A 72,089-nucleotide genomic window follows, 5' to 3' on the forward strand; every position below is an offset into this window, starting at 1 on the left:
ATGGAAGCACACACTTTCCTAGAAGGTGTGGGGCCTGTCAGGAGAGATGGTAGGATGAGGCTCAGAGACCTACTTTATCCTTCTAAATTTTGACTTGATTACATTTGCAAAAAAACAATGCTTGCTTTTTTATAAACATTTAATATAGAGTCCAGAGAAGGAGGCAAGAAATCTCCCTAAGTTCTACCTCCTACCCAGAAATAATCTATATAAACCTTCTTAAAGGAAACAATTCTACATATTTGGCTCAGTGTGTTTGTGTGAAATTCTAAAAATAAATACTAAATTTTATCTTAATATAAGTGAAGCAAAAGAAACTGAGTATAACCAAGAGGATCGCTGAGTTTTAGATACACGTGCGCACCTAGAGGTGGCTAGGATACTAATGAGCTCTTTGCGTGTTCTTTATTTAGTGCCTAGGTTTTGTAGACCTGTCTTAGACACTCCTGAGCCTTTCTCCTAGAGACAATCAAAACACACAAAGCTTTCTGTGCATTTGTGGGTTGAGACTAGAAGGAGCAGATGAATCACCAATTAATCAGTCTTGGGTAATATTCATTAATTAATACAATACATTAATTAAGATTATGCATTCATTATAGCCAGTGCAAGCCAGGGTTTGCAGATCTGAAGTCATCTGCTGGATCCCCATGTAGTTGGCTCTATCCCCTCTCTCCTTCCCCAGGTTGTGACAAAGCATGGTGCCCCCCGCTGTCTCAGGACAGTGAGCGATGGGGAGATAAATGAAACTAGCTGTCAGTGTAACTGCAATCTGTTTCTGATGTTTTCCACTATGAGTGGAGGACCCCCTTTTTGTTAGGTGGTACTGGGGCCTGAATCGGGGCCTTTTGTGTGCTGGACAAGAGTATTCCCCTGAGCCACGCTCCCAGCCCCCACCTTCGAAAACTCCATTATCTGGAGTGGATTTTCCCACAGAGCTGTGGGGGAAAAGCCTCCCTGCTCAGTCCAGCTGCCCTGCTCATGTTCCTTGGCCACCTTGGTCTCCTCCTTCCACATTCTTGGGCAGAATCTCAACTTCTCCCTGAGCAGTCAGTCATGTGGCTGAATGCCACCTCCTTGGCCATGCTCCCAACTCAGATATTGAGCAGAAGTTCCCTCAGCTCAGTAATGTTGAAAAGTTAGAACAGATTGAGCCTTTTAATATGAAAATCCAAAAATACTCCAAAATTCGAGAACTTTTTGAATGCCACCATGATCCTTACAAGTCAAAAGCAGGTGCACTGAGAATATTTCGTGAAATTACCTTTGAGCACTGTGGATGGAGATGTGTGTGAGACAATTCTGTGGTTAGACTTCTCACTCCCAAGATATTTTCTTACATATTCCAGAAAATTCAAAATCCAGAACACTTCTGGTCTCAAGAATTTCAGACAAAGGATATTCAACCTGTTGGATGGGTGCAAAAACCCCAATTCTGTGTTCACATGAGGAGGAGTAATTTTCGAGGTATTATCAAAGGCTCTTCCTGGGAGGAAAACAGCCATTTAATTTTCTTTCTTAATTATAGACTCCCCACTTTGGATGCCTTATTAAAACGTAATTGAACAGGTGCCAAACAGAAGGAGCCCCCAGTGGCCACCAGTGGAGTGATTTCAGCAGCAAAATTAATAATGTAGTACGGGATTGTAACCAAAAATATAAACTAAATTCACATTCCAATTGAAGTAAATGACTGAATAAATCTTAGATAGGGAAGAAGAGACAAATCTGTTCAGAAAAATTGCACCAAGTATATGTAGACACTACCTCTTTGTGAAGGTGACCTTTTCCCTCTCACTTGAGTGTGTGCTGTGCTTGACAACCATGACCTTGGCCAAGTGGTCAAGGTTAATGTGTCAGATAAGTCTTGTCAACAGCATGCACACTCATAGGATGTGACGAGAGGTAAGCTTGACCTCTGTGGCCTTCCTCCCCCAAACCCTCACTCCCCTTTTAGACATGATTTTAAAAAATCATAAAAATACAAATTGAGGAGCATCCTACAAAGTATCCTATCAGTACTTCTCAAAATTGTCCAGGTCATAGAAAATAAGAAAAGTCTAAAAAACTGTCACAGCCTAGAGGAGCTTTCATATAAGGTGGGATCCTGGTTGGGATCCTCCCAACCAGAAGAAGGACCTTAGAGAAAGACTTGCAAAATCCAAATCCCTCAGGAACCAACAGGAGGGAAGCTCCAAGGTCCTCTGCTCTGGAGCATGCTCTACTTCTCCTGTTATCTGTTATTTACCTTTTATGTATTACTACTTAAGGGAACAGAGGTCCTTCTGGGGTGGAGATAAGGTCAGACCTCCACTGGACCCTGTTCATGGATCTCCTCTGCATGAAGCCACTCCCGGTAGAGAGCATCAGAATTACATTAGATTAGAAGATACCCGCAGGAGGCCACTGCAGAACTGATGGCTTGCTGGTGCGCAGAGATCTCACAAATTTTGGTGGAGACAGGAATCGGAAGGAGCCATAGAGATGGAAGCGTCTGAACGAAGGGAATATCAGACCAAGAAGAAATGTAGAGAAAGGACCGGAGCTTGGAACAGAATCTGCATGCTGAGGCAGCAAGAAAGCCCTTGGGGCTGGGAATCTTGTTTATCTTCCTGAAATATGTGAAGGAAGTTTCCTAATGGGCTTTATTTCCTGAAACTGCCAAGAGAAACGAAGCACCAAGACCCCCATGCCACAGCAGCAGCAGGAGGTGACAGTGTAGTTGTGATGGTTAGAGCATGTCCAAGAGCAGCCCTCGCTCTGGAATGAGATGTTCCTGGTGCCATTTTGAAAATGAAAACCACGACACCCTAGATGTGAAGACATGAGCCCACCACAAAACCAGAATTCAGCACACTGTCCTGGGCCTCTGCCCCAAACCCTTGGGAACATGGAAATGTCTCTTTCATTGGGAAAATTACCAGCCATTTCTCTGCCCTGCCTGGCTTCAGATTTTTCTCTCACCTTGATTACCTTTCATGAGTAATTGGGAAAAAAATAAATGTTGGGGGTTTCCATTGAGCATCACAAGCTCATTGCAGGGGAAAGGTTTGGGCCTATTTTCCCTTCTTTGGTCATTTTAATGTGACACTGACCTGAATGAAAATAATTGCATTTGAGGGTCTAATTGCCCACCCTTCAAAGGAGTCAGGAAAATGGGCCGTATTATAAAGCCAGCAATAATCTTGCCTTGTGAATTACTGTTCAAAGACTCAGTATAACCTGTGTCCACAAAGCGAAGGCAGGAGAGGGGCAATTGGGTTGGAAAGGCATGAACGATTGATCACAAAGCCTTTTCCAGCACTTTCTTTCAAAAGTACACCTCCAACAGACACCAGCCTTTCTCAGTATAACTCGAGGCTTACACTGATCTAAAGAAAACAGGGTGTTGCTTAAGGATGAATAATGACTCTTTGAATCTTTTGGTAAGATGGTACTTAATTGGGCTGAAGGTCATCCAGCTGGATTAGCTAACTGTGTGCATTTCCTCTTAGCCACCTCATAACCAAGGGCCTGCATTTGCTGGGTGCTTGCCTAGGATGTGGGGTTTATTTTATGGCTGTGGGTACAGGGAGATTGGAAAGGTTTCTACTGGTGCTAAGGTTCTGTGGCCTTGCCTGCACTGTGTTGTAATAAGCAGAGTCAAACTCTTAGAACTCAATAGCATCTTCCTGACTCTCTTGAACTTTGGCTTTGGGGCTGGGATGGTCGACCCTTCTTATTTGGCACTGCCCCCTTCTCTCCGTCATCAGTCTGCCATTGCTCTCTGTTCTTTGTTCGTCTGGCACAGACCCCCTTATGTGTCCACCCAGTGATCTGGAGTCTTTGGGGTATAGCAGAGCACCATGGTGTCTCAAGGCAAGGAGAAGGGAAAATTCCAGGTTTAACTTTGATCCCTGCAGAAGAGGTGCCAACCCAGTAAGCACTGAATTGTGCTCCTCCAGGGCAGATTATCATTAATTAACACACACACACGAACTGGGTCATCTGTCAGAGCCACACGAGGCAGATAGATGACAGATGCATATGTAAATAGGCATGGCTGTGGGTAGCATTCAAGCCAGATGAGGACGTGGAGTGAGGGTGGATTGGGAACAGTTGGTACCACTGGATCTGGACAGCTCTTGCAGAGAGCCCTGTCCTACTTTGCAAGCTGGCTGGCACGTGCTGGACAGATTCTGGGGGTCCCCAGATCGTGCTGGCCTACCCTGAAGTCCCTAGAGGATGACAGCTGTGTTCAGAAAGGTGCCTGTCACCTGGCCATTTTGAAAGCTCCATCTTTCTCCTGTGACATCTCTTGGGGACATGACAAATGCTCCACTCTGCTTGGGTGTAATTAAACTTTGGGCTGAAGTGTTACCCTGCAGCTTTGCTGGCAGATTCAGTGATGAATTAAGTGTAATGTTTACTGTGTTAATGCGAATGGGATTTAAAATAATGCACGCAGCTCACTTAATTACATTCCTGCGGCTCCCCATCCCTTTGCAAATGTCATTCCAGCATCCGGTCTAATTGCACAAGCTTTTCCTTCTCAAAATAATCTTGTTTCCTCCTTTCCTCTCTCCTAGGATTCACTGTTTTTCTCCTCTACTGCATTCAAAACATATGTGGGTTCTCCCTATGCCTAGTGTATTCAGTCTACAGCCCCTGAAGCATTCTTACCTTCATTTCGGAGATAAAATCCAGTAGGTCCTGTTTTCAAGGGGAAAGAACTAGATGTGACCGAGTCGTGAACTCCACACACTGTCCAATTTGCTCAGTTCACAGCTGGGCCGAAGCCCCAGGTGTGGTTTCTCCACCGACAGGGAGTCTGATGGGGCCCCAGCTCAAGGTGGGCCAGGACTGAAAGCACCCTGCATCTCTACGGTGTCCTCCCTTCTTTTGAGAACACGCCTGCTCATCCTTGGGATTCCCTCCATCCTCTCAGAACTGTTCATGGTGGTTTTGGGAAGCAAGGTTTGAAGGCAGTAGGAGGTGGGCACCTGGGTTTTCTGTCTGTGCTGACAATTCCAGGGTCCTCCACCGGCCTCTTCACCTGCCACGTGGGAGTTCACAGACTCCGATGCCAAGCAGCAGGATTCTCCCCTCTGCCAGTCGCTCGGCTTTGCCCAGCATCCCTAGACCACCTTGCCAAGGGGCACACCGGCTCCGTCCGCAGAGCATCCCTTCTCCTCCCTTTCTTCTTCTTCCTCTCCCCCTCCTCCTTTCCCCTCCTCAGCTGCCTCTCCTCCCCTGCTCCTCTGGACAGATCCCAGGGGTGCTCCACCACTGAGCTGCATCCCCAGAACTTTATTTTATTTTTTTTTTTACTTTGAGACGGGGTCTCACTAAGTTGTTCCAGGAGGGCTACTTGGGGTAAAAGGGAGGGAACCCTCCTCAGACCAGCTGAAGGCAGAAGGCAGACTATATCCTGAGGAAGCAGAGTCCAAGGGCGACGAGACCTCCTGAGCCTCGTGGCACACAGTGGCAGCGGAGGGCACGAGTTTCTTCCTCCCACTCTTCTTCCCGCCAGGGCCTCTCCTTGTGCTTCCGTCTCCTTTCTTCTCTGCAGACCTGCCTTCTTGGCTGCTCTGTGCCAAGGCCAGTGACGAGGAGTGCCCAGTGGCCACACCCTCAGCTCAAGGCTGAGAACCTGGCACTTGGGCCGGTTGGACCTGACTGGGCTGGCTGCCTGCCTGGGAGCAGGGTGGCGCACACCTGTGTCCCGGGCTTCCCTGAGTTGGGAGTCACCCCTCAGAGGATGAAAGTGGTGTGTGAGTGCAGCACTGGGACACTCCCCAGAAGGTCTATGAACGTGGGTGTGGGTCTCAATTCAACTCCCTCCTCCCAGACTCTGTCCACTGAGTTGGGATCACCTGCCTTCCCCAGGCAAAGGACAGGAGCAGGGACACCGTAAAGGGCTTTCTCTTTCCCTCCGGTGTGGCAAGACAGTTTTGTTCTGTACTCGCCACAAAGGGTGCTTCCGTGACCAAACGTGCAGGGTTTCCCACACCAGCAATTCTCTGAACATGGGCTAGATGTCCTGCAATGCAGTTAGATTCTGTCACCATTTGCTCAGAGATTCCATCAGATTCTATAGGTGTCGCACTCAGTCCCACAAGAACATCCCTGCTTTACAGTCCACTTACAAGTCTAGGTTGTCAACTGGGCTACTGACCAATGGCCAAGAAAGCAGAGACCCCAAGACCACCTCTCTGTGCTTGATTGTTTACTTGGATTATTTTTAGCACTTAGATGACCTGGAAAGGAAACTGATTTCCTATTTGTTATAAGATGGTCTGATCAGGGGCAGCGACAATAGAAGGCTGTGTGGGGCAAGGTATGGGCAAGAGGCATGCACCACCCTGCCAGTCCCTCCCAGCACCCAGGATGTTCTCTGAACCTTTGCTTGTGGGGGGCATATGTTGGCTTATTAAACAAGCATGTTTGACTCAACCCCTGGCCACTGGTAATCAGTGACGCCTACGTCTCCTCTCCCTCCCGGGAGGTCAGGCGGTGTGGGGAGCCAGCTGGGGGAGGTGAAGGTTCCAACTGTCTGGTCACATGATGGGCTCCCCTGGCCACCAGAGTCCCTCCATCCTTAAGGGCTATCCAGGAGGCACCTCCTTAACGTGAACTCAGTGTGTCAGAAAGGGGCATGTGGTGAATAAAAGACTCCTTTCTCTCTCATGACTTAGGAAATTTACAAGTGTTTTTGGAGCTCTGGCACAAGATCACACCTCTCCACCTGTTATGATATCTGAGTGATGTCATCACTGCAGCCGGGGAGGAGGATTTTCAGAGATAATTAGATGAAGGATAATGCAAGCTCATTAGCAGGGGAACCTTTTCCAATTACCAGATAAGTGAGAATGCAAAACGATGCTTCAGGCAAATCAGGGGCAACATCATCATTGGAGCCACTTAGCAGTCAGCCAAAAATCTGCAGGAGACAGTGGCCCAGTGGGGAGGGGCACAGGGATGACAGCTCTGGGTGGTCTGGGGCTGTGCAGACCAGCCTCTGGGCTGCTTCCTTAGCTTTAGCCTTGAACTGAGAATGAATATGGATGATGGCCATTTGGAGGGCTACCCAGCATGCCTTGCAAATGAACGGATTGCCTCTGGGCATGCCACTCAGTGGAGCAGGCAGCCAGATTCTCTGCCCCATGCTACCTGACCCCTGGAAGTTACCCAGAGAGACTTGCAAGTGGACAGACAGGGTCTGTATTGTGACCACAGTGCCCACATGCAGTGTGTTCAGAGGTTTCCTGGGACTCTTCCAAGGCCTTAGCTTTACTGACCTGGAAACCAGAGGGGGTGTCACTGTGACATCCCTGTCTTTAGGTCAGGGTTTCTTGGGGTGATCTACTGACCCCCATATTCACACTGCTTAGAAATGTGATTCCTATCCAGGAGTGAGGGGAGCATGTGTGGTCCCAGCTGCTTGGGGGGCTGAGACGGGAGGATCACTTGAGCCCAGGAGTTTCTAGACCAGCCTGAGCAACACAGTGAGACTTATTCTCCTCCACCTGAAAAAAGAAAGAAAAAAGTGATTATTTTCCTACTACAATTCTGTTTAACTGAGGTAGTTTTTAAGTGCAGATGTAGAAAATTCTGCAGGTTATATCAAGGGTGGGGAGGGTCGCTCCAAAACTGAATACAATTTCTATTTCTTTTGGGTAGAAAAATGTTGAAAGGGACATGTGACCTGATACTAGTGCAGCATTTTTTTCTGGAAGGACACATTAGAATCTGTGAGAACAACTTGGGGATTAGAGAACGAGACTCCTGGTTTTCATTTCTATGCCTTCCATTCTATTTGCATTTCTCATCAGGTACCTGTGTTACTTTCACACTTTGAGGTGACAGGTAATATTTAGAGGGAAGCCAGTCTGGATCTCAGATGATTTTTCAACCCAGAACCTCACAGCTTGGATGGAACGACCATTTGAGTCGTTTATCCCACTCCTCAGTTTATACCCAAAAGACTTAAAATCAGTATACTATAGTGATGCAGTCACATCAATGTTTATAACAGCTCAATTCACAATAGCTAGGTTATAATCCAAACTAGGTGCCCTTCAACAAATGAATGGATTAAAAAAGTGTGGTATATGTACACAGTGAAATCTTACTGAACCATAAAGAAGGATGACTTTATGACATTTGCCAGTAAATGGGTGAATCTGGGGACTATCATGCTGAGTGAAATAAGTCAATTCCTAAAAATCAAAGGTTGAAGATTCTCTCTGATATATGAATGTCAACACACAATGAGGTGGGGAGTGGAAGTTCAATGGATTAGAGAAAGGGGAATGAAGGGAAGGGAGGGGAGATAGGAATAGGAAAAACAATGGAATGAATCTGACACAACTTTCCTATGTACATATGTGAATATACCACAATCAATTTCCACATCGTGTACAACCACAAAACTTGGCTCCTAATTAGAATAAGACATACTCTGTGTTTGCTTAAATATGTCAAAATATACTCTACTGACTTGTATATCTAAAAAGAACAAATATAATTTTTAAAAAAGAACTCAATACTAGTTGTTGAATTTGGGGGCCACAGTATCACCTCATTCCCAGGTTGCTTCTTCAGTCATGATTTGACTCTGTTTCTGGATGCAAATTTTCAAACTTGTGAAATCTTAAATTACCACCAATTTGATAAAATAGATTGGAAGCTGAGACCAAAGCAATTTCCCATTTCGAAGCTGTGTTATCTGATACTTCTCCTTTGAAAAACTCACTCTTCCATGGTATTTTCTCTCTAATAGGACTCAATTATTTCAATAAATATTGCCCTATTCATAGTGTTTGTTTCTTCTGCTGTGAGTTTTGGTGATTGTCTATTACCAGGAATTAGCCCACCTGATGAAGTTATCAAATTTGTGGACCTATAATTTAATCTTTTAGTGATTCTGCTCAGCAAACCTCTTTCTTGAAACTTGTGTATTTAAATGCTTCATATTTAAAATAATAATTGACATAGTTGGATCAATACCTCCCATTTCTGTCATAGTTTTCATTTGCTACATATGTTGTTTCTCCTCTTTTATGTCTTCTTAAGTTTTAATTAAATATTTAATGATTTGTTTTATCTCTATCTTATTTTATCAATTATACTTCTTTTACATTTATCATTTGTCCTAAATTTGCAATATAACTTTTTAAGTAATCTATGCCTATCTCTAAATAACACCATGCTTATTTAAACATAGTGCAGTTACTTTACAGAGAATTTCTATTTACTCTCTTCTATTGTCCTTTATTTTTATTTATTTATTTATTGCTGTTTATAGAAATGTGGTTCTCTATATCTTGAAAATATTTATTATCACAAGTTTTTGGTAAATGTTTCTCTATATTAAATAGATTTATGTGCCACTCAATATAATTTATCTTTTACTTTTTAATCCAAAATAACTATTTTGTAAGGGAAATTGATCCCATTTTAAAACAATAAATATGAAATGCTTTAGTAATGCTGACATGTGGTTCTTGTGGTCCATATTTATTATTATTTCTTGTCTTTTTCATTTCATTTTTATTATTGAATTTAGGTTCTTTTTGCTTGGTTTTATTTTAGGATTTTGGAAACTATATCTTTTTCTTTTATTTAGTAAACTTAAATGTGAAACAGCTGTACTTATCCTGCTCTTTTTTTATTACAATAAGAAGAATTCGATAGTTACATTGTCTTCATTTTGAAGGAGACAGGATTTATATTAAGTCAGAATCTTTTGGATGTTTCCTAAAATTTAAATTACCAGTTTTATTCTTTTAGTTTTCTATTTTGCTTTTATTAAGGAATATTTCTTTCAATAAAGTAAGCTTCATAGCTACCTTTTCAATATTGCAGCATGAACTGTATGTTTTACTGATATGTCATTCTCATATTGGTTTTGAGTGTATGTGTGTGGGCGGGTGACTTGTATTTTGTTCCTTTTATGTTATTATTTTAAAATGTGGATTATGTTCTTGAATGTCAGCATTTACAGTCTGTAACTATTCCAAAGAGTCTTTGTCTTTCACTTCACAGTCTTATTTGCTAGACTTGGAATTCTCGGTGCAAAAATAATATTTTCACAGAATTTTAGAGTATTCCAGACATGTGTTGAGGAGAATCTAATAAAGTTTCTTTGTTGGAAGTCTTTATATTCCTCAGAAACTTTGTTCTTTCATTTTTGTTCTGGGTGAGTTAACTTTTTACCAGGTATTGTTGTGTATAGTTTTACATATAACAGAATAACTCTTTGAATCTAAAACTGTGAATAGTTGATTTTTCCAATTATTGCTTTAATTATTGCCTCCATTTGTGATCTCTGTTCTTTGCATTTAGAAATTCCACTGTATAAATATTTTAACTCCAAATTCTACTCAAAGCACACCTACAATAGCTTGTAGCCTTTTTTGTATGTTGTATACAAAGTATAGAAAAAGTTCTTCATTCTTTCAGCTCTGTAATTTATTCTTCAGTATTACTAAAATTTTGTTTACCTGTTGCATTAATATTGTTCCATTTTTATCCCTAATTGCAGAGAACTCTGTTTCATATGAGAAAATTGTTATGTGTTCTTTTCTTATTGATACTATCTGTTCAAGGATGTTTCCTGTAAATTTCATTGGAGTTTAACATTGTGCTGTTTTTTGAAACTGGAGATTGTCATTTTTTCCCCCTTGGCTGTTCAATCAATTTTGGTCCCATGTACATATGAGGGGAAAATTACTGAGCATCAGATATAAATCTCTATGAAAATGAGTATCTTTTTGATTCATGAAGGTAACTGTCAAAACGCTTAACAAATAACAATATGAATATATTTCAAAATTTATAAACAAGTCTTTTAATTTCTTGACAAACTGTATACAATAGATATATATTACATGTAATTGATATATTTTAAAAGTGATAAAATTATGAACATTTTTAAGTAACAAAAATGTAAATTAAATTCTTAGTAAAATGTATTGATTTTTATAAATTGATATTATGAGCTTATTTTGATGGTGTATATAATAGATAATCAATGCCTTTGTGTAATTATTTGCTGCACAGGACTACATGAAACTCTTTCAATAACTTTTTTTTGTAGTTGTAAATGGACAGTATGTTTTTACTTGTTTATTTTTATGTGGTACTGAGGATTGAACCCAGTGCCTCACACATGCTAGGCAAGGACGCTGCCACTGAGCTACAGCCCCAATGCCCAATAACTTCTTAAGTTGAAAGTTATTGGGTTACTTGTGAATTCAAATGGTAAAGAATTTTTCTTAACATTAATGTATATGGCACTAAATCATCCTTCAGTTTCTCCTTAAGTTGATAGGAATTATATTCAAAGTGTTCAACCAAGTCTATTTTTTTTGTTTCTTTATTGTTCAATATTTCTATTATTGAAAAAGTTATGAAAGTATCTTACTATAATGTTATATTTAATTAAATGAAACTGAATCCTGCAAAGTCAGTGTGATATGTAATTTACAATACTGGACTCTGTTATTGGGCTGCCTACAACTGAATTCTAGCTCTGCAACTTATCTTTCAAGTTTTTATCTTTGTTCAGCAATTACTTTATCTATAAACGAGCATGGAAAACAAGTATCATACCATTGTGAATTATTTTAAACTGATAGCAATGTCTGACATGGAGTAAAGGCTCTGTAAAAATTTGCTATTCTTTGTCAGTCAATCTAAAATGTGATAATGCCCACATAGAATGGAAATTTGAGAATTCTGCAAACCGACCAGACTAAATGGAGGCATTATAGAATAGGGATAATGAAAAGGAAAAGCTAAAATCTATGAATCCTCAGGAACCTGGACACATAGGGAGCTCTTCTTTCTGGAATCCTCTCTTGTGCTGTGTAAGTGTCTGTGTGAGTGGATTCCGTAGCAGGCCAGCGCACACAGTGGCCTCCTTACTACTTTTCTCCCTCTACTGTGCCCTGTCCCTGAAACCCTCAATTTCCTCAGATTGTTATGGCAGAGGGTTTTAGTCAGCTTTTTCACTGCTGTAACTAAAAGACCTGACATGGACAACTTAGAGGAGGGAAAGTATTTTCAGGGGCTTATGGTTTCCGAGATTTAAGTCCATAGACAGCCAGCTCCATTCTTTGGGGCTTCAGGCGAGGCAGAACATCATGGCGGAAGAGTGTGGCAGAGAAAGCAGTTCACATGATGATCAGAAGCAGAGAGACAGAGAAAAACTCCACTCACCAGATACAAAACATAAACCCCAAAGGCAGGGTTCCATGGACACACCTCCTCCAGCCACACAGTACCTGCCTTCAGTTACCATTAAGTTAATCTCTATTGGAGGATTAATTCATGGATTGGGTTAAGACTCTTATAACCCAATCAATTCTCCTTAAGCCTTATTGCATTGACTCACACATGAGCTTTTGGGGGCCATCTCATATCTGAACCATAACATTCTTCCCCTGGCCCCCCCAAAACTCATGAGCATCTCACAGTGCAAAATATATTTTTTTCCATTTCTGAGATTCCCCATAGTCTCAAAAGTTCCAAGATTGCCAAAAGGTTAAAGTCTAAAGTCTCCTCTGAGACTTAGGGCAAGCTCACAAAATGAGTCCTATAAATAATTGAAAGTGATTTATAAGAATCCAATATATGAAGGTACAGAGAAAACATTTCCATTCACAAAAATAAGGGCATAAAAAGAAGGGATAGGACCAAAGCAAGACTGAAACCCAGCTGGCCAAACAAGTCCTAGAGTTCTGTGTCTGGCATCTGGAGCATATGGCATCATGATAGTCTCTCCAAAGGGCTTGTGTAGATCCACCCCTGTACCCTTGTTGGTTGTCACCCAACTGGTTTTTCTGTTGGCTCTTCTCTGCGCAATTCCTGCAGCTTTCCTGGGACAATGCCCCATGTTACTGGCATTTCTTAATCTCAGGAGTCTCTACAGAAGCTTCAGCTTCCTCCTCATATGTCTACACTTTGCCTTCTCAGTGGCTGCCCACAGGGACTCTGAACCTGAAGCACCTAGCCTGGTCTTGCAGATTTTCCTTTGAAACCTTGGTGTAAACTAACATGACCCCCTAACTCCAGCATCCTTCATTCCTGCAGAACCAGCATCAAGAGGTTTATGCCAAGATCTGCCACCCTCTTGAGCAGTAGCCAAAACTCCATGGATGCTGGCAGCAGCAGATCTGAGTGCCTGGGTGGCTGAATATGTTGAAAACACTTCATAGGCCTCCTCGTGCTAGATGATGCCCCAAAGTTCTCTTTTCAAGAGAATTTTTACTTTAACTCCTTTAAAGGCTATTAAGCCTGAGATGGGTATGGTCTTGCCAATTCCTAAGATACCCACAAGCCATCTTTTTCATTGTCTCTGGGCAAAGTCTTTAGCATTTCTTAAGTGGAAGTAAAGTCTTTAAAAACTGCAACTTTCTTAGCCCCAGTTTTACTCCTACCTTACAAGTCCAAGTTTTTCAAATGTTTCTGCTCCTGAATATCACAATAATTTTTCCAAAAGACATCAGCAATATTCCTGCCACTGCCTAAATGCTATGCTGCTTAGAAATTTTTTACACCAGATTAAGAAATCCATCACTTTTAAAACTAGCCTCACAGAAAGTCTCAGGACTCAGGCAAAATGCAGGCAACTTCTGAGTCAGAACATAACACAAATGGTCTCTACTCCAAATTCCAATGGAGTCCCTCTCTGAACCTTCTTGAACCCTGTCTTCTCTGTCCATGGTTCTCTTGGCATTCCGGTCTTCTGAGCTCTGACCAGAATTGGTCATTAAGCTCCACATACAACCATCTAAAGCATTTCCACCTTGCAATGTTAAACATGTCAAAATTCTTCCCACCAATTCCAAAAACAATCCACAAGCTTATGAACCACATAGTCAGGTTACTCATAGCAACAACATCACTTCTTAGTATCAATTTCTGTTTTAGTCAGATATTTGTTTATTTGTTTGTTTGTTTTGCTGCTATGACTACAAATCTTGACATAAATAATTTTAGAGGAGGAAAAGTATAATTGGGGACCTACAGTTTCAGAGGTCTAAATCCAGAAAGAGACTCTATCATCAAAATGTATACCCCAAAAGAATGCTCCTGGGGACCCACCTACTCCAGCCACATCCTACCTTTCTTTAGTTAACACTCAGTTAATCCTTATCAGGGGATTAATTTATTGATTGGATTAAGATTCTCATCACCCAATCATTCCTTCATGTAAGTGGAAACCCACAGAAGGAGAGCTATATTTTCATCAAAATAACTTAGGTCCTGTGATTGTTTTAAGCCAAAAACTCTCAAAGGAACTAAAGAAAGTCATGTTGTAATGATAAAGAGGTCAATTCATCCAAAGAATATAACAATTATAAATGTGTAACATCCAACATCTGAACACCTAAATATACAATTAGCATATCTGAAGGGAGGAATAGATAGCAATATCATAGTGGTAGGGGACTTCAATACCCCATTTTCAATAACAAATATGTTATCCAAACAGAAAATTAAACACTGAACTTGAACTGTATTTTAGACTAAATAAACCCAAGGCACATACAGAACACTTCATTCAACTAAAACAGAACACACATTCTTTTAAGCACAAGAAAAATAGTATCTTAGATAAATTATATATAAGGTTCTAAGGCAAGTGTTCACAAATTTAAGACTGAAATCATATCAAGCATCTTTTCCAATATTGTATGTAGCTAGAACTTAATGAAAGTGGAAATTCACAAATATATGGAAATTAACCAGTATCCTCCTGAAAAAGCAATTGTTCAAAGAAAAAAAAAGAGAAATAAAAATATATATATTGAGACAAAAAATGATAGCCAACTTATTGAAATTTATAAAATATAGCAAAAGCAGTTCCAAAATTAAATGATAAATGCTTACATTTAGAAAGATTTCAAACAACCTAATTATACATCTCAAGGAATAAAAAATGTATGAAAATGATGCCAAAAAATTATTAAGAGAAAAATTTGAGCAGAAATACTCAAAATAGAGACTAGGAAAACCACAAAAAAAAAAAAAGATTAACAAAACTAAGAGTTGATCTTTTTTGAGAAAGCAAAATTAGCAAACTTTTAGGAAGACTAATAGAAAGAGAGAGGACTCAAATAAAATCAGAATAAAAACCATGAAATATTGTAGCTTATGTTACAGAAATACAAGTCATAATTCAGGACCACTGTGAATGATTACACTCCAATAATGTGGATATTCTAGAAACACAATGCATAATTCTAAAACCACTAAATTACCAAGACTAAATCATAAAGAAATACAAGTTTAAACATGAATAACAGGGGTAGGGAGGGGAAACATGGGAGGAATAGAGGAACTCTAGATAGGCAGACGGGTGGGAGCAGAAGGGAAGGGGCAAGGGGTTAGAAATGATGGTGGAATGTGATGGACATCATTATCCAGAGTACATGTATGAAGACACCAATTAGTGTAAATATACTTTGTATACAACCAGAGATATAAAAAATTGTGCTCTATATGTGTAATAAGAATTATAATGCATTTTGCTGCCATATATAAATTTAAAAAAATAAATTAATAAAAAGAATGAAAACACACACACACACAACCATGAATAACAAGTAAGAACATTGAGAAAGTTATTAAAAATTTTCCAAAGAATAATTGGAACTGGATGATTGCTGTGGTGAAATCTATCAATCTTTTAAAAATGATACCAATTCTTGTTAAAATCTTCAAAAAAATGTAATAGCAGGTAACACTTCTAAGCTCTTTCTGAGGCTAACATTATCCTGATACCAAATTCAGACAAGGACATTAGTCATTTCATAAAATAGGAAAATATTTGGTTCCTATTACTCTTCTTTCCAATGGAGAAACTAACAGAACCTTAAAAGTTTGAGAACATTGAGGAAAATACAATATAATATTTTCAGGTGAAAATGTCTTTTTTCCCTTTAATGAAACAATGATAACTCTTGAGATTTGTAGACATTTGTTCCTGCCTTTAATAAAATTCAACCTTCTCTTGCACATATATTCAAGTTCATAAGGAAATTTGAAAAAAAAAGGTAAGGATTTTTCTTTTAATAGGTAGTCATTTAATAAGAAATATCTGAATATGTTCCAAAAATAGATCAATTAGATCTGCACTAAGGTGCAGACTTGTATAACGCAAAGTTCTTTAAAGGAAAGTTCTGCTTGTTTCTGTTAAAACTCCTTAAGTAAGTGTAACATTTGTAAGAGATTTATAGATATTATATATTTGAATTAAAATTATAAATACATTTTAACTTAATAAGAAGGAGCAGAATTTGAGCTTTTTAGATTTCAAGGTGTCACTTGTAGAGCGTTTGACTTACATTAGTAAAATTGTATATTGACAATCACAAGATAGTCTTCATTGTCAGGAAAACATGGTATAGTATCAGAAGTGACTGAAATTGTCACACTAATTTTCTGTTATGAACGCAAAACTTTGTCCTGCATCAACTGGATTTTCCATGTTATAAGACAAAATTTTTCATACTTGTCACTTCTCTAGCTTCAGAGGAGGGAGATGAATTGTCTCTCTCTTTTTTTTTTAATTGATTTTATTTTTTTTAAGTACATGACAGTGGAATGCACAGTTTACTGTGCAAGAGTCTAAACTCTTGATTAAATATATGGTAAAAATTCTGTTTACTTGCGTTAGTAATCTTTTCTTTGTGAGTGCTTGCCTTGCATGTTCAAGGCCCTGGGTTCAATCCCCAGCACCATATTGTTTTGTTGTTTATTTCCAACAAAACAACTTAGAGGAAGATAAGTTTAGAGGCTCATCATTTCAGAAGTTCAGTCCAAGATTGTATGAGTTCATTGCTCTGGGCCTGAGGAAAGACCGAGTACCTTTGATATATACATACTTTTGATAAGGTATGGCAAAGAAATTATTCTCAGGCCATGGCAGCCAGGAAGAATAGGAGACAGAAAACAAACAAACAAACAAAAAACAAGGGCAAGATATGGTCCAAAACCTGCCCCAAGTATTCTAGTTCAACCATCACACCCCACCAACCTATAGTTACCACCAAGTAGTCAAACAAAATTTTTATCCATCAAATAGATTAATCTTCTGATGAGATTATAGATTTCATAATCTAAAAATTTCACCTCTGAACATTCATATATTGTGTCTCACATGATTTTTTTCAGGGTACATTAAAGATCCAAACCATAATATTCCACCCTTGGCCTTGAAAAGCACATCTCTATCTCACAGTGCAAAGTACAATCTATCTCCAAGAGTCCCCATAACTTTCAGAGTTCCAGAATTGTTCAAAAGTCTAAATACAAAATTTGATCATATTCCCAAGACAAATACTTAATTGTGAGCCTTATAAAATACAAAAGTAAGATACACACACATACACACACACACATACACACACACACACAATGTATTTCCAATATAAAATGGCACAGAGTAAACATTTCCATTCCAAAAGGGAAGAATAAGGCATAGAAAGAAGGCATGTAATCAAAACAAGTCTAAAACCCAGCAGAGCAAATAAGTCCTATAGCTCTACATCTGACTTCTCTCGTACATGGTGACAATATGTGCTTTCCCAAAGGCTACAGCTGCTCCCCTGACATGGTCACTTTCTTTGCCTGGTTCTGCTCAATTTTTGCAGAATTCCTTGGTGGACATTCCATATTCCTGTTATCTCTCTTTTTTTTTTTTTGTAACTGGGATTGAGCCCAGGGGCCCAGGAATGTTTAACCACTGAACCACATCCCAGCCCTTTTAACTATTTTTATTTTTAGACAGTCTTACTCAATTGCTTAGGGCCTTGTTAAATTGCTGAGACTGGCTTTGAACTTGTGATTTTCCTGCCTATCTCCTGATCTGCTGGGATTATAGTCATGTGCCACCATGCCCAGCTGGTATCTTTTAATTCCTGTGGTCTCCACTGCAACATTGGCTTCATATTTTGCTCTCTTGGAGATTGCCATCAGTTATTTCAAACCTACTATATTTTGCCTTGCTTCCCAGGCCTTCCTTTGAAATCTAATTGGACGCCTCTGTGACCCTTTAACGAAAGCATCCTTTATTCCTACAGAACTAGCTCCATATGGATGATCCAAGGTCTGTGCTAGCTCAAACCATAGCAGTACTCCCTTGGACCAGAGGTACAGTGGCATCTGCATGCATAAGTGGCTGAGCATAGTAAAATGAATCCTGGGGAAACAACATCATAGGCACTCTTGTAGATGCAGGCTGCCCCCAGGGTCTTTTCTCAAAAGAGTTTTCACTTTTATGTGCTTAAGCCTGCCATTGATATGTTCTTTCTAATTCCCAAGATGCTTTCAAGGCATCTCTCCTATTGTTTCTGTTTAAAGTACTTAGTTTCCCTTTACCAAGTTTAATCTCTTCAGCAACTATGCCTTTCTTGTTCCCAATTTCTCATGTTCTGCTTCTCTTGTTGAACAAATTTTCCAAATTTCTTCTCTCTGCTACTTGTTCCCAGTTCTCACAGTAAACCTGGCTAAAAGCTACCAGCAAATTCCCATGCCCTCATCTGAATGTTGTGCTACCTTGAAATTTATAACTGTCAGTTGAATTAGCCTATCACCTTTAAATTTTGCTTAGAGTAAGTCTCAGGACATGGATAAAATGTAGCTGTGTCCCTTGCCAGGATGTAATGTGAATGACCTCTAGTTCAATTCCCAGTAGAGTCCACATTTGCATGTGAAACCTCATGAGCACAGTCCTTACTGTCTGCATTCTTATTCACATGTTGATCTCTGAGGACCCACTAGAATTTTTCACCAAGACCTGCTTTAAAACATTTTAAGCCTTCTCTAGCCTGCATCTCCAAAATTTTCAAACTCCTCCCCCAAACCTGTTCCAAAGACTTCTGAACTATATGGTCAGGTTAGTCACAGCAATGGCCCCACTTCTCAGTTCCAATTTCTGTGTGAATCAGCTTTTCTCATTATGGTCAAAATAACTCACAAGAGCAACATGGAGGAGAATAAGCTTATTTAGGGCTCATGGATCCAGACATTTGGTACACAGTCAGCTGACTCCTTTGCTTTTGCCAGAAATGAGGCAGAAAATCACAGTGGAAGGTCTTGGAAGAGGAAAGATGCTCAGTTTATGGGAGCTGGGAAGGAGAGAGAAGTTGGAGGAAGGGAGCGTAAGGAGTCATAATCCTAAAGGGCATGTCCCCAGTGACCTAACTTTCCCCAGTCATTCACCTCCTGCCTGTAGTTACCACCATTCAAATCATTAATCCATCAAATGAATTAATCCCCTGATGAGGGGACAGGTCCCATAATCTAATCATTTCCCCTCTCAATATTTCTGCATTGTCTAACACATGAGATTTTCAGGGGATATTAAAGATCCAAATCATAACATTACTGTTTTAGAACTCTCTCTTGAACACTCAAGAATATATTAAGAGCTCTTGAAGGTCATATTGCATAATAAAATGCTTAACTTTTTTAACCCAGAATTGCCTGAATCTGTTTGTTCATATAACTTTTGTAATAGTATATTTCAGTTATTAACTTAGGAAAATATTGTCCTCAAACTATTATTTATTATTTATGAGAGTATATGGAATAAACTTACAATGTAGGCCTAAACTTAGAATATTACTTTCTGTACTAATAGCATTCATTTTAAGGAATGAACAGCACATTAAAATTGCATGTTTTTAATAAATATAATTATTTTCAATTTAGAATTTTAATTTGTCTTTTGAGTATTCTCTTTTACTGAGCCATTTCTATATGAAAGTAATCAGAATCCCTATACTGTAATTATAGAAATTTTGCATTGCACAGCTCTTCAAAAAAATTGAATTTTCTACAAAAAGAAAATGAGGTAAGCCTTTTTTTTTTCAACATATAACAGATAAAGATCCAGATTCAGCAATAAATTTGATAAGTAATTCGGAGGTACAAATTGTGTGTCAAACATGATATTAGTAGGTTCTTCCATATACTGCTAATTATCAAAAATTATTACAACAAAAAAGTAACCAGCAACATTTTTCCAGAAACAAGTCATGGTACATAATTAAATCTGACTTCTCAATTTATTGGAGTGTTCCAGAAAGAAAAGTATGTTCTTCTTTTATTCCATTTTAACATTGTATTCTGAGACACCAGATAAATCTGTAATGTTTTTCCTTCTTCCCCTTCTTGCTGAGAAAGCCCAGTCTCTTAAATTATGCCCCATTTCCTATTTTATATAGTTTATTAGTGGAAAGATCTAAGTAGTTATAAATAATCACATTGAAAGATTTATACACAAACACCTATAATCCAGGATCCATTTTTAAAAACAATTTAAAACAAACACTGCTATACATTAGTGGTTCCATTGAAATGTATTTGATAAATGTTATTCCAGAGAATGGAATCCCATATAAAACTGAATACCCAACCCCAACCACAGAACTATGGATACAGAATCTGGCCATGTTTTGTCCTTTTTTTTTTTTTTTGCCTCAACAGGAAAGAAAAAATTAAGTAAAAATTCCAATTTTCTATAATTGCCCCTAATAATATGTTTGACAAATCAATCAAGGTGATCCCATCCATGTTTGCAGATTGTTTTCTATAAAAATTATCTTAATGACAGCAAGAAAAATCTATTGATGGCAAAATATTTCTGAGCAATATGGCATAAATTTTATTTAAACTAACTGTACATGTTTTGTAATAAATTTGATATGACAATTTTAAATTTTAGAAAAGGAAACAATCTACAAATACCTCTGTTATAACAGCCCAAATAGTTTGTGTGTGTGTGTGTGTGTGTGTGTGTGTGTTGGCGGGGGGCGGGGGGGGGCGCAAGGCGGTTAAATTTGTTTACCTACCAGTGCAATAGACTTTGTGGATTGAGGTTTTGATATTTTTTTTATTTTTTATTTTTTGTATTTGTAGATGGACAGATGCCTTTATTTTATTTTCTTACTTTTATATGGCGTTAAGGATTGAACCCAGTGACTCACATGTGCTGAGCAAGTTCTCTGCAGTTGAACTACAGCCCCAGCCTGGGTTTTGATATTTTGAAGTGTGGATATTTTACTAAGACAAAGTATTTTTTTTTTCTCTAGGGAAAAAATATATTTGCCTGTAATAATCTCAAAATATCTTTGGAAGACTCTGCCATGCGTTTATAAACATTGTGAAAAGAATAGTAAGTAGATCTAGAAACAGTTTAAGGGCTAAGAAAAAATAAAATGCTTGCAACAATTTATTTCTCATACTGTGACTGATATAGCACATATATACCAGAGTGGGGATAAAATAGAACCAAACACTATTTGTTCATTTTTAGAGTTGAATTTATGCTGTTTGCAAAAAAATAAATAAATAAAACATTTCTATTTTTCCTCATTTCTCTGGTTTTATCATAACCATTTGAAGTAATCCATCTAATATTTTGCATAGTTGGTTTATTTTTTAAGTAACACATAAAAATTATACATGTTTGTGGGGAACCATGTGATATTTCAATACCAGTGTACATTGTATAATATTCAAATCAGGGTAAGTATACCCACAAACATTTATTATTTCTTTGTGGTGAAAATAAAATATTTTCTTCTAGCTTTATTGAAATATAATTTTGAAATTTAATATTTCAATATTTAAAAATTGAGGCTGATTCTTTACACATAATTAAAAATATAGTGAACTTAAGGGAAATTTATTTACTACACATTGATGGATCAACTCTATATCAATAAGTAAAAACCAATGGTTGATTATTGGAATCCTCAACACCTATCTAAAGACTCATTTGTTGGAAAGGCTGTCATATTTCACTTCTTCTCATTGATTTGCTCTTACATTTAGAATCTTCTACACCTAATACTAAGTCTATGGAGTTTAAGTAAAAGCCCATAGGGCCTATCTTCCAAAGCAATGAAAATGAAATATTAGTTGAGTATATCAGTAGGTGGTATGAATATTGGTTTTCCAGGGTGACATACTACATAAGCTCCCTTTCTAACTGAGGTAACAGTCTTCTTTCTTGTTTTGTACGTCTATGAGAGAATCTTGCCAAATGAATAGATAATCAGGCTATTCTGATCTATATGGCAGCTGTTATGTTTCAATATCACATAAGAAAACTGTGAGTGTATTTGCTTCTAACTTTGTTTGCCATGGGTAAAAAGAAAAAAAGTCACATTTATATGTTTATATCACCATGAGAGAAAATAAGATAGCTTATTCAACAAATGTTTATTAAATGTCTACTCTTTTCTAAACACTTGCAATACAGCATGTCCCACTTGGGATAAAGCCTATAGGAAAAAGGAAGGAAGAAACTACAATATTCTTGTATTTTTAATTGGGAGAAAAAAGCAGATATAAAACAGAAGCCTAAATACATAACTTCATAAGAAGAACCGGTATATATTGTGGACAAAAATAAAGCTATGTAGGGATATAATAATTGAGAATTAATATTTTAGATAGAATAGAGAGGGAATAAATTATAGGTCACAGAAGTTTGCTATATTCTGAATACAACACAGCTAGTAGAGCTCAAGCTCAATGAGCAAATGGAAAGAAGCAAAGAGGTAAGAAATGAGACAGTTAGACCCAGATACTTGGTATTTATATTCATCTAATAGATCTGGTAAGAATTTTAGAATTTATTGGGATTTTATATGGTATTTAACAGATAAATCTTATAAATATATTTATGGGCTTTTAAATATTTTTATTTGACAAAAAATATACATATTTATTGGGCTCCATGTGATGTTTCAATATTCATACTCATTGTATAATGTTCATGTCATGGTATCTATGTCCTTAAACCATTATGAATTTCTATAGTAAAAACATTAAAAATACTTTTTTCTAGCATTTTTCAGATACATAGCACATTACTATTATCCAGAATCATCCTACCATGTAATAGAACATCAGAGCATATCTCTCCTAATTGTATCTTACTGTCATTGACCAACCTGTAAAAGTTGCCCTCTGTCTGCTGTGTAGTTAATAGAAGGATGGGAAACCAAGAAGTAGAGCAGGAATATCAATTAGGGAATTACTTCAGTGGTCCCTGGAGCCCAATAGTAGCAGGAGAGAAAGTAACAAATGGCCAGATTTTGAATTGAATTTTGAGGAAAGCTATAATAGCCTTCTGCTAATGAATTGGGGTATAAAATAAAAGGGCAAGTCAAATATTACTCTGAGAATTTTTACTCAAGCAACTAGAAGGAAAAAATTGCCATCAACTAAGCTGAGGAAGGTGGTAGCTGAATAGGTTTTAGGAAAATCTGTATTTCAGTTTTTGTTAGATTTTCAATGTCTGTTCCTCATTCAGGAACATATGCAGGTTGGCAGATGGATATGTCAATCTGCCGTTAATGAGAAAGAGTGACATGTAGAATTTCTCAATAATCTTCAAAACTATTATCCTCATTTAGAGAAGGGATAAAAACAGTGGGTCTTGGGTCTCCGAGCATTTGGACATGGGGACAAAATCAAAACAGGATGCTCCAAATAAGCTGGTCATGTTTTCAAGGTGAACCAGAAGGAGCTTTTCTGTGAAATTTAAGGGCAAAAAGAAAAGATGGGGAAAACATTTGTGTGAAGAATCGCTAACATTGCATGATATGAGTGATAATGGCCAAAATTTTACAAAACAGGAAAAGTATTTTGTAACATCTCTTTTTTGTTTCATGAGGATGGTCTTTTTTGTTAAATTGTAAATTGAAAGCCTGCAGGAAAAGGGAAGAAACTACAGGCAGAGTGTAGGCCACTCTTTGAATCAAAATTAGACTTTACAACATGTGAAGGATATATTAACTGTCTTTCTAATTAGTTAACAAGTAATATGATTTTTGCTTATTCTCTCATCAAAATTTTAAACAATATTTTAGCTTTTTAATTGCTGGCCAGTAGCCCTGATTTATTCATTTACAGTTATTTTGATTTTGTTCTCATACTTTTGTCGTGCAATTTGCATAAAACATCTACATATGGGCTGGGATTGTGGCTCAGCAGTAGAGCGCTCATCTAGCATGGGTGGGACCCCGTACCATTCTCAGCACCACATAAAAATAAAGGCATTGTGTTGTGTCCATCTACAAAAAAGATTTTCTCTCTCTCTCTTAAAAAAAAAAATCTACGTATCCTATCTTGTGAAGGTAAATTATTTTCCCAATTATGTCTTATTTTCTTACTTTTACAATTAGTCTTAAGCAATTCAGTGAAACCTCTTCCCTACTTTTTCATGTTAGTCTTATCAACTCAGAAACCCATTAGTATTTCTAACCATTTCTTTTCTCCTATCTCATTTTTATTTCTCTCTTCCCTTTTTCATGCTCTTATAGATCCTTTTCGCATCTTGAGCAAGTGTTTCAGCCTCAATATTACTTCCCTGGAGAAAGAAGCAGGGAAGAGTGCTCTGAATTACCCAAAGTCTATTCTGTTTAGTTAATTTCACCATCTATTTGTGTTTCTCAGTGCTTGTGGTAGATTCTTTCTCAAAGTTGTCTTCATGTCATTGTATCTTAAGAATCACTTCAAATTCTTATTTTCTCCTTTTCTAAGAGCCTAATTCCCGGTAACTACAATAATTGGAAAGATGTAAAAAGACTTACAAACTTAATCAAGATAAACAGAACAGCTTCATACAGCTCCCCACTCTCCTGTTCAACCTTGTAATTCCTATTTTATCCACCATCCTACCTATCAAATTAAAATGTCTAAAGTTAGAAGTAGCACTCTGAAATATTTCCTTAAAGTCATTTGGACAGGGACATTCTATGAAATAACATAAAACTCCTGTGCCTTGGTCCCTTTTATTATGATATTTAAATCAAATTTTGGTGACATACATTAAAAGTCAAACTGTACTAGAGGATTTGAATGACAAACAGCAGTCTCTTGCTCACACACACACAAAAATCTACATGACAAAGCTGTTCCCAACAATGTTTACCATACTTCAAATCAACATGCTAATAGTACTCTTTCTTCATTTACAAATGTGAGACATCATCAATTTCCTGCCAGAAAAAAACATGTTCACTGTACCCCCATTCTCTTTTCTACACATCCTCTCAATGAGAGTTACATAAAAATTGATTAGCTGAAGATTTACAAATCTTTTAATGGAATATTTATAATTTTGTTTTTTTCTTTTCAGTGTGATCCTCATTTTGGTTCACTTATTTTAGTAGCTCTGCATTTTACTTAATGTTACACCATTTTGCTTGATCATTTCAGTTCTATTTAATTTTTTCTCTGAAAACTCACTTCAGAAATCCTTTTATTTTCCCACTAGAATTGTTTTCAATTTGTGATGCATGATGTCATTCACATATTTTCCATCATTTCTCTCCTGAGGTGCATCCCAATTCTTAAATGCCATGTATTTTTCTTACTCAATTACTCTCATTCTATCAAATTACTAAGGATATTTTATTAAGGATAAGTATCTTGAGAAATAGAGTACCTAGAAATTATTTTTTCAAATCCAACTTGATTGGTAGTTTATTTTTGCATAGAAAACACATGTAAAAAATATTTAAATAGGGTTTTGAAGGCATTGTGCTATATATATATATGTATATATATACATATATATATATATATATATATATATATATATATATATATATATTTGTATTTCAGTGATTCTATTAAGGTATTAAGGTATTCTAAATGTTAGCACTTGGCACATAGCTTTAATTCCTTTTAGAAATTTTTAAAAATTTTTGGATATTTTGATATTCTGAGATTTTAAGATATTGTGGGTCACTGGTCCTTTTTAAATTACTTTCGCTAGAGATCAAAGGACCTTTAAATCTGTAGACATATACTCCTACATTGGGATATTTTTATAGCATTATTTACTTGATAATTTTCTTCCTTTTAATTTTCTCTTAATTTCTAACAGTTATAGTTTTCTGGTTTATTATTCTGATTTTTATTAACATTTTTCTTCTATTTTCCATTGCATTTAATCTTGTTACACTTCAGTGAGATTTTCTGAACTTTGTCATTAATATGTTCCATTGATTTTCTTTGCTATTATATGGTCAATTCCCAAGAACTTTTTCTGATTGTTTGATTGATCCTATTTTATGCTAGCATGTCATTTTAAAAAGCTTTAAAATTAAAGCGTAGCATACATAAAGTATACAAATCAAGAGTATACACTTCAATAAATATTTGCAATTTTACTACATCTGTGTGATCACTACATAAATCAAGAAATAGAGCATCACTAGCATTTAAGGGAAGCCCTGCCCTCTACTCCCAGTCACTGACCTCCCATACATACCCTCCTGCCTCAGTGAGAACTAGCATTCTGAAGTCTAATGACATGGAATAGCTTTAGCTCCTTTTAAACTTTGTATAAATGGAATCATAATATATACTCTTTTGTGTTAGTCTCACTTGACTCTGTAGCATTTCTCACACAAACACATATTCTTGGGTGTAATTATGATTAACTCATTCTTTTTTTAAATTTTTTTAGATGTTGATGAACCTTTATTTTATTCATTTATTGATATGTGATGCTGAGACTCGAACTCAGTGCCTTACACATGCTAGGAAAGTGCTTTACCACTGAGCCAGAACCCCAGCCCTGATTAACTCATTCTTTATTGCTATTTACTACCTGTATATACCACAATTTACTTTTCTATGTTTATATTAATGGACATTTGAATTTTTTTCCAGTTTGGGGCCATTATATATAACTCAGCAAAGAACTGTGTTGTATGTGCCTTTTTATGAATAGTGTCCAAATTCATTTTTCATACATATGCCAAAGTGTAATCCCTGTTTATAGGATAAACTATAATAATTGCAGTCATAGTAATTATTCTCATTTTTATTTTCCAAAGTGCTATGATTTTGATTTTGAATGCCCCTTAAAGGCCTACGTGTTAAAGGCTTGGTGTGCAGGGTAGCACTCTTGAGTTGTGGTGAATCTTTTAAGAAGTGAGGTCTGAGAGAGGTCCTTATGTCATTATGTACATACTCTTTTTTTTTTAGAGAGAGAGAGAGAATTTTAATATTTATTTTTTAGTTCTCAGCGGACACAACATCTTTGTTGGTATGTGGTGCTGAGGATCGAACCCGGGCCACAAGCATGCCAGGCGAGCGCGCTACCGCTTGAGCCACATCCCCAGCCCATGTGCATACTCTTGAAGAGGAGAGTGAGACTCTGAAACATATTTCTTCCTTTCTTTTGCTTCCTAGCCATGAGGTGAGCAATTTTGCTCTAACATTTTCACCTGCCATAATGTGCTATCTTGCCATATACTCCAAACTACAGATCCAATCTATCATAACTAGAACCTCCAAAACTGAGCCAAAATAATTCCATTGTCTCTATAAATTAGTTTTTGTAATTGTGTGTTATAAATGAAAAGTTGACTAAAATGCAAGGTGATTATTCTAATTTTCCACAAGGCATATATGAAAGTGTCAGTTACCCTATATATGTCTTCATTACTTAGTGATGTTGGTAGTTTTAGCAGTGTATACTTTAGTTTCTAAAAATATTAGTTTCTCATTATTTAAAATATCCTCTGGAAAGATTTACAAAATACTGTTGATATTCCTTGAATTGCACATGTTAAATACACACAATTAATTAAATATTACTACAATAAAGATGTCATATGCATTGAATGATACTATCTTCTTCTCTTTCTTGATTTATATAGCTTATAATATGGTGATAGAATAATATCCTTAAAGGTATATTATGAGATGGAGAGGAATAGAAGTGAAGTATCATGGAAAACATTTGCTCCTCTCCTGAATACACCATGACTCAAACTATGCATTTAGTTTCCCATGCTTTAAGCATCATATTAATTACTGCAATACAGAAAAGTGAATAACTTGGGACTGTATAAATATATATTACAATAGAGACATTTTGTTGGATCTCCAGAAATTAGGAATAACATTGCTTTACAAAGTTTGGTTTTATACATATGAAGACATCTATTCATGAAAATATAATGTCCTGAGTCATGTAGGATGTGTCTTACTACAGTTCTCAGTTATACACAACATACACACACACAACACTTACACATGATACTGAAAACTGAAGCTCCAAAGAAAGGTTCTTCAGGAATAAAACTGTGTTAACAATGCAAACCATATTTCACCTGAATATTACAAAAAAATTGGCTACCACAGAATGATAGTTGTTGTAAAATCTAATTGCTTCTTATGGATCATGGTTCAATTTTACATTCACAAAACCTAGTGTTCAGATTTTTGATGGGGCTAGAACAAAATAACCAGGTGCTTTCAAACACCTTTCTAGTTTTACACATTATTACATACAAAAGCCGCGTATGGCTTTAAGAGTATGGTATTTTTATCTTTATTACTTTTGATTAATATCTTTAAATCTTAGGGACAATTTTTATCATAGCCTCAAGCTTATTATAGCAGTTTTATTTCTCATTTGCTGAAGGATTGATTTCCGACAATATGGACTAAAAATGGAGTTTAAGGGTTTTTTGAAGAAAAAAATTGAAACTGTATTTATCCTTTCCACATTGCTGTCCAGAAATACATGTATTTTTTTCTATATTTTCTCTTTTAACCATACTAAATGATTCCTTAGATTCATCTGTTAAACGAGATACTACTAGAGAAAACAAAAATGGCACAGGTGTGGCCTATGCCTAATGATGTTCACAGGTTTAGGGAAGATAAGACTAGCATATGAAATTAGAGGTAGATAAAAACAGTAAGTCATGTATTAAAGTATCTTATACAGGCAAACAAAATAGGAATTCATGACAAGGATGGAAGAAGGCAAAAGTTCTGAAAAGAAAAAAAGAACAAAGCAACCAGTCTTATTATTAAAGAAATGCCATATTTGTAAATCATGGAAAAAGGATTAGCAGTCCTGGGAAAGAGGCAGACATATTATAGAGTGTCTAGTACATCATCAGCCTCATAAAAGTACAACATGAATCTGTGGCCAGAACAGATAATGCTTAAATGGCTAGGTGAAAATAGCTTTTCTGGTCTCAAAAAAAATGCTTACATAATTTCCTAACATCACTTTCAATGCACTGAAGATATTTTACACTTAATCTTCTTCATATGAAATTCTCAGATACAATCATTATTATTAAGTCAGAAAACCTTAAGAATTTTCCTAATTTTATTATTATTTCATTACTGGTATTTTTGCCTTTGTATCATTCCTACTATAGCAACCTTTTAATATTTATGTTCATTTTGTTAATTATCCAATTGTTCTTCCATGTTCCTATTTCACTAAAGAATCACAATATTAAGAATGTGCTTCTTATTTCACAGTAGAGTGACTATAGACAACAATTATGTACCATACATCTCAAAAAGCTAGAAGAAATGACTTTGAATGTTTTCATCATGAGTAAATATTTATAGATATTTGTGGAGATAGGTACATTTATCCTGATTAAAACATTATATAATGTGTGTGTGTGTGTGTGAAAGAGAGAAAGGCATATGTACATACATGCACATGCATACACATACATCAGTACATGATACTCTATCAATAAGTGAAATTTTTAATATTTTTATATATCAGTTAAAATGTGCTTATAAGATATTATACAAATTAGAGATTATGATCTAAATAGGGAGCACTAAATTCAGTGAAAATGTAGCATATATACATGGGCATTACTATATTCGTAAAAGCTAATACCTCTCCCACTCATTCACTCTCTGCTACTTTAAATGGCTGCTTTGACAACCATATGTTGTTTTTGATGTTTTACGTGCTGGGTATTACCGGACGCTGAAAATTTCTTTGCAACTTAAAGTCTATAAATTGGTTGTATGTTACAGAAAAATAATCTTTAAAAAATGTCTCCTGTGTGTACCTGTTCATTGATCCAATACCTTGCCTTATGGTAATGCCCATATTCAATAATCATTATTATGGAAATAACAATGTTTGCCTACTTCAACCAATAGTATCAGCAGATGCCAAGAGTACTAGAAATCACACAGGCTTTCATGCGTACTTTTTAGACTGACTGACGGCTTTTGACTGGGGAATATATTTATGAGAGTATTTTAATTCTTTTTCCCACCTGTTTTAAATCTTTAAAAAACTCAAACTCTTGCTCCATAATTTTAGTGCCTTAGTACAGTCTTTTTAATGTTCTTTCCTCTCATCTAGTGCTCAAAAGAATCTGCCAAAAAGTTTAGGAGAAGTATCAAAGAATTATAAATGCTCTAAAACATTCTGGATTGATATTAATCATCTTGGTTTTTTTTGAATAAAAAAACCAACATTTTGCCAGATGACTTGAGCTTTAGAGAATCTATGTTATTGGCTAAACACATTCCAAATCTTAATTGTATCTATAGTTATTCAGATGAATGTTAGGCAAGTGCCTTGAATTCTACTGAATTTCTATTAATGGGATCATACAGATGTATTTTGGGGAGAATCTGGTCTCTGTCACACAGTATAATTATTTTGAGATTGCATGAATCTGAGTATTTGAGTATCAATATTTTGAATATTTTTATTGCTGATTGTAAATTAATTGAATGGATATATCACTATTCCTGTACTTACTCATCTGTTGATGGACATTTAGACATTTTCCAGGTTTGAACTATTACAAATAAAGCTACCATGAATATGCATACCTTTGAATGGACATATGGCTTTCATGTTATCTTCAGTCAATACCTAGGAGTGGAGCAGCTGAATACAGTCAGTGAAGGCTTCATTTCAAAAGAAACTGTGCATTTGTTTTCCAATTTATCTTTCAATAAATAGTGTATGAGATTTCAAAATTCTCCATATTCTAACAGTTGACATTGTCTTTTGAGATTTTATTCATTCTAAGAGGTATGTAATGGTATACCGGAACAATTTCAATTTGCTTTCTCTGAGGACTAACAACACTGAGCTTTCATTTCATGGACTTACATAAAGTGTGTGCAAATAAATTTATGCTCCTTAGGCAGACCTCACCTATCAGCAGAAGCAGAAAAACACCAGTCTTGCCTGCTAGGAGAAGCAGTTTCAAATCTCCAATTTCATTATTATAAAAGTCAATGTAATATGGGGCTCTAACTCAATGGCAGAGCACTTGCCTAGTACATGTGAGGCACTGGGTTCAATTCTTAGCACCACAAAAAAATAAATAAAATAAAGGCATGCTGCCCATCTACAACTCCAAGAACAATTTAAAAAAAAGAAAGATTGATGTAATATAGGTAAACACCCCATCCTCCCCAATCTTCTTTCCTTTTATATCTATAACTGAGATTCAAATCCCAGAAGGCCCATAAAAGTAGGGCACAAAGTATGACACATGATGAAGTATCCTACAATACCACACAGCTACTTGAGTTTTATATTTTATACAGAAAGAAATCTGGAGAACATACATGGGAATAGATACTAAAGATACAGGATAATGGTAGAAAAAATATATAGTTGAATCAGACAAATTTATTGATAAAGTCTCACTAAGCAGAGCATCCGTATTTAATGTTGTGGCTTAAGAAATTGAAAGAATTCTAATAGTTAGCTGGTTGGCTGAAACATGGATCAAAATATGACCCAAACTGAGCAAATAGGAAATGGCAGACTTGTCTTGGTTCATGCAGAGGGAGACTAAACTGTTAAGAGTCGATCTGTCATTTAAGACCCATTCATCCACACTGAGATTGTACAGGAGACAAACAAGTACTGTAAGAAATAAATTAGTGAATAGAACTTCAGCATGAAGAGCTTTGTGATACATCTTCATTATGATACAGATCGTACTGTGGGAACTACAGCCACTAAATTGAGAAATCCAAATACAATGACAGAATCCCTCACTGGTTCCATGTTCAGTGGGACTGTAGAAAAAGCTAAATGGAAGCCACTTTATCTAGGAAAAGATAGAACCAGAAAATACTGCTTTCCTAGAGAAATTAAAGAGATTAGTGCTACTATCAATGAGTTTAAGGACGCAGGCAGGATGGTTTACTCCAAATCTCTATTCATCTTGCTTATTTGAACAATGTGCTAGAAACTAATGAGGCTTAGAAAGTAACAGTGGATAAGTTTAACTGAATGATGACTCCAATTATAGCTGCTGTACCAGATGGTTTTACTGTCTGAACATATTTGCACATTCCTTGGTACCTGGTATTCAGCTATTGATTTGGCAAATGTTTTTTATTGAAACCTGTTTCTTCATCTCTGTCTATAAGGCCGAGTGGAAATGGTTTTCTTTCAACTGGCAAAACCATCAATACACTTTCACCACTCTTCCTTAGGGATATATCTACTTTCTAACCGTGTGTGTAATTCATAGTGATCTTGATCATCTTGCCCTTCCACAAGATATCCAGGGGTGCATTACATCAATGATGTATGCTAATTAGACCTACTGAGAAGAGGTAGCAAATGCTTTCAACTTACTTAGTAAGACATTTGGACGTCAGAGGGCAGGAAATAAATCTAGCAAATATTTAGACACCCCAATCTCAATGAAATTTTAAGGGGTCTAGGGGCACGAAATTATGTCAAAATATCTATTTTAAGATGAATAAAATGTTATTGCATCTACTCCTTCCTACTCTAAATGGGAGGTACAATGCCTAATTGTATTTTAACCTTTAAACCTTGAAAGCAACATACCTCATTTGGGTGTTATTCGAGCTTATTTGCCAAGTGACCTGAAATGCTACTAGTTTCGACTACAGTCCAGAGCGGGGCTCTGTAACAAGTCCTAGCAAGTTGCTCTGACACTTGGACAGCATGAACTTGCAGATCTAATGGTACTTTAAGTGTCAGTGAAAAATATAGATAACATTTGTGGCTTTGGCAAGAGACTGTAGGTGAATCATAGGAGAGGAAACTTGGATTTTAAATAAAGTCCTACCATTTTCTGCAGATCAATACTCTAGTTTTAGGGAGCAGAGTTTGACCTGCTCCTAGACATTAATAGAAACCAAATACTTAACAATGAGACATTGAGTCATTATGTGACCTGACTACCCATCTTAATTTTGGTGTTATGTGATGCAACAGGTTATAAAGTTGGGTATGTACTGCAGCACTCCAATATCAAATGAAAGAGGTCTATATGTATTTGAGATCAAGATGTCTCTAAAATAACAAGAAAAATTGAATGAATAATTGACCCCAAAGCCCATGAACCACACTCCAGGTGTTTCCTTTCCCAAACATTTCCTATAGTTTCATGAGGAGTGCCTTATTATTTGAGAAGGAAAGACTAGAGACTGATTTATAGATACGTAGATACTACCCAAAAAGGGATGATTGCAGCATTGGAACCTGTTTCTGGGATATCCTTGAAGAACAGTGATGATGATAAATTCTCTGAGGGGGCAAATATTTGCTCATTGAACAGGGTTGTTCATTTTACTTACATAGAAAAATGGTCAGATAATGTGATAAATAAAAATAAAAATAAAAATAAATAAAAAATGTCCAATTATTTAGCTCCAGCTAAACTCTCCAGAGTCAGACTATCAGAAGGAAATTGATTGGAAAATAGATGACAAGGAAATTTTGAGAAGAGATATGAGGGTATATCTCTCTAAATGGGAACATGTTTGTCCTTTAGAATGGTCAGCGGACAAGGAGTTCAACAGAGGAGGAGATTAACAATCAGGTGGATAGGATGAGCCCTTCTCTGGGTAATAGTCTCTTTTCCCAGTATTGCCATTACAATCTGTCCCATAAAGTCTTTGGGCAAGATGAAATACTGGATCAAAATGAATCAATGACATTTATGGATCCACTATCAATGGATAGAAATGAGGTTTCATGGTAGAAGCCATCTTAAACATATCACTATGACCTTGTTAGATACATCTCACCTTCCAAATATTATCCTTGGACTTGATCTGAGCTTTACTGGAATTCCCAGGAGACTCAACTTCATAAGGTGAAGCGAAGACCAAACTTGATAAAATTTCATTTTATGGCAACTGGTAGAAGGAAGGCTCAAAATTCAAATTAAGTTAAATCTCATAACTATCAAATTTTGTACACAAGAAAATTATGGTCTGAGAATTTTGGCCCTTCAACTAATAAAAATCATTACTACTTACTGAGTATTTGTTACTCATCAAGTATTGCACCAGTTAACTTAAAAAATCATCTCAGATTTGTCAATAAAAAGACATATTAAAATATGTTCTCCCTAAGCAAATGTTTGTAATGATAGACCCATTGCACTCTGATGATAAAACTGTGTACCATCTATAGATGCTTAACATCATAAATCTTAGATCAACATTGGATTAATTACATATATACCTGGAAGTTTAGATCCAACAAATAAAGGTCTGTGTTCAAACCATAATTAACTTCATATTCATGTCCCTTGTCTTTTAAAGTCACTTCCCATTAGCAAGACCTATATGATTTCCCAGCACAGCTGGCAACAATGTTGTTTCTATCAAGCAAAAACAATAATATGTAGAAATATTCACCATAAAATAAATATTTAAAAAACATTAAAAGTTTTATCTCATCTTAGGCTAATTTCAACCTTCAAAAAAAATTAATTGGCCCCACAGGCTTAGATGAATTTTAAATTTTTGAAGAGGGAATTAGACAGGAGAAGATATGTTAAAATCATCACTTCTTTCCCTTAGGCACCCCCTAAAAGTCTGCTCGGAATAGGAAATGTGTGCTTGAGGCCTTGCCCAGCAAGAGCTAACAGGAACCACAGCACATTCAGCTGTGACCTTTACAGTACATTTCTAAGAAGTGATTTAGCCTTAAGCCTTGCCAAAAGGTATAAATAAGCTTTATAATTTTGACCTTAGCTAACTGGGGAGCAACCAGATAAGTCAGTATCAAAGACAATTTGATTATTAAAAAAAATTCTGTTCATACTTATGGAATTTAAAGGTATTCTGAGGGAAGTTAACGATGGGGCAACTTAACAGTAGATAGAGTAGGTCAAATCCTACTCAGGAGTCAATAATTGTAAATCTAAGGAAAAAATCAAATATTGAAAAAAGTAAAAATATTTCTATGTTACTAATTGGTGTACATTATTTTTTCTCTTTTGTGTGACTGTATCTATGTGTGTGCAAGTTTGTTTGTGTATGTGTATGCATGCATGCATGTGTGAATGTTTAACCCTGCACTTAGGCTTAAAGAGCAAAGAAGGTATGTTAAATTCCCAGATATTTTTCTTGACCCTGAAAAAAAAAAAAGCATCAAATAAGTTTGCCAATGGGAACAGATGTTTCTGTTGTGTATTCTTACTCCCTAGGCATATTTGAGAATTCTAAATATAACATTCAAACAGACAGGGTGCAAATATACAGGAAGTTGGGGGAGTGTGAGGATTCGTTTAGGTGATTCAATGTGATTCACAACATTTCACATGAATCAAAAATCGGAAAATTAGAAAAAAGATGGTTTGGCCATATTAACGTGTATATGGCATATGTCTTAAAAATAAAAGCCAATTCCAAGAATTAGCCAATTTGCAGCTCTAACTCAAAGCATGTAAAAAATGAATAAGTACATATTTAAAAGACACATACTCAATTTTACACAACATAAGGGCATTTCAATGGCCCTATATTGGGGTCACTTTTAAATATCTAAATATTTCACTGATATTTATTGTGGTTTTATATATTAAATAAAATACTAAAAATCTATCTGTTGAAGTGAGAGGGGAGATAGAAGCACATTACTTGGGACATAATTGTTGAATATTCAATATAGTCTAAGTCTAAGCTTTCTAAGTAGAATGCAATCTAAACTAAATCAGACTCTGACCTACAAAAAGTTGTGACTAAACTTCATCCCCATATTTAGTTAATTCCTTTTATCAATAGAATAAGCAATCTCCTTTACAATGCTAATATATTTATTATGAAAAAAATGTTTGTTTTTAAAAAGTAATAATAAGGAAAAAGTATCTGGAGCTCAACTCCTTCAAAAGTGGGTTGCTATTCTTGTGTGTGACAAATAACTGTGTATATTCCTAATGACTAAGTTAATTTATATTGTATTGCATGGAATTTTAAGACCTTTAAAACTAGTTTACTTGTTAGATTAAACCTAGATTTACTTTCTCAGCTTAAACAAAATCTATCTTGACCTTTATATAATTAGATGTTACTGATATCCTGCTCAGATACTTACCCCACCTCCAGATGCTATCAAAAGTTGTTTGAAAATGGCTCACCTCTATCCCTTCCTCTGGAATACAGCATTTGGATGAAAGGAGTTACCTTACAACATAATTTATGATCTTCCTTAGATTGAGTCACATGAGTAGTCCATTATCAATGAAGACTTACTCAAAGACACAAAATGTAACTGTAATTTCCTGTCATAACAGACAGGTTGGATACTAAAAGTAAGCTTTTTTACAGTTAATCCATTGGGTCAATGAATCCACTTCATTCATGTCCTAGATCATGTCCCTGGTTTCTAAATATAAAATCAAATGGCCATATTGAACAGGTGGCAGAATCCTTACTTTGGTTCCTTAGGAGGATGAGTCATGGGGAAAGAGAGAATGGAAACCCCTGAAATCTCTACACTGTTGCTGAGGTGATGAAGGAGAAACAAAACCACATCCTGTGGGTAAAGATGGAGGTTAGTGTTACCTTTTAAGTCTTAAAAGATGGAATGTTACTGAAGATACTTCCTCCCTCATTCACTACAAAATCCAGATGGATGATGGTGGATGACAGTGGATCAGCTGCAAATTAACTTAGTAGTATAAGTTTAATTGCTGTGCCAGATGTAGCATCTTATATTCCAGATGTGATATCAAAATCTAAAGCAGATTGAGTAAGTCTCCTGGTATGTACAGCAATTGATTTAGCCAATTTTCCCCAATAGGTTTTAAAGAAAGAAAGAGAAGGAGGTCATGTTCATAAGGGATGGATAAGACTATATAATTATTGCCATAGCCTGGAACTGTGTTTATTCTCCTGCTCCTGTTCTGTCATTTCCACGCTCAGCAGAATATCACATTAGTCCACAATATTGGTATCTTGTTAATTGGACCCAAAGGGCAAGAAAACTTGGAAAATACTCTGAATTACTGATTAAACCTATATGGTCCCCGGAAAGATTGGAGGTAAATTCTACAAAGATTCAAAAGCCTTCCAAATAAGGGAACATTCTAATGGGCCTAGTGTTATATGGCTTGTGAGGGCATCCTCTCCAATAAAAGGGAACAAGATAATTTCCTTTTGACCACCTATCACTGAAAGGAAGCCCAACATTTGGTAGGTATCTTAAAATCTTATAGTTAGTATATCCCACACTTTAGGATACTTTTCCATTGCATGTATTAGCTGATTCTAGTCTACTAGTTGGAGTGGCCATAAAGAATCAGGTTGTTGGGGCTGGGGATGTGGCTCAAGCAGTATCATGCTCGCCTGGCATGCGTGTGACCCGGGTTCGATCCTCAGCACCACATACAAACAAAGATGTTGTGTCCGCCGAGAACTAAAAAATAAATATTAAAAATTCTCTCTCTCTCTCTCTCTCTCTCTCTCTCTCTCTCTCTCTCTCCTCTCTCACTCTCTGTTTAAAAAAAAATCAGGTTGCATTTATGAGGGATCGGAAAACTTCTATATCTAGTCCCTGTTTGCAGAGTTGACACTAGATAAAGAGGATGTGGTGAATAAAGGGTAGTAACGATGTGCTTGGTAGAGGAAAAATGTGCTACAATATCATGTTGAATCTCTAGAAAGACAGTGTGAATGTCACAAGTCAGAGCACGACTCCTGTTGCCCCAGAGAAAGAAGTTTGCTGTCCACAGGAAAGAACTGTAACCTTTACAAAAAAGGAGTCCCCGAGGAGAAAAAGTTATGATTCATATGGCACTTCTTAGAGTATTGGACATTAGAGTGGACTTAACTTTGTCTTAACGTGCATAGACATATAGAAATAATTGAAGACATTTTGTATACCTCAGTCAGTATACACACATCTATTTGTTTGCTCTGTCAGTCAAAGGGCCTAGAAGTAATGGCATCAGGGTAGTAATTGGCACCCCTGGACTACAGATCTTGACTTCTAATGCCATCTTACAATGAAAGAAACAAAGATTTTTGGAAAAATGGGTATTCCAGGCATATAACCAGAAATATGCAATATCATGTTAGAGTGTCTTTTTGTTCTGCCCACAAACAAAGAAATGCTCAAAACAAAAGAACACAAAACTGCAATGATGGAATATCCCAAAGGGACAGAGTGGTCACCTGAAAGAGCTACCAACAGTTAAAGCAGGAATGATTTCAGCAATAAAACGAGATACTTATAATCTAAAATAAAAGATACATAAACCTAAGTCTATAGAGATCAATCAATGAAAGGGAAGAAGCAAGTATCCCTTGTTAAAGAATTTAAATAATTCATGTAGATTTTCTGCTCTCCAGGAGATGGATTTTATTTTCCTCCTCCTGTGTGCAATACACATATTGCTTTCTTCCACAGGGTAAAGTATGGTAAACCTGGTAAACACTGCCTCAAACAAGTGATTAAAGCTAACACCAACAGTGAAAGTCATATTGATAACATATACCTTTGATATGAGATGATGAAAATGACATTTTACTTATGTGGGTTTCCTTACAAAAATATCTAAGGTCTATCTAGTCATGAGAAAAGCATCAAACAAATCTCAGTTGAGACATGTTTTACGAATATCTGACCAGCACTCCTGAAAACTGTCAAGGCCATTGAAAACAAAGAATATCTGAGAGACTGTCACAGCCAATGTGAGCCTAAGGAGACATGACAACAAAATGAAATGTGTCCTGGGTGGGACCCCAGCACCAGAAAAAAAAGGATATTGGATTAAAAACTAAGGAAGTCTGAATAAGTGATAGATTTCAGCCAACAAAAATGTCTATACCAGTTCATAAATCATTACAAATCTAGCATACCAACATAAAATGTTGACAATAGAGAACCCTGGGTTCAAAATATATGAGTAGCTCTGTGCTTATCTTTACAATTTGAGTAGCTCTGTGCTTATCCTCTAAATCTAAAACTTTTCTAAAATAAATGGAATTTTTAAAACTGTAGTTTGTGAAATACCTACTACTGAGTCCATGTTGAGATTGAGCATCAGACTATGGCACATCAAATAAATATGTAAATAAACTTGTCTGTCAAGATCTAGGCACTGATGGGACCAACAAATCCTAAGGTCAGATGATTGTAGTAGCAAACCAGTGTGAAATGAAAGCAGCACATTTTCAAACAAGTCCAGAGGGAAAGTGTAAGCTGCCCAGGCAATAGTAAAGACAACTATCACATCCACACCTTTCCCATTTCACACCTAAACCTCATGCAGGTTTCCTATGAACTGTTTTTAAAGGAATTGCAAACTGGGTTTTTGAATGTGAGCAAAAAAAAAAAAAAAAAAACTATACAGCAGCTTAACTAGGTGACAGCCCTAAAAGTCTATGGTGAGAAGGAGTTCACCCAGTGGGCAGAGCTCAGGGCACCCTGTGATATGCTTTGTATGGAGAGATTTGACCTGAGTTAAGAGGTAAACATGGATTCGCAGAGTGAAGAATGGCTTAGTGGTCTGGTTAGTTGGCACAAAGAGGATATTTGTATTGCACACTCTGATGTCCATCTGCAAAAGTTTTCTGCAAGATAAATATTAAAAAGCAAGAGAGAGAATTCCCTGGTCAGTAGACATAATATGCTTTTGTCCTTAGTTACCCCAGTAATTATAAAATAGCCTCTGAACAGAAAAATGTTGTTTTCAAAGATGGAAGCTGAGAACATTTTAATAGCTACTGCTGATATTAAATATATGAACCAAAAACAATAGACACAAACACTGATCTCCACTAAAGAATCTTCCTGCTGGGCATGGTGGTGAACGCCTGTAATCCCAACAGCTCAGGAGGCTAAGGCAAGAGGATTTTGAGTTGAAAGCCAGCCTCAGCAAATTAGTGGGTGCTAAGCAACTCAGTCAGACCCTGTCTTTAAATAAAATACAAAATAAGGCTGGGGATGTGGCTCAGTGGTTGAGTATCCCTGAGTTCAATCCCCTGTATACCCCCCACCCCCGCCAAAAATAAAGGAATCTTCCCAGGGGAACAAACACCTGTTTGTTGGCAAGATGATTTCCTTGGATCTCTTTTTTTATCATGAAAAAGGAAATTATTTATCCCAACAAGGATTGATATGTACTTCAGGTAGGGATTTGTTTTTTTCTTATGCACAGTTTGTTTTTCTTATCTCACCCAGGATTGTTATCAGAGATCCCAAAAGAAGTCTGATCTATTGTCTCAAACAAGGCACTGATCTTATTGTAAAGAACATTCACCAGTAAGTATTTGATCATGAAACAATGTTCCCACCTCATACCACACTATTCATAAGCTGCCAATCAGATACAGGAGTTTTTCAGAAGTACCACGTGTGAACATTTTAGAGGTAACACTCAGTGAACACATAGTTTTATATTTCAGGAAGCAGGAGGAAAAATATCAACGATACAACAAAAGCCTGGTTGGCAGGTATAAGAGATCTTGATTGTTATGTACAAATAATTTTGCTACCTAATGGGGACAAGGAGGAATATATTTGGCATTTAGATAATAAGGATGTTTTGAGATTTTTCTTCCATCCTCAATTTAAATAAAAATGAATGAGTCTACCTATAGGGACGGTATACAGGGTCTTAGATCCTTTGAAGATGTGGGTCCAAATCACATACCCAGCAAGTCAGCTAAACATATAGAAGTGCTAGCCACATGGAAGGAGAAATATAAAGGAGAAAGAGAGAGACAGTATCTGTCAGAGCCATGATAACAAGTATAGAATCAAGAACTGTTATTTGCTGCTACTAGGTTCCTCTAGTAATTTTTTTCCAGAAATTGCGACCATATCCAGGCTCACATCTCTAGTGAACTTAATTTGACAAGTGAGTGGAGCTTATTATTGTAAAGTGTTGACCATAGTGGACATTGGTGACACCACATAAACATCTTACAATGAATATCGGATGCCAGCATCTTAACAACTTTCTCATTTCCTGAAGAACTGTTCATGGCCAAAGGGGAATCCCGAATATAAAATTTTATCTCTACCTACCAGGATCAGCCCCCAATACCTGAATGATAAGGTGGTACAAAAAGCTGGCTTCGTTGCTTTAAATGAAAGGAATTCTATAGTGAAGTAGATGTTCTCCCGTGAGATACAGGTGAAGCAAACTTCATGGGAGACCTCTTTCTTACCAACTATGCTTTCTTCTCTATTCCGTTTCCCTTACAACCCTTCTCCCAAGAGCCCTTGTCAGTAAACCAAGTACACACAAACCCCTATCTCAGCCTCTGCTTCTAGATAACTTAGTTGAAACAAGCTACTCCTGAATAAATGTTAAGGAGGATCATATTCTGGTAAGAGTTTGGGTCAGTATCTTTCAGAAAGCCCCTACTATCATTCCACTTTTTCTCATTTGCTTTCTAGAGTTCCTGTATTAGATATCGTCCTATAATTAAAAAAAAAAACATTTTAGAGGACTCTATGTTATCTTTAATAATAGCCAAATTTTGAGCCCTTGTTACATGTTGTCTTAGTCCATTAAAACACAATCACATAGTCTGGGAGATAAACAATGAACATTTATTTTTCACAATTCTGGAAACTGTGCAGTCAAGATTAAGCCATCTGAAGTTTCAGCACCAGGTGAGCGCCTGCTTCCTGACTCATGGATAGCACTCTGCTCACTGTGTCCACACAAGGCAGAAAAAGAGCAGGAGAATTATTTTACTGTGCCTTTATAAGGCACTAATTCCCTTCATAAGGATTCTGCCCTCATGACCTAATGGCCTTCCAAAGGACTCACCTTCAAATACTATCACCTTGGGGGCTAGGATTTCAAAACATGAATTTGGGGGACACATTTAGTTCATTGAACATGCCAATCACAGTACTCGCTGTTTTACATGCATTATCTAATTTAATCATCAAATAACCCTAAAGCACTGCAATGATATCACTTTGACAGTTGGAAAAACTGAAGGTTATAAAAGTTTTTCTTTTTTTAATTTTACTCCCAGGTTATATGTTTAATAAGGGTAGAAGGCCACATCCAAGTCCAAAAGTTTAGCTCAATCTGTAACATATATACAAAATCTAGTCTGGGAAATAGTAAATCTGTTTACAGCTGACTGGCTTTCTGTTTTTCAGAGTTCTTTCCAAAACTGTGCAAAGAAACATTATATGATGAAGATAAAATTATGTTTGGCTTCTTTATACTGGAGACAGTGTTGAAGAACATGTATACTGGAGACAAGGCTGCAGAACATGGTCATATACCTCCCTGATTCTATTCCAACTGGGATTGAAAATGACTGCTTCGTACAATGCTGTTTTCAATGCAACTACCCACTGTGTGGCGCCAATTTATCTTCCTTACCCTCTTTGATCTTCAGAATACAAGAGAGTTCTGGAAAACCAAGTACATCTTGCCTACACTAGAAAGCTAATCCTATTCCTACTGATCAGTGACTTTTCAAAAGTGGACTTTTAATCAAATTTTACTAATAAGATATACAATGAAGTTTCCTAGAGTTAATTGTGCTTACCAAATAAATCATGCTGATCTATAAAGAGCCCTTTGTACCCTTTTCTCAATTTTCCTACATGAAACATAGGCACATCAACAGAAATTTCAGGAGACACCCTATAATCCTATGTCAACAAAACCAAGATGCTAAGCATAGGTTGAGAAAATTTTAGAAAGAACCTGATGATATGAGTCTGTTCAAGAGCACTGACCTGCCTACTTTTGAACTGCTTGCCATTGGAATAATATAATGCCCTATTTCTTTAAGCCACTAATATTTGGCTCAGTGCATCATTTATACAGATGCCCTTGTTCCCACTTGATAAAGTATGAACTTATTCTATAAGAAAGATAAAATTATTGTTTTACTTTTAACCGTTAGCTCCTTGCAATAAAAACATTGAAGTTCAGTTTCTATTTTATTACCATCTTCAGGATTTGCCAAAAATTTCCAGGATTGCCTAGAGTCTTTTACTCTTTCTTCTTGCTCACTTGCTGCAACATTTACAGCCAGATGCTTTCTAAAAGTATTGTGTAGTAAGCAATGATAGGCAACTAGTTAGAAAAATTGAGCAGGTATTAACAAAAATGATAATATAAAATGATAAACCCTTTTCTCCTGAATTTGGTAATTTTGGTTTCTCTTCTTCATAATTAGTCTTTTTCAATGTTCAATAATTAATCAATTTGAAGAATCTTTTTTGCTTATTTTTTCGTATTTTGATTTTTCTTTCTTCTATTATTTGTATAGTATCTTTCCTTGTACCTGTTTTGGTTTAGCTCTACTTATCTTTATATAGTGTCTGAAGTTAGAAACTTAAATCTTTTAAGCATTTTCATTTTCTTATATCAAAGTTAAAATGATGCTTTAACTGCATCTCACAAAGTTTTATATATTGTATTTTATTATTAAATAGCTCTAAATTTTTTTATAACTTCATTATTGATATGTTATTTTGTTCCTAATTTGAAAGTTTATTTTTTTCATTTCCAAACAAGCACTTTTATATCTAATTAAAATAACTCAAATTTATCCCATTATGGCCACAGATCATACTGTACATTATCTTAATAGTTTAATTTTTGAAATTTATTTGTTTTATGACCTAGCATAAGATGTACCTCCATGATTATTCTTTGGACATTGGAAAGAATTTATCTTCTGCAATCAATGCACAACTCCTATAATTTAAAATAATTCAACAGTGGTGTTCAGATATTCTACATATTTATCAATGTTTTCCTGTTTTATCAATTACCGAAAAGACTGCTAATATCTCTAATATGACTGTGAATTTGTTACTTTATTCCTTTACTTGGTCAACATTGCCTTATATATTGGGAAGACATCTAATTTGGTGTATATAAGTATATAATTGGTATTTTTAATTTTATGCAATCTATTTTTTTCTTTAGTAAAATATTCCTGCCCATAAAATTTCATTCTGTCTTATATTCACATGCCCACTCTTTCTTATGGATAGTGCTTCCCTAACACTGATTTCCATTTAATTATTTAAAACCTATTTATAACTTCATATATTTTTTTAATAACAAAAACCACCCAGACAGTATTCTCTCCCTCTTAATCTCTAAAGAGAATTAAGAATAATCATCAATGGCAAAAGGCAGTTGCAGTAATGCAACACCTAGAGCCAGCTTCACACTCAGGAGAGAACACTAAACTCCTCCTCGTGGTTTCTGGTACTCTACATGATCAGAGAAACTTCCCTAGTAACATACTATAGAACATGGGAGGATTAGATGAATTTTAGATAGAGAAGAGGGGAGGGAGGGAAAGGTAGGGGGCAGGGTGTTAGTAAGGATGATGGAATATGATTGACATCATTATCCAAAGTACATGTATGAAGACACAAATTGGGTGTAAACATACTTTATATAGAGAGATATGAAAAATTGTGGTATATATGTGTAATAAGAATTGTAATGCAAAAAAAAAACAAGTACATGTATAAAGACAAGAAAAAATAATAAAAAGAAAGGATCCCTGAAAGTATAGTCTTTATAACTTCATATTTAAAGTCCATCTCTTTCTGTCAAAATATTTTGTCTTGTTTTTTGACCCAGTCTGAAAATATATGCATTTGAATGGAATATCAGTTCATTTATTTTTAATATTATTATTTAAAATAATAATATTATTTTAAATAATATTAATTATATTAAAGTATATTATTTTGTCTTTTTTTTCTAAATAATAGTTTTCCTATTATTACTACTTTTCTGCCTTATTTTGGGTTAATAAAATTGTGTTATTAATAAATTTTATTTCTCGCATTATCTTTTTTCTACTTTTTTATTTATATATGACAGCAGAATGCATTACAATTCTTATTACACATATACAACACAATTTTTCATATCTCTGGTTCTATACAAAGTATACTCACACCAATTCATGTCTTCATACATGTACTTTGGATAATAGTGATTACCACATTCTACCATCATTTCTAATCCCATGCCCCCTCCCATCCCCTCCCAACCTTCTGCCCTATCTAGAGTTGGTCTATCCCTCCAATGCTCCCTCACCCTATCCTACTATGAATCAACCTGCTTATATCAGAGAAAACATTTTCATTTGGTTTTTTGGGATTGGCTAACTTCATTTAGCATTATCTTCTCTAATTCCATCCATTTATCTGCAAATGCCATGATTTTATTCTCTTTTATTGCTAAGTAATATTCTATTGAGCATATATACCACATTTTTATCCATTTTGCATTATCTTTTAAGCTATATATTTTTTAGTTATTTTAAATGTTTGATTTTTATCTTAACATATCAGAGTTGATTTGAGATTAGCAATGTACTATATCATAAAATATAGGGATTTATAACAGTATAATTTCATTTACCCCATTATGTCACTATTCATTCCAGTATGATGATTTTTCTTTAGCACTTTTGGAATGTGAATCTGCTAAATTTTTTTCTTAGCACTTGATTTCTTACAATGTGTTTTCATTTCACCTTTATTTTGGATTAAATTTGGACTGGACATTGATTTCTGTGTTGACTTTTTTCTTTCAACTTTGTGACCATGCTTTACCACTGCCATCTGACTTCAATTTTTTTCTTATTGGAAGTCATATATGGCTCCTTCAGTGCTATAGCATGTGTTTTTTCTATGGCTGCATTCAATATTTTCTTCTTACAGTTGGTTTTGAATAGTTTGTCTACAGTGTAACTTGATGTGACTTTCTTTGTTTTGGTCTCATTTGGGCTTTTTTACCTTCCTAAATCTATGAGTTAATGTTTGTCACCATAATTGGAAAAAATTTCATTATTTACTCAATTTTTAATGATTATTCTACATTCTCAAGTTCTGAAGTTTCAGTTACCAAGTGATATTGTTCCACTACTCCTGATGTTGTTTCATTTTTGGTGGATTTTTGTAATATTTGGATTTTAAAACTTCCATTGATATATCATAAACTTCATTAACCATATACAATACAAACTCTATGAGATTTTAGTTTTATCCATTGAATATTTTCTTTTCAACTTTTATGCCTCTGAGTCCCAACATTTTTTTTTTAAATTTAGTTTTCCTTTGCTGTTTACATTTTACCTACTTCTAATAATTATGATCATATTTTCTATCAAGTCTAAAATCATATTTGTAATAGTTGCTTTAAAGTCCTTGTCTTCTGTCCTTTTACATTTTGGTAATCATAGAGTTCATTTCTATTGATTATCTTTTCTATTGACTCTGAATCACCATTTTGTTTCTGCTTATGTCAAGTAATTTTTCTTATATAATAGACATTGTGGGTGACATATTGTAGAAACTATTGTTAATTTATCATCATCTTAAGAGCAATAATTTTTGTATTGATAAATTTAAGATGGCTAAAATTCATATATAAATACTTTCTTATCTTTGTGGGCAATAGCTGAAATCTCTGCTCAACACTCTTAACCTTCCACCTGTTCCTTACTTTGAGTTCCTCAGTATCTTCCTATAAATGGGAAATTATGGAATCATCTAAGAACTTGCCTGTAATTCACAAACATATTTCATGCACTGTGTCTTTCTACTTACAGGATATGCCATCCTCTGGTACTCAAGAAGATCCCAAGTCCATCCTCTAACATCTCAAGCCAAAAAAGTTTAGCTGCTTATTTCAGAAGAAGAAAAATATATTCCAGATTATATAAAGCAACAGGACATAAAATTGTTATGTAAATGCAAATCTTGTCCACTTTTTTGTCTTCTAATGCTTAACTGCCCAGTATTCTTCATAATTTGGTGACTCTTCATTACTTTCATATTCTTTTTTTTCCATTTCTCTGCTTGGAACTTATAATTAACATCTCATAAAGAATTATTTTAACACAATCTAGAAATATATTTAAGTTAACTTAAAAACAATACAAAATAAAGATAATACTAGACAAACATAAGATGAGAGATTTGACCCCACAAGAGTTGACTCCCATTTTTGGCACTAAAAGTAATACTAAAGGGTATCCTTCATATAAAAAGAAATGATCACAGACAGAAACAAACAATGTTGGAAAGAATGAACAACAATAGAGAAGAGAATAATGACAAAATAAAAATGAAAGAATTACATAAAATAATTATTAAAGTCTGGGAATCACCGAATATATGGAGAATAAAAGGTATGAAAATAACATGACAGAAGAAAGTTAAATGGAATTAGTATTTAAATGTTCTATAATTATATGAAAAGTTTTGAAAAATCTATTTGTTGAGTTGGAAATACTCATAAATCAAGAATGCATGCAATAATATTTAAGGTATCTAATAATATAATACCAAAATAATTTACCTCTAGCAAGTTAATGAAAAAAATAAAAGAAATTCAAAATTACTTATCCAAATGAAAGTGAGGAGAAAATTAATTTAAGCTCAGTGGGTCAATAGAAAACAAGTAGTGTTAAAAAAATCCAATTCTAACAACGATTTTGAGTGTACATAAATTAAATACTAAGATTTGTCAACTTGAATTTGTTTTTTAAAGCAAAACACATAATATCTAATTATTTGTTGCAAGTAGGGACTTCATTTCCATTTAAAGATACAAAAGTGATAAAAGTCATATAATATCCACAGCGTTTTAAAAGCTGTTTTTTTCCTCTTAGTAACAGGAAAAATAAATATCAAGGTCAAAGTCATTACTAAAAAAGAGAGGGGCATTTAAAAATGTTAAAAATGTAAATCTATAAAAAAATGTAGATGTGTTGCACCTAAATTAAAAAATTTCAAGCCATGCAAAGTAAAAGTTGACAAAACTAACCAGAGAAATTAACAGATTCATCATCAAAACAAGAGATTTAGCAAGTTTCTTTCTGTAATTTACAGAATAAGCAGAGTCAAATTTCTATATTATATAGAATTTTTTTCAAGATTAAGGCTTAATATGACTAATAATGTTAGGTTACATGTTATTTTCTAGAGACCATGGAGCACTTACTCAAATAAACATATTGTAAACTATAAATCATAACTCAAAAAATTTTAAAGGAATGTAATTACTTAAACTGACAATATAGCCATGTGCAATTAAGCTATAAATCAATAACAACAACAACAGAAGTTAATTTATGCATTATCTAACATTTAGAAATTAGACTAATATTTATAAATCACAAAGGAAATGAGAAAATATCTTTTCATTTTTAAAACTTTTGTGATATAATTTCATTTACTTAATCAATCTGCATATATATATATATATATATATATATATATATATATATACACACACACACACACACAGTGCAGAGATGACACAGTCCCTTTGGATGAGAGTGGTTACCACTAAGGAGGTGACTAAAATTCAGTGGGATTCAAGAGGGGTTTCAGGGGTTTCATTAAATGTGTATTATTTCTTTTTTTCTTTTTATAATGAGAATTTACATATTCTATTTAATATAATGTAATTTAAGCTTTTAAAAATTGGAACACTTTAAATCTGTATAATGGAATAATTAATATTGGAATAATTTAATATTGTATCAGTTGGAAAACATTATTCTAAAATGCTGTTTGTTTGACAAATTAATGTATAAGTTAGTGTATTTCCAATCAAAATAGTAACAGATTTTTGTTATTGAGATCCTTTCTACACTGGCATTGTTAAAATTTTCTATAAATTTTTTGGAATGAGTAAAATATTGTAGCTGTATAGAAATAGAAATTCATCATAACAAAATGCCTCAGTTGTAATTAGAGGAAATCAATAGCTTTTAAAGCATATATTAGAAAGAAGAATATCTGAATATTGATGGGAACACTAGCCATCTTAAACTTTAGAAAATTAAAAGTAGTTAAACCAAGGGAATGCAGAAGGAAGAAACTGGTAATATAAATTTATGAACTAGAAAGCAAATAGTTTGAAAATCAATAAATCCATACAGAGATATACTACTTCATGGGTCTCTGTGTTTCTACAGAGCCTATAAATGAGACAATAACTGGATTTTGTTTCAGGATATCTTTTCAAGGATGATTGCATAGCTAACAAATTAGAAAGATATAGTGTCTCCCTCTGGAGCACGGAAGGTATGCTTAAAATCCTATATAAAATATTGGTTCCCTAAACTCCTATAAAGCAGTCCATCTTCCTCAAATTTTTCACCTTCACGACACTCTGGAAATTAAAGTTCAGGAAGTAGGAGCAAATGTTGAGACCATGGTTACTGGTATCATTGTGAATAATAAATTATCCTTTTCTGTAACCTAGAAATCTTGTGTTTTCTATCACTATCAGTGAAACTTTGGGCAAACTAGTTAGACTGTAAGTAGGGTAAAAATCTCATATATTTCACAGTTTTTGACAATACAAGATGTTGATTATTGAGAACTGTTACATACTAAGCCCAGAAAAAAATAATCAAGAAAAAAGACAAAAACACAAAGTATAAATATCAGTATGTAAATAGCATAATCCCATCAGATTCTACATACATTAAGAGAATGTTACACAAAAACATATGCAAAAATTTATGTGGAATGAAATGAACATAGCTTCAGAGTGACTTATTCAACTTATGTGAGAAGAAATATATATTTAAATAAATTGAATATGTGATTTTAAAAGTCCTCAAATTCTTAGTCTGTAGTTTTTTTTCAAATATATAAGGTTAATTAATATGCATCTAAAATGAGATCTTTTGGAGAGTAAATTAATAAAGGGAAAAATTTCCCACTCATTTTCTGGGGTCTCCAGGATCCCCAAACTATGACATAATAAAAGCATCATAAAATAGGATAATTATAGGCCCTCATATAGGTTCCCCCAAAATCAGAATCTGAGAAATGGCAGTTTGTGGTGGATTTATTTGTGTATTCCAAGAAGCACTAGTGAGAGAATATTAAGGGAGATATGGGGAGGGAGGAAAGCCAAAGCCAATGATGAATTATTCAGGGTGTTTTGTTAAGAATAGTGGCTCTTTGTTGCTTCAAACTCCTGAGAACCTTTAAAAATACAAGTAAAAGGTGTCTTAAAAATACAAGGCCAGAGTATTTATCAAGAAGTTATCAAACATTTATTTGGTGAGAGATGCTTCTGGTGCCTTAACTCCCCTCTGCTTTTGGGACAGTGCTGGTGTTGGAGGTTCAGTTCACACAGTATGAGGTGAACCTTGGAGCAGGATGTAAGAAGATACACACTGTGCTTCAGATGAGATACTGGAAGCACATGTGATTTAAGAAACAGGGCAACTGTAGATTGCGTCTGTCCTTACTAGAATGTTCTCTCTTGCCCTAAGCCCTAACAATTGATTGATTGGGTGAAAATAAATTGTTGCTGAACAAACACCCAGTAGGCAGTATTTTTCAACTATGTTACATGTTGCCTCAGAATTGAAAGAAATGCTACAGTTCAGTTCATCTTCTGATTTAGAATAAAAGTCACAAATAAATTGTCTTATGCTTTTAGTGAAATGTACCAAAATGTCCCAGACAATTGGACCATTTGTGGCAAGTTCCTGAATATGTTTTATATGCCAATCTGATAGCATGTATGCTACAAGACCCAAGGTCCTTGCTGCTTCTTGTTAACCAGGCCATATTAGGATTACTCATTAAAACTGGAAGGTAGCAGGCTGGGGTTGTGGCTCAGTGGTAGAGTGCTTGCCTCGTATGTGTGAGGCCCTGCGTTTGGTCCCCAGCACCATATAAAAATAAAAAAAATAAATATAAAGATATTGTGTCCATTGGCAACTAATTTTTTTTTAAAAACAGGGAGGTAGCATGAGGTAATAAAAGGGGAGTCTACAGGCTAAAAATGAGACTGAGAAATAACATTAATATCATCTTTGAACAAGATATGAATGAATACTGCTCTCCCTCCCAGGAAAATGCAAATACTTTGGATCCTCTTTTCTGCAGTTGATTAAAATGAATAGTTTTCTATATCAATAGAGATTATGTTGATCAATTCCAGTACAGGTCAAACATACAACAGAGCTGCTAGCATAGGGGTTTTTCACTCAGTGTTCTATATTTACCATAATTCATTTTCTTTTCCTTAGAGACAGGTATATTAAATAGGAATCTGCAAACTTTCACTTCTTGATTTTTAAATTACTTATTGAAAATTATCCTAAGATTAAATAGTGGTTTTAATTTACTGTCTAGCCTGAAATGGGGGCAACTTTTGGGGCTTCTTCTTTTTTTTTTTTTTGCCTTTTTTTTTTTTTGTGTGTGTGTGTGGTGCTGGGGATTGAACTCGGGGCTTTGTGCATGCAAGGCAAGCACTCTACCAATTGAGCTATATCCCCAGCCCTTTTTTGGCCTTTCTTAACATAAATGATTACTCTGTAGTTGTTGATATGCCATTTGTTCAGTACACAACAACCAAGTATACATTCTTGAAACCTAATAACTACATGGAGATTCTGCGAAATCATTGGTTCCACTTTGTAAGAATGATTTGGGGAAGGATTTCTGGTGATCCATTAAGTTACCATTTTTCACCTGGGGACCTTGATAACCTTTATGCTCTTACAATATAATAATTTATTTAGGCTTGTTATCTAATAGCTAACACATTAATAATTTTGTATATTTTTTTTGTTTTTTACTGATTTTATTATTTTTTAAAATACATAACAGTAGGATGCATTACAATTCTTATTACACAAATAGAGCAAAATTTTTCATAAATCTGTATATAAAGTATGTTCACTCCAATTTATCCATTATACATGTACTTTTTTTGCATTACAATTCTTAATACACATATATACCACAATTTTTCATATCTCTGTTTGTATATGAGATGTTGACACCCAATTCAAGTCTTCATACCTGTACTTTGGATAATGATGTCCATCATATTCCACCATCCTTGCTAATCCCCTGCCCCCTCCCTTTCCCCCCCACCCATCTTCCCTCTCTAGAATTAATCTAATCCTCCAATGCTCTCCCTCCCTATCCCACTATGAGTCACTCCCTTATATCAGAGAAAACATTTGTTTTTCGGGGATTGGCTGACATCACTTAGCATTTGTATGTACTATATTCAAAGGCAGCAGATTCTTTAGGAAAAGTTTACACTAAATGGTATCAGAAAGTCCTTTTATTAAAGGAATGTGGTCTCCATGTCAGTCCTTATGCTCAGGGTTTGAGATATAACTTTGGTCTGAAAATAGAGTGAAGGATAACTATTTTCCATTTTTGGAAATAACATCAAACCTGTACTTGTCATATTTCAGGTTTTTTTTTTTTAAGATTCCATATGTCAATACTATATTCATCAGCCTAGCACACTAAAAAGATCATGGACTATTAACTGTCACCACAGATCCCAATGGGACAAAGCACCTGGATGTCACTCTGGCAATGCTAACTCTTACGATAATTATGTTTATTAAAAAAATGTAATACTCTATAAAAAAAACTCTGAAATGATGTGAAAATGTGCCTTCCTCACTAAGAGCAAGAGGGCTAGGTTTTTAACTCAGATTCCTTTAGTCATGGCATAGTCATGCTCTCAAAGAGTGTTAATTATCCTGATATTCTGACCTGTTTCTTTTGCAAAGTGGCCTCCTAGTTTCATGAGAAAACAAACCAACAAATAAAAAAAAAAAAAAAAAAGCAAGCAAAAGCAATGCAAGTACTATCAGTTGAAAATGGCCCAGCATCACTGAAAGGGTATAGTTTTGGGGAAGGAGAGTGTGATACATCATACCCCCTGTTCTGTTCAGATCCATGTACTTCCCTAAGATATTGAAACATCCTTTGTCATAAAGATGGAAGCACAAGGTGTATGTCTCCCTGAAGACAATTTTTTAGACTCCAAAGTATGAGTATTCAAGATCCTTCCTATTTTGTCTCCACAGAGATTCTCAGGAGGGGAAGAACAGTTGCCCTTTTCTTTTATATAGATGCACAAATTAAGTTTTTCCATGATCTTTGCCTTTAGTAAAATCTATTATGTATAGGATGCTATCCAGTTTTCCTCAAATTCTTTTGGAGTAATTTAGACAAAGGTAATCCAAGCAGTTATTATAGCATGTATTCTATTCATGAAACTTCTGTCTTCATTACCTAATCACCACCAAAAAGAAAAAAAAAAAACCTGTCTAATAAAATTGTTACTTTGGGGGTTAGGATTTCAATTTTTGAATTTTGTGGAAGCATAAATATTCACACAATAGTACTAGTTACACATGCAACAAATAATAATATTTTTACCCAATAAAAATTAAAAATAGACTATAAAATAAAATGAAAAATTAATCTCTATTTATGATAGCATAAAAATTTTGAGGAACTTAGGAATAAGTCTGATGAGATTTAAGACCTTTTTGAGAAATTAAAAACATTTTTTAAATGAATGGCATAATGGGAAATTTTGAACAGAATAGAGGACTTTCTTGTATATATAATGGAATTAAACAGAACTATAAAATCTTCATATTTCTTAAATGTGATTAAAAATAATAAAATTCTGCTGTTAATTTTATAGTTACAAGCAACTATGAAGCTGTTACATCTATATCTTTCTCAAACATTGAGAAAATATGTAATTTTATGATATCTAAAATAGAGCTGAAATTGTTAAATTTTTCACAATATTCGGATTTGAAAAACTTATGCTTAGTTAACAAATGTAAATTCAGTAATATGTGGGAAAACTTAGCAAGTTTTAAAAGATTAGACAAGAAATATTACCCTTCATTCACCAAAAAAAAAAAAAAAAAAAAAGGATATTCCAAGATCAACAGAACATAAGATCTGCTTCACTGTGCTAGGGATGAGCTGAGTCTCTGCTACAAAGATGATACTAAGAGAGTGCTAGAAAGTGTCATGCAATATATGCATTTTAAATGGAAATTTTAAATGGCCCTTTTACTTCACATTCACTCCTGTTTTTCGAAGGCTAAAAGAAATTTTAGTTTCCTCCAAGATGATGATTTTAATAACAACCATGTCATATGAAAAACAAAAAACATAAATTTCCTGACTAGAAGTCCATTTTGAAATTTTAATTTACCTCACAAACCAAAACTTTGTTCCAGCATCCACTTTTCTATACATGCATAACTTAAACTTTAGAAGGAGCTTATTAAACACATTTTCTGGACTAATCTGAATTTATGTAGGAATAAGCTGGAATTTCTCAGGAGATTCTTGATTAAGAGAAAGCAAATATAAATATGACCTCCACTGTTCCTTTATTGTAGTTTAAAATGTGAAGTCAGCAAACGAAAGAAACATCCATGAGGATATTACAATAACACAGGCCATCTATGTTGATCCTAAGTGCTATAATCCTTTGGATTCCTAGGGGCAAGACAAAAACATTCATATTGATTATCCAGTTTGAATCAGGTTTTTGACTTCTTCCAGCATAAGTCATCCTAACTGATATGCCTGTCTAGAGATTAAAAAGTTTTATCTATCATAAGTAAATGAATTAGAAAGAGAACTGAATTGCAGTTCATATAAGACATTATGAATTATTTATCTAGTACTTTAAGGTGGTAATTATCAAGTTAATGATTTCAAAAATAAATCCTAAAGTGATATAAAATTCCACCTGTTCTATGAATTGGTGTGTATGTGTGATATTTACCTAGCCCTAATATAATTGTATGAAGTCACTTCATTTTCTAGTTTGAAAGAAAAAAAAACATGCATAATAACAATTTCTTAGGGAGCAAAAACATTTATATTGTCAAGGATGTGAGTACAATACTGTAATATTGCATTTTTATCATTTTCTGTTTTTATGTTTTCTCATATAGTCAGTGTCATAGAAACTAAACAAATGAAATGTTTATGGACTAATCCCTTTCTTAAGGAGCTTACAGTTGATACCTGGTATGTATTAAATAATTAATGAAGTTCATATGTCAATTAATACATAGAACATGCAGGTAGTTAAAAAATACAACAATAAAAATCTAAAAATGAAAAGGAGGATCACAGGAAGTATGTAGAACAGCCATTCCTTACTGGGAAATGAGTAAGTGCTTTGTTAATAACAATAAGAATCATAATATCTTCATTTAATTATTCCCTGATTTATAATTAAGTTCGGGAAAGTACATTTTTGTATCTTCCTTGGTAAACCATGGAGGATGTTTTCTCTTAATTTTGTATGAGAAAAAGATAAGACATACAGGGGAAAGCATATATAGCCATACATCTTGGTTATGAGGTATTGTAATAGTTTACTTTTATAGAGAACATATAGGCTCTTATTCCGGATATAAGTTAAGCAGATAATGTTTAGGTACAGACATGTTTACAAGCAAGAGCATCTGGAAGCTCTGTAATTTGGTATTTATATAAAGAAAATGTATAATCCACAATGTTAAGTATTGGTTTACACATAAAACTTGAGCTACAACTTTGTTCACCATACAGGATATGTTGTTCTTTTATTGAGAAAAATGGAAATAAAGCTGTGAGGAAATGTTTTGAATGAGTTCCAGGTCTAGAAAGAAATTTAAGGTACATTTCAAACTAAAGAACATGCTGTTCATTTTGTTTTCACAATATGGAATATACATTTAATTCCAGAACAAAAGTAAAATAAGGGCTTCCTATCAGATTCATAGTAATTGTCAATCCACATTTGAGTTTAGAAAGCCAGAACAGTATGGCATATTTATTCTGAATTTCTCTGTCTTTATATATTTATTTACTTGAGAATCTGAGTATTAAGAGTATTGAAATAAACATCATATATGCAGGCTGAAAATCCATTTGGAGAAGAAGTACTTTGGGAATGGAAATTTAAGACTTCTGAAAGGCTGGCTCATTATAAAATGAGTAACAATTATAACAAAACATTTATATTATCAAAATATTATAGTTAATAATCAACCTTTTCAATAATGTCTTGAATAACTACCAAAGACATGGTAGTTATTCAAGACATTATTGAAATAAAATCATGGCCCTCAGTAATGAGTGAGATTTGAGATGTTACAATAGGACCTGTATCTCTCTCCCTTACTCTAACTTCATAGTAACCTTGAAGAACAGTAGCAGAACTAATAAAAAGCTATGAAAATCAGTAGCATAGATGACACTTGTGAGAAAAGAATGTGTTTGGAAATCTCCATAAAGTTAAACAACAATGAATTGTCACTATTTACATGCTTGATTTATTTTTAAAAAATGCTCAATTCTCAGGATTTGTTGTAATGTCATTTAACTTAGAATTTGTTCTGTTAAACAGCCCTTACTAGGGTACATTGTCTAAAAAAATCACAGGAAATTGTTTAAAATTTCACTTTCCTTAGGTAACAATAATAAGAGGGGCTAAAAATAAGCTAATCAAAACATAAAGGAAAAGAGGAAAGAGGGCAATTAATATGAAACTTTTGAAACTATCCAATATTCCTGAAATCAAAAAGATAATACCCATGTGCAGAGTTATGTTTATGCCTAAGAGACACCAAATGAAGCCCAATCTCTCTACTCTGATCTTGAGGATCTGACCCAAAGAAATTGAAACCCAAAGAGGAGTTGTAAACTAATTGTCAAGGCATTGAATGAAAACCCTAGTATGAACACAGACATCTTCTGCTAAGACTGGGAGACTTAGTGATTCAAGGCATTTAAAGAAATCTCTTTTCCACCATTAGCTAAAATGAAGCAAGCAAAGCAGAGACTTCATCGTCTACACAAAACAAATATAGAATTTATAGAATGTCCAAAAAAATAGCAATAGCAACAATAACAACAATATGCAATGATGATAACCTAAAATCTCAAGAAATAAGGGAATCTGATTTCCAGAGCTGTCATGTTATATTAATATCTATTTTTTAATAAAATATTCTTTCTCTATTTCTCTGACTCTCTGTCTCCTACAGAGAGGGGGCACAAAGAGAGAGAGAGAGAGAGAGAGAGAGAGAGAGAGAGAGAGAGAGAGACAGAGAGAGAGGAAATAAGAAAGCATAACCCAGGCATGGTAACATGGAGACGGACAGTCAATAGAAACTCTCCCTCAGAAAGGCGAGATTTACTAGTTAGATTTAAATCAATTGCTATAAATATGTTTGAAAAGTAAAAGGAAATTATGTCTGAGTAATTAAAGATAAGTGTGGATAATTCTCTCCCAAAGTAGAGAATATAAATCAAGAGATATAAAACATTTTCTTAAAAAAACAATAGAAGACATTTTTAGTTGTAATTGTAATGCATAGGGAATATATCAAGAAAATTACTTTAAAAATATGGTAAAGAAAACAAAAAGAAATTAAAGTAAGACTCTAGAAAATACCTATTTAGCGCATAAGTGAACACACACACATACACACAATAATAATAATAAAAGGATATCTAAAGAAGAAAGACTATTCACACACACACACACACACACACACACACACATATGTAACTGAAATTTTAAAAAATCACTAGGGAGTGTAAATAGAAAGTTGGACTATAGGAAAACAGACTCAGTGAATTTGAAGATAGACCAATTGATACTATCCAGTATTAAGAACAGAAAGAACAAAGAATAAAGAAAGATGAATGGAAACTTAAGAGTTCTGAAAAATACGATCAAGCATATTAATATATGTATATTGAAGTCTCAGGAGAGGAATGAGAGAATGAGGCAGGCAAAAGACTTGAAGAAATAACAGTTAAAAAAACTAAAAATTTGGTGAAAATACTCATATTTTGTTCAAGGTGTTTAATTAACTCTAGAAAGATAAACTTTAGAGATTCATAATCTCATAACCTGTCACATCATAGTAAAACTGACAAAAGACAAATTCAACGAGTATCTTGAATGTAGCAAAAGAAAACTAATTCATCACAGATGAACCATTATCAGTAAGGGTAACACCTAATTCTTCATCAGATAATGGTAGCCCATTGGTAGTAGGATCAAAGAGCTGAAAGAAATAAATGTCAACAAGGAAGTCTGTATTCAGCAAAACTTATGTTTCTTAATTAAAGAATACAACATACATGGATAAACAAAAATAGAAATGTTTCATCCCTTACAGACCTGTCTTATAAGAAATACAAAAATGAATCCTTCTACATTAAAAACACAAGAGGAAGAAATAAAGTGGACTATTGCAAAGGTAAATGTAAAAGACATTATGAATGTATTTTTTGTAATATTTTACTTCTACAAGACTATTTAAAACTGTGTTGATTGAAGTATAACATGAATTTATTTGAGAATCAGATGGAGAAGGAAGAATGGAGTTTTATTAAGACAGAGTTTTTGTATATTTTATATATTAAATTTACCTTAATACAAAATACATTCTTTTAGTTAAAACAAGAATTATAACCCTTAGGGGGTCCACTGAAAAGATAACTTTTAAAAATAAGTTAAAGAACCCTCATTGTTATAAAAAACTACATAAAAGAGGTTGTGAGGGGAATTGGAAGAAAAAACAAGGAGAGAAATGAATTGCAGTAGATGGGATAGAAAGAGAAGATGGAGGGAGGGGGATAGTAGAGGATAGGAAAGGTAGCAGAATACAACAGTTACTAGTATGGCATTATGTAAAAATGTGAATGTGTAACCAATGTGATTCTGCAATCTGTATTTGGGGTAAAAATGGGAGTTCATAACTCACTTGAAACTAATGTTTGAAATATGATATGTCAAGAGCTCTGTAAGGTTTTGAACAACCAATAAAAAATGTACAGAAAAAAATAAATAAAAGAATCAACCCCCAAAAAATAAGTTAAAGAAAACAAAAAGCAAAAGATACATGTTTGGTGAAGAAGAGGCAAGAGAAAAGGAATAGTCAAATAGAAAGGTATTCAGATTTTTTAAAAATACATTTAAAAAGGTCAAATTTAAATTCTCTTATTGATAATTAAATTAAACCTACATTGGTGATGATAAGAATAAGGAGGAGAAAGAAGGAGCAGGAGGAGGAGGAGGAAGAGGGGAGAACTAGGAGGAAGGAAGAGCCAACAGTTGGGCAGAAGGAATAAATGATTCATATCTATATTTTATGTAACTGATGCATTTTAGATTCAAATACATAAATTGATTGGAAGTAAAACTAAGAAATTAGATATACCATACAGGGACCAAAACTGCTTTATTGTTTTCCAATAAAATAGATGTTAACACTAGAGACAAAATAGGACATTTTATAATGGTGTGAATTTTAATCCATCAAGAAGATATAACAATTATAAACAGATATGCACTTAAGTCATTGCCCTAAAATACAGCAGGTAATAACTGACAGGAAAAAAAGGAAAGATCACAATTAAAAATCATCACTGGAGCTTTATAATCTCAGGTTAAATAATGGGTAGAACCATGGGGCAGAAGATGCACATGGAAGCCAGTGTGTTCTAACAAACATTTTTAAAGGAATTAACATCAAGCCTTCAGAAATCCTTATTAAAAACTAGGTTAAAATAGATTTCCTAAATGATCTAATGATACCAATATTACTCTAATAGAAAAACCAGAAAAATATACGATAGGAAATGATCAGGCTAATATACTTTATAAATCTACATGCAAAAATACTCAACCTAATGGTAGCAAAATGAATTCTACAAAAGAGAAAAAAAGATTATACATCATGATCAAGTTGGACATATGTCAGTAAGGCATATCCTTACTGAACATTTGTTTATACACATAAAGACAGTAGATGTTTTATTATACTATCCATCATATTATTTTCAAGAACCAAAACCACAATATCACCTCAGTCAATGCAGAAAAGCCATTCTGACAGAATTTGACACCCTCTTATTATAAAATGATCTAAAAAACTAGGAGTAGGGGAATTTCTTCAAATTGATGAGTATTCTTGAAGAAAATATTAGTTAATATAATTCATTTTTGTGAATTTAAAATTTATTCTCACTATTTGTAATTCCTACCTGAAAATGAAATCCCTTTAATTTTGTGGCTTATGCTAATTAACAGGGGGAAAATGTTTTCCTTATTTCCCCATTCCCTTTATTTTGCTTTTACTTTTTCAAAACATCATTCTTAATGGTGGAAGACTAAAAGCTTTTCAACTAAAATCAAGACAAAGAGAAAGAAGTACACTCTTGCCATATCCATTCAACATATATTGGGGGTCTTATCCTGGGCATTTAATCAATAAGAAGCAGAAAGGAAAGCACTCAGATTGGAAATTAAAAGGTAAACCAACTTCACATACAGATAGCATGGTGTTATATGTAAAAAGTTCTTAAAAATCTATAAAGCTAATAAAAGAGTTCAGAAAGTTGCTAGATAAAAGATTAATATATAAGAATTACAATATCTACAATCATTTCATAAAACTATACACCCAGTGAAGGAGTTCAGCAAGGTTGATGAATAGAGATTGATATGCAAAAGTTCCTTGTACTTTTATGTACTAGCAATGAGCAATCTGAAAATAAAATTAGTAAAACAATTGCACTTATAATAAGAAGAATAAAATGGAAATAAGTTTAACAAAATAAGTGCAAGACTCATGAACTTAACACTGTAGAATATGGTAAAAAAAAATAAAAGAAATCCTGAATAAAGTTAAAGACATCCCATATTGATGGGCAAAAGATTAGTATATTGAGGCAATGTCCTCATAATTACACCAGATTAAACATAGTCTCTATCAAAATATCTGATGCCTTTCTAGCCGACTTAAATGATTCACGAATTCATATCAAAATATAAGTGACATGGAATCACCGAAGCAAACATGGATAAAGGAGAACATATTGTAAGGACTAATATTTTTTCATTTCAAAATTTCCTACAAACCTAAATTACTCAAGATGTGTGGTATTGACAAAATGATAGATAAGTAGACCAATTAAATAGAAATGCAAGTCCAGAAATAAACTCTTCCCTTATAGTTCATTGATTATTTTAAAAGAACCAAGATGATTCACTGGGGAGGTAATAGCTATTTCAGCAATTGATGCAAGGATAACTGGGTGCTTACATCATACCCCTTAAAAAATATGAACTCAAAATAGATCAAACGCTTAAATATAAAAACTAAAAAGAGGAAACTTTAAAAAGAAACTACAGAAGTAATGTTTGTTCACTTGTGTTGATAATAGTTACTCAGCTATTATAACAAAACACAAGTAATAAAATTTTAAAAATGGTTAAATTTTAAATGAAAAATATTTATGATTCAATGGACACCACTAAGAACATGAAAAGATGACTTATAGAATGAGAGAAAATGATAGTCATTATATGCCTGATAAGAATACTGTATGCAGAATATTTGAAGAGCTCTTAGAATACAAATACATGAATAAACCAATTTAAATGGGAAGAGAATTTGAATAGACATTTCTCTAAAGAAAATATGCAGATGACTAATAAGTACATGAAAAGGTTTTCATTATCATGAAAATGCTCAGCAACACCACAGAATCCCTCTTTACACCTAGAATGGCTAAAGCAAAAGAGACATGGAACAACAAGTGTTGTTAAGGATGTAAACACCTGGGAACACTCAAAAATTTCTAGTGGAAAAAAAATGTGAACACTTTTGAAAACTATTTGGAAGTTTCTCAAAAGGTTTATCAAAGTGCAAATATATAAGTAAGCAATCTACTAATAGGTTAAAAAAAAAAGAGTTGGAAAACATATGTCCACATTAAAATTTCTACACAAAAATCCACAGCCACATTGTTCCTAATAGCCAAAAAACTAACTGGTCAAATGTCCATCCACTGATGAATTAATCAACAAAAATTTGGCTAACACAAAAAGAAAAATGTTATGATACATGCTACAAAGTGAATGAGCTTTAAAAATATTGTGTTTAATTTAAGAAACTCATTCAGAAAAGACCACATAACTGTTATGGCCCACTTATATGAAGTGTTAAGAATAGGCAAACTCATGTAAACAGGAAGTCAATTATTCAAGAATGCAAGTAAAAATAAATGTTGGAGAGGATGTGGGGAAGGGTACACTTATACATTGCTGGTGAGATTGCAAATTGCTGCAATCACTCTGGAAACCAGTATGGAGTTTCCTCAAAAAACTATAAAAGGAATCACCATTTGACCCTGTTATACCACTTTTTGGTATATATCCAAAGGACTTAAAATCAGCCTGCTATAGTGACACAGTCACATCAATGTTTATAGTGGCACAATTCAAAATAGCTACATTATGGAACCAAACTAGGTGCCCTTCAACAGATGAATGGATAAAGAAAATGTGGATATATACACCATGGAATATTACTCAGCCGTAAAGAAGGATGACTTTATGACATTTGCTGGTAAGTGGATGGATCTGGAGACTATCATTGCTAAGTGAAATAAGCCAATTTCCCAAAACCAAAGGTTAAATATTCTCTATGATATGTTGATGCTAATACACAATGAGAGGGGAGGGAGAATGGAATTTCAGTGGGTTAAAGAAAAAGGAATGAAGGAAAGGGAGGGGGATTGGAATAGGAAAGACAGTGGAAATAATCTGACTCAACTTTTCCTATGTATGTATATGAATACACCACAGTGAATCTCCACATTGTGTACAACCACAAGACTAGAATCCTAATTAGAATAAGACATACTCCATGTTTGTATAGATATCTCAAAATATAATCTATTGTCACATATAACTAAAAAGAACAAATTTAAAACTTTGCTTGGATTGTTGGTTTTCAAGAGCTAGAAAAGGGAAAAATGGAGAATAACTAATGGGTATAAGTTTTTTTTTAGATCATGAAAATAATAATAAGATTAGATAGTAGTAATGATTATACAAAATTATTCTAAAACATTTGTACATTAAAGGAGTGAAATGTAAATATAATAACCACATAATAGATGCCACTAAAAGAGAAAATATATTTGTGAACAAGAAATCTGTTACAAAATTTTTGTATTTTAAATATTCATTTGTAGTAAAGTATGCATTCAGAATCTTTGTGTTCCCTGGAAAGCAAGAATTGACTCTGGGACTGCTAGGAAGGGCTGCAGAAAAATGTATATCAGTGTGCCTTGATATTATATGAAGATTCAATAGAGGAGAAACTGAGATTTTGTTCTTGTAGGAAAATTAAATAAATGGCTCCCCAAACTCTTCAGCAGGCTCCTACTCTCACATTAATACCCTAGAAATATTAACTCTACTTTCTGGTCAAGCAGGAGCAATGAAAAAAGTGTGAAAAGATATGCAAAATAGCATGTTGAATGCTGTGAGACCCTTCCACCATAAAACAAAAAGTTTTTATTTTATAACCCCATTTTCATAAAAAATATTACTTATATTAAGACATTTTCATTAACCTTAAAGTTTATTTTTTTCTTTTAATTAAAAAAATATATTAAAAATTTCCCATGGTTTCCTGAAAGCAGGGTGGGCCTTGGTACTATGTTTATTGATAAATCAGTCCTAAAAACATGAAATTCACACACTGAGTGGTAGCCATAGTACAAGGTGTATCTAAGCTCACCCAGAACTATAGGATGAAGAGATGTAGAATATGGGCATCAAAGTCCCTTTCTATTGTCAATGATACGAGTAAATATTTTCATACAAGTTTAATATGCTTTCTTATAACTTCTTCCACAGAAAATCATTTCTAAAATATATGACTACTATTCCAAATCATACACTCTATGTGATAACTGGGATCATGTATAATGTTATTACAGTTGTATTAGAGACACAATGATGCCTTATTTATTTACTAGTCATTGAAAATTGCATAGAGAGTATTTTTTCTATCCAAGCAACAAGAATCCGTGCGATAAAAGAACTCTGTAATAATGCTGATGTTGGAAGATAAGATAACACCTAACTTGAAGGCTCTTTTGATGTTGTATTAAGAGAGATGTACAATGTACACTGTGGTCATAGTTTGACCCAAAGTATAATTGAATCTGTGAAATAGTGAGGTGTTTTATAATAGAGTTTTACAGTAATTGCTTTGTCGAGGTATCAGTTCTGTAGCTCAACCCTAAATAGAAAAAGTTGGTACTGCTGCTTACAGGTATAGTGAATTCTGGAAGACCAAGTACATGTCAGCTAAGGTGGCATTGACCCAAAAGAGACTGGAACACTGAGAAGATTAAGGAATAATACTTCTGATTACAGGCTAGTGCTGGCAGAATAAGAAATAATCAGGTGAATGGCATTGATGGTGTGGGGATGTGGGTTAAAAGGGAAAAATAACTCCATAAAGAGTTCATCCTATATTCTACATTTGGGATTGAAGAGAAATGAACTAAAAAAAATGTCTTTGTTAAATTTTCCACCAGTTGCAATAAAGTCTTGAGAAGCCTCTGAGAGTAAGGGAGGTAACTCTCAGAATGTATTTTTAGATTTAGAAAGAGAATAAGGTTAAGTTTCCTTGGAGACATAGTTCTTTCAGGCCAAATCTAACTTGATCTGAAGTAACTTGAATATTAAGAGAATTTAACTGAATGTTGTCTGCTGGTTTTTCTTTAATAAACCAAAAATGTTAGAAGTTCATGAATTTTAGGAAATAAATGAATTCTGAGAATAATGAACACTGCCTCTACATTAGACACCATGTCCTCTATTCCATGAATTTTATGAAGTTAATTATATGATAAATATAATTTACACTGAAAGTAAAATAATTACTTAAGATGTAACTTAATCTTCCTTAGAAATAAAAGAGTTGTTTTAAATTTCTCATAGCCATTCTCCTTTAGAAATCACAAAAATAACGGGGTGAATTCTGAATTGCGCCATTACTATAGAAACATGGTAAGAATCTCAATGGCTAAGAGTAAATTGTAAAATCACTCTTATAAAATTATAATTTTGTACTTTAGCCCCAAACCTTTATTTACTTTTCCTTTGCATTTATGATAATGTATTTTCTACTGTTATATACAAATAGTGGTATAATTTTCATAAACTTTATGAATAATATTATATATGTTGGTGTGTGTCTATGTGTGTGTGTGTGTGTGCATGTGTGTGTGTAGGTGCATTTGTGATTAGGATTTTTCTTCCAGTTATTATTTCACATTTCATTTTCCATTCCATATTTAGTTTCCACTTTATTCTTTTAGGGCAGTGTTTCTTGAAATTATTATGAATAAAATTTATTTGGGTGATTAACAATGCCTGATTCTTTGGATTCTAGTGTGAACATACTAGAAATGTGCCTTCTAAAAGTCACTTCAGTCTATTAACCTAAAGGAATATAAGAAGAAAGTCAAGTGCTATTACAGTTGGCAATAGAGATAATGTTTACTTGTACTCAGCAATAAACCCAACTAAATTATCTTCTGCATCTTGGAGGCTAGAATCCTATAAACCACATTTTCAAGACTTACTTCTTGAAGTTTAGCTTATATATAACCAGAGACACTTTTTCAAGTTTATGGAGGTGGAGAAGGTCCATCATTAATTTTTGTGTGCCTAACAACAAAGGGTGGGTTCTTCATCTTTAGCCAAAAGCAGTGTTTTTCTGTCTGCCAGACATTCTCCAATAAGCTTATTAACTAAGCACTGCAGGTTGCCTAAATTAGCAGTGTTGGTTTGCTGGTATTTTTGAACCTTAAAAATTTCTTGATACCACAAGCTTCCTCTTGTGTGCTTTTCTCATTCTTTCAACAGTATTTAAAGCATCTAATTAAAGTACTTCCTGCCTACAATATTTTCCTGGCATGACTCTGACATATATAGCCTGTGAATAAAATAGAGGTCAATGTAATACCTACATCCTGGTGACTCTACCTGCAGGTATGCAAGACTTCATCCTTACTTCAAGTCCCCTACCTTTACCTTCGGGCTTCCCTAGGGAAATTAATATACTGTTTTCTAAGAGTATCAACCCAGCCCCTGCTGCTTAGAAACCTTTGTTCTCAGGAACAGAAGCTATTCTTGTCACTGAATCAGAGGACATATTCTAACCCAGGGCAAGGCTAAGAGAGTCTTCTGAGGGAGAACCAAGAGGGCACATTTTCTTAGTCAAAATGTTATACTTCATGGTGAAATAAAGTTTAATGAAGATTATTGCTACTTCTGTGATACGACCCATAACCCAGTGGCTTCTGAGTCTCATAGGAGAAAATGTATTTCATTTTCATGAAGTCAATTTAAGACACCGATAGCTAATCAACCTATATAGTTCTCCAATATTACTTACTACTGATATAAGAATTAACCAAAATTTATATTAGAAATAAAGAAGATTTTTGCCCATTCTCTGAATACTGTTAGACGAGGTTAAGAAATATGCATTTTTAAATACCACACAATATTCCAATGAATATCTTTGTTTATTTTTGTTTTAATATTTATTTTTAGTTGTAGTTGAACACAATACCTTTATTTATTTTTTATGTGGTCTGAGGATGGAACCCAGACCTCACATGTGCTCTACTGCTGAGCCACAATCCCTGAATATCTTTCTAAAAAGATACTTTTAGAAAATTCTTCTTTAAGCATCATGGCAACAATTTTTTTTTCTTTAAAATGTATATATTTTTCTGAATTAATCTGAGAGCTTTGTAAAAAACATGTCGATAGAAAACACTATGCCCTGCATAATTTTCAAATTTAATCTGGTGAACAGAAAGAATACTGTAGACCCAGTATATCTCAACTTTAGGACCCAGACAAGTTATCCTAAAGAAGATAAATTTCACTCTTAGTTATTCAACTGATGGGGTATAGCATGAAGATAATAACTCCAATTGACTTATATCACTCATATCCAAATTCCTTTGCAATAATATGACTCAACTCTTCCCATTAGGAAATGAACTCAATTCCTCTAGGGGCTTCAATGTGGGTTTCCTTGTCACAGGCCTTGATCAATAGAAAGTCACCATTTTAGAGATAAGGAAATAAAAGAAGTTAAATAACTTGCCCCAAAGCACATGGATAGTAAATAGGAGAGCCAACATTTAAAATAACATCCAAAACTGATGATAACTACTCAGAGTAAGAAAGATTTAACTATGGGTAAACAACATGCCATTTTTAGCTCTAATTCAAAGTTATTAAAAATATTATTACTCAGTGAAGATGACACTTTCAGACTTTGTGCTTTTTAAAAAATTCTCCATGGTAAGAAATTGCATGTTGTGTAAATGGAATCAAATACTAGTAGATTAATAAGAATCAAGAGTCAGTGCAAGATGATCCAATGGCTTGAATGTGATTAGATGTTACCTACATACTTCTGCAGAACCACGAGGGGAAATTCAATATGTGTGACTTGAAGCAAAGGAGATTAGAGGAGAAATCATGTAATAATGTACAAAATTTAAAAGTCAGTGAATACTATGATGCAGAATTTTTTCAGTCAAAGTATGTTAAGTAGGAAGAATAAACATAATAATACTTTATAGTAAAGAAATGACTCCCTAGTTTTTCTAGTGTTTTGAACATGAAGGGGTGCTATATTTACCTCTTCATTTCATATCTCTTGTTGTATATAAAGAATTATTTCAAGAGAGTGACCCTTAAAATTAATTTTTAAAGGATTTTAAAATTTTTAATGATTTTAAAATCATTACTCATTAATTTTTTAGCTGTAGTAATACTAAAAGCAATATGCAGAATAAGATTCCTGTTTTGCAGTGTCCTTATATTAAATGACATTAATATAAATACTATGGATAGGAGAAACCTCTACAATACATTATTATCTCTGTTGAAAAACTCTGCTAAGTTTCACATAACTAAAATCTGTTTACCAATGACAGTGCACTTGGCTGGGTTCATGCAAAGGTGTACATAAAAACATTATATGGCTTCTGTTTATATTGATTTACAATTTATAATTGAAAGAAAGACCAAACTTCTAGATGTTATCACAAATGTTTAAAATGATTCAGGACATCATTAAGATACAAAAATAAAGGATTCCAACAGATGCATTGGAATAAATAGGGCTAGATCTTCTAGATTTCTTTTTCCCAGCAATAATATACGATGTGTGAACTCAATGAGCATCTTTGAGTGTTTTTGATTAGGTATCAAAATATAAACAGGATTAATCTCCAAACTAAATATGACATTTTAAACTTTTGACTCTTACATTGTTAAAAATAAAATTTGCAATTAGAAAGAAATTAACACACACAAAAATAGGAAATACTGATTGCTTATTGATTAGCAGTAGTCTGAAAAGCTGAGGTTGAAGAGGATCCTGAGTGCTTAATTTCTTTCCTCTCTCATGAGTGTCATATTCTGTTGCTAGACAGCAATGATGTTTAACATGACATGATTTATATAGAGGAAAAAAGGACCAAAATAAAATGGAGCAGAACTCAGCTGTTAGAGGTAGAGGTGATTTCTAATAAACAAACAAGTTCAATTCAATCAGCAGTGAAAAATCTATGAAGTGAAAATGGACTGCTAAATCACACATAAACCACACCAGAACATTCTCAACAACACTTAGAACCACTATCCATTATCTTCTTTGTCCAGGGAATCTCTCTCCTCTTCCCCACCAACTCAGTTATGCAATACAGAACTTTAAAATACCTAAGAATTTACAAAAGTTTTCTGGCTCACATTCTTACATTAGAACTGGACACACTTTATTACACTTGCAAAATGTTCCAGCACTCTTCCTTTCCAACTAAAAGGGGAAAAAATTCATAAAGCCATTTCCAAATAACATTTGACTTCCTGCTATTTACCTGAGGATTCAGTCTTAAACATCATCAAATTCACAAACAGAGAATCTTTCCCTCAAAATTACGCCAGAGATTCTTAACTATATTTCATACCAGGAACCATTTTGGTAATCTTGTGAATCTTTTGAATTTCTTTCAAATTTTTGATTGAATAAAGTGCATAAAATTAACTATAAACCAATTATACTAAACCATTGTTTTAAAATGTTTTTCATTGTCAGTGCCTATGATAATAATTTTCAGTAATAAGCCTAACAAATACAATAACTGAAAAATTAATAAGCACACGAATTATACTTCAAAAATTATGTCTTATATTGAATATGTGATTTGTATTGGAGTAATTTTTATTTTGTCATTTATTTCCAATTTCATTCCATTATGTTCAGATAAAATGCATGGTAGTATCTCTACTTTTTTGTATTTTCTAAAAGTGGCTTTGTGGCATATTATATGGTCTATTTTAGAGAAGGATCCATGTGCTACTGAGAAGAAAGTGTATCCATTTGATGCAGGTTGAAATATTCTATATATGTCAGTTAAGTCTAAGTCATTGATTGCATTATTGATTTCTATAGTTTCTTTATTCAATTTTTGATTGGAAGATCTATCCAGTGGTTTGAGAGGTGTGTTAAAGTCACCCAAGTTTATTGTGTTGTGGTCAATTTGATTCTTGAACTTGAGAAAATTTGTTTGATGAACATAGCTGCACCACTCTTTGGGGTATATATATATTTAGGATTGTTATTTCTTGTTGGTGTATGTTTCCCTTAGCAGTATGTAATGTCCATCTTTATCCCTTTTGATTACCTTTGCTTTAAGTCTACTTTATTTGATACAAAGATGGAAATTCCTGCTTGCTTCCACCTTCCATGAGGGTGGTATGATTTTTCCCAATGATTCACCTTCAATCTGTGTATGTGTTTTCCTATCAGATGATTCTCCTGGAGGCAGCATGTTATTGGGTCTACCTTTTAAATCCAATCTGCTAGCCTATGGCTTTTGACTGGTGAGTTTAAGCCATTGACATTCAGGGTTATTATTGAGAAATGGTTTGTATTCCCAGCCATATTTGTTTATTTGTGTTATTTAACTTGACTTGATTTTCTTCTTTGATCAGTTTTTCCATTAGTGTACTACCTCCCTCTGATGATTTTCATTGTTGTTTTCCATTTCCTCTTCAAGGAATATTTTGCCAGGATGTTTTGTAGTGCTGGTTTTCTAGCTACACATTCTTTCAACTTTTGTTTATCATGGAAGGTTTTTTTTTTCATCTTTAAATCTAAAGTTTATTTTTGCTGGATGTAAGATTCTTGGTTGGCACCCATTTTCTTTCAGAGTTTGATATATGTTGTTCCAGGATCTTCTAGCTTTCTGGGTCTGTATTGAAAAATCTGCCATTATCCTAATTGGTTTTCCTGTATATGTAATCTGATTCCTTTCTCTCATGGCTTTTAAAATTCTCTCCTTATTCTGTATGTTGGGCACTTTTATTATAATGTGCCTTGGTGTGGATCTATTGTGATTTTGTACATTTGTTGTCCTGTAGGATTCTTGAATTGGGACTTCCAATTCATTTTTCAGGTTTGAAAAGTTTTCTGATATTATTTCATTGAACAGACTGTGCATTCCTTTGGTTTGGACCTCTATGCCTTCCTATATCCCAATAACTCCTAAATTTTGTCTTTTTATGCTATCCCATTTTTCTTGAATGTTCTGCTCATGGTTTCTTACAATTATCACAGTGTGGTCTATGTTTTTTTCAAGATTATATATTTTATCTTCATTGTCTGATGTCCTATCTTCCAAGTGGTATCCTTTGTGATACTTTCATTTGAGCTTTTATTTTAGTTTATTGTTTCTTTAATTTTAAGAATTTTCCTATTTCTTTCTTTCTTTCTTTCTTTCTTTCTTTCTTTTTTTTTTTTTTAAGAATCTTTATGTTCCTGTTGAGGTGATCTTTTGCTTCCTGTATTTGTTTATGTAGCTCCTTGTTGAAGTGATTTTTCACTTCCTGTATTTGCTCTCTTATATCTTCTTGGAGTTCACAGAACATTTTACCCATGTACATTCTGAACTCCTTCTCTGTCATTTCTTCTGTTGTGGCTGTCAATGATTCTAATGATGTGGTGTCTTGATTTGTTTGGGGCAATTTTTTCCCTTGTCTTTTCATGTTACTTGTGTGTCATCCTTTCCAGCTCTGTGGGTCTGGAGTGTTATTGTTTTTACCCAATTCATTAGTAGTGCTCTTATAGGGTTCTAAGATCTCTACTTCATGGGGAAGGACAATGTTAACAGATCCCAATATCAACAATATACCACCTATGAACAATTTGTTGTTATTAAGACATTTACAGTTTAGTCTCAACGTACAGAAATGTTGGATTTAATTGTTATCTAAAATATAATCAGTAGTTTTGTAATTTACAATTTCTGATGAAATTGTAATTTCATCTGATTACCTTTGGCTTGAAGTCTACTTTATTTGATACAAAGATGGAAATCCCTGGTTACTTTAACATACCTCTCAGGTTTACAATTTCTGATGGTGGACAATGAAGTGGGGGTGGTATATAGGACAATATGTTGAGGAGGTAGGATGAGAGGATATAGAGTTAATATATCTTAGGATGTGTGAAAGAGAAATCTAATGAAGAGGGTTAGTAGCAAGAGAATAGACAGGAAGAAATTTAGGGTAGACAAGTACGTGGGAAGATAGTAGAGTACATAAAATGAACACACATATGTATTTAGAAAAATACAGAGATGTTAAAATAGTAAAATTTGGAGGAGGAAAGAAAAATGAATGAAGAAAAAAGAAAAAAAAGGGCATATACAACATCCCTATATTACATTATTTAGATGACTCAGTCCTCAAAATACTATTTCATGGAAAGTTCTTGGTTTCACATATGTTGGGGATGTGAGGGCCAGAGGATAGAGGGTTAGAAGAGAAAGAGAGAGAAAAAAATGCTCAAAGGAAGAAACCAGGGTTGTTGCTAGTGTTAGAGATCCATTTCTTTCCTGCTTTTCTTCTCATCCAATAGGTGGGGGTGTCTGTTGTAAGCTGGTGTCTCTGCCCTCAGGATGGTGGATGTAACCAGGGTGGATAGACTGTTCCTGTAGTAGGATGCCTGGAAGCAGGGCGTGCCACCCGCCAGTCCCTGCAGGGAGACAGCACCTCACCGGTCTCTTTTGAGACCACTTTTATGACTTGAGCAGCCAGTACAATTGCCCTGTCTTAGCCATAGACTTCCAAGTTCCTGATCTTTCTGTTAGGATCCAAACTTTAGCTCCATCTCCCTCTTCCTTAGCAGTTCCCAATTGCAGGACCTCTCACACCAAGGCTCACACCAGGTAGGTGGTGCCCTGGTTACACTGCTGCTCAACTGAGAGCTGTTTTGTGTTGGGT

At 34.4% G+C, this 72,089-nt stretch overlaps 1 pseudogene; it reads right to left on the bottom strand.

Moving 5' to 3' along the window:
* Nucleotides 1-44,143: 44,143 nt before the first annotated feature.
* LOC144251325 (small nucleolar RNA U3) lies at nt 44,144-44,329 on the bottom strand (annotated as a pseudogene).
* Nucleotides 44,330-72,089: the final 27,760 nt, after the last annotated feature.

This window comes from Urocitellus parryii (genome assembly GCF_045843805.1).
Source record: "Urocitellus parryii isolate mUroPar1 chromosome 13 unlocalized genomic scaffold, mUroPar1.hap1 SUPER_13_unloc_10, whole genome shotgun sequence".
In the NCBI taxonomy this organism is placed as follows: Eukaryota; Metazoa; Chordata; class Mammalia; order Rodentia; family Sciuridae; genus Urocitellus; species Urocitellus parryii.